This window comes from Squalius cephalus (genome assembly GCF_949319135.1).
Source record: "Squalius cephalus genome assembly, chromosome: 6".
Lineage (NCBI taxonomy): Eukaryota > Metazoa > Chordata > Actinopteri > Cypriniformes > Leuciscidae > Squalius > Squalius cephalus.
The window spans coordinates 31,047,135-31,119,223 of NC_137127.1; positions in this window are offsets into that span (position 1 = coordinate 31,047,135).

Consider the following 72,089-nt stretch of genomic DNA (forward strand, 5'->3'; position numbering starts at 1 on the left):
GCGCTTTTAACAATGTAGATTGTTTCAAAGCAGCTTTACAGAGATAAACGTATAATTTAAGGTAACAGAGATTGTTTTGGCTTTATAGCGGTTCTTTAATAAAGTTATTTTCCAGCTAAAGTTAGTTTTGATTGATTTGCTTCCGTCGCAATGATTATTTGTTATTAAATTAGGGGCCGCTAAGACGACACCATTCTCTCTACACAGACTTTAAACGCGAACCTGTGAGAAACGCTGATGGCGTTCACATGCGCATTAAGAATTGGTTCTATAGTTATGTGCGTTTGAATATATGTACGCAGGTTTGGAATTCCCTACAAGCCAAGCCTAAACAAAGTACTTGTCTTTCCTTATTAATTTTGATAAAGAATTTTATTTTATTTTGTCACTTCGGGGTAGGAACGCGAAACGAATTTTCCCGACAACGCCTTATCTGTAGAGTGGTAAAGGGATCCTCCATAGGGAGAGACTAGTTGGCACTTCAGCACTGCGTTGTCATCGGGTCCAGGCGAAAGTCCTTCATCAGATCTGGATACAGCCTGGATCCGGCAGGCTGCGGGAAAAACCTCGGGATAAACACAGACACTAAAATTAGCGTAGATGCCATTCTTCTCATGATGTAACGAGTACATCAGGATTTATGGGAAGTGTTCCCGGTTCCGGCTGACCTAATCTATGCAGCCTAACATTGAATTATAGAAGTCTATAATCTATTATGTGAATGCTAGGTCAAAGAGATGTGTCTTTAATCTGGCTTTGAACTGACAGAGTGTGTCTGCTTCCCGGACAATGGTAGGAAGACTGTTCCAAAGTTTTGGTGCTAAATAGGAGAAGGATCTACCGCCAGCAGTCGATTTTGATATTCTAGGTATTATTAGCTGGCTGGAATTTTGAGATCGCAATAGACGTGAAAGACTATAATGCGTTGAGCTCGCCCAAGTACTGCGGAGCTAAACCATTTAGTGCTTTGTAAGTAATCAACAATATTTTAAAATTTATGCGATGTTTAATAGGCAGCCAATGCAGTGTTGACAGAACCGGGCTAATATGGTCATACTTCCTGGTTCTGGTAAGAACTCGAGCTGCTGCGTTTTGAACTAGCTGTAGTTTGTTTATTAAGCGTGCAGGGCAACCACCCATAAGAGCATTACAATAATCTAGCCTTTATGTCATGAACGCATGGACTAATTGTTCCACATTTGTTATTTGTTATAGATCATTTTACTATTATCTCATTTCATATCATCATAACGAATGGAAACATTTGAAGTAACATATGATAATCAATATATTTTTCTCTAGCTTAGTTGTTACTGAAATCTTTTGGAAGATTTATAGGCTGCTATAGGTTATTGTTATTATTATTTTATGCAGCACTACGCATAGCCTATGCCTACAAGGCACAACAAACCTGGTGTTCATTATATTATATATTGTTGGAAACATTTGTGTGTGTGTGTGTGTGTGTATTCTGTGAATTTTAAAAAGCAATTTTAACCAGAAAAATCTAAAATTTATTCCCAAAATCGTGCAGGCCTTTCTCTTGATATCAGTATGTTCACTTTTTTTTTTCTTTCAGGGCCCAGATGCCACTAAGTCCTGCTGACTTCAACATTCACATGAGTCTCTGTACATGAACATGGTAAAGTGAAAATCAAACACCTTGGAAATGAAAGGTATGTACAATGTTTTTAGGAATGGCACAAAGGTCTCTATCTTTGGATCATTGTTTTCAATAAGTGCTTTTTTGTCATTTGTTGTGTATCTTTGGATTATGTTGTGTTGTAAATAAATCCAAACCATTCTTTTTTAAATCTCCTCATTCTTTGTGCAAGGTTGCTCAGAATGATAGGGCCTGATAGCTCCTAATAGGGCCGTTAGGGGAGGGTCTTTGTCTTTCTCAGGTGTGAAAAGCTTACATATTAATGACGTGATCACACCTCCCGCATAAAGCTTTCTCACACAAAACACGTCGTACAAATTTTCAAATTCATATATCTGAATGAGCAGTCAGGGCGATTTTCACATAGTTTTGGAGCAAATATTCATCAGATTCCTGTTGTCACTTCCTGTTGACAAGTCACTTCCTGTTGACGAATGCGCATGCGTCGCGTCTGAACGCGTTGTTGTCTTTGGAGCTCCATCGATTTGATTTATAATTCTTGATTTTTCTCTTTAAACTCACTTACAACGAACATTTTCTACTTTTCCTCACCTCATAGTTACAACGCGGACTGTTGAGCAGACGCGTCTCAAGCCTATTAGTGATCCAACATCGGATACTCTTATAGGTTACTCCTGTGGATCACGGCTGAACACGTCTTCTCCACACTCACTTACAAACAAACATTTTTTCACCTATCGTGCGTCTACTCTACACCTGTACCACTAAAAAGACGGAATATATCCAAGACGTCATAAATTAGTATTAATATTGATAGCATCACTGGTAGCGTCGTTGCTAACTTACTGTCCATCTGTTAAAATGGCGAATATATCAGATGTAAGTAGTCTACCTTTTGGTGCAGGTGAGGACACATTTGAGCTGCACGCACTGCAGTCTGAACTGGAAGCTGTTGAGAAACAGATCCACGACCTTTTAGTGAGACAAGCCGAGCTGAGAGACCGGCGTTTAGCTCTTGAAACATCACACGCCGATGCACACAGCACCGAGCTGAGAGACCGGCGTTTAGCTCTTGAAACATCACGCGCCGATGCACACAAATCAGTGATTAACGTTACTAACCCGCTGACTCCGACCTCGTCTACTCCGTGCGTTTCTCAGCATCGGTCCCGAGCGCAGAGGTCGCGATCAGCCATGGTCTCGTTCACTCCGGCTCCAACACGCCACCACGAAGCCTGGATGGTTCCGCAGCGGAAGACGCGAGTCAGGTCTAGACCAAGAAAACTCTCTCCGACCCTCCCGGTTTTCGAGATATCCACCCAAAACCGCTTCTCCCCTCTTCGCGAAACAGAACGCGATGCTGTGATCATCGGCGATTCCATCGTTCGGCACATACACGCTACGTTAGGTAAAAGTAAGGTGCACAGTCACTGCTTTCCTGGTGCTCGCGTTTCTGAAATCGCTGCTCGCGTTCCCGAGATTCTGAACAGTGACGAGCGCGTCTGAACTGTGGTCCTGCACGTGGGAGTGAATGACATCAGGCTGCGCCAGACGGAGGTTCTGAAGAAAGACTTCAGGAATCTGATCGATACGGTACGCAGCACATCGCCTGAAACAACGATCATTGTGTCAGGACCACTTCCCACGTACCGACTAGGACATGAAAAGTTTAGTAGGTTATTCGCGCTAAATGAATGGTTAATGTCATGGTGCAATGAGCAGAAACTGCTCTTTGTAAATAATTGGAATCTGTTTTGGGAGCATCCTAGGCTTTTCCGTGCTGATGGCTTACACCCAAGCAGATTCAGAGCGGATCTTCTGTCGGATAACATCTCCAAAATGTTAAATACCTTTTGACTAGTAACCAAAAGTCCAAATCATAGTCTCTGCTGCACCAATTTAACTGATATAAATACTAGTGTAGAACATTGCATAGAAACTGTGTCTATTCCTCGTTTAGTGAGATCAAATAATAAATCTACTGCAGGATCTAGGAAAAATCTAATTGTTATTAACCCTCTGGGGTCTGAGGGGTTTTTGGGGTCCTTGAGATGTTCTGACATGCCCTGACATTTTTGCTTTTTTCAGTTGCTTATAAACATATTAATGGCAAAAAAAAATTACACACTATTTAGCACAAACAGGGCTACCATGAAATGTGAGCAACAAGAATGTACATGTCTGCATTTTTGAGAGAATAATGTTTATGCATGGTTATTGAAAAAACTAAAAACTAAAGTTTCTGAAATAAGGCCATAAAACACATTCTAAATATGTGCCAATAAGACTTTTGTCTAAAATATGTCATTGCCTAGTGTTTTTTCTTCAAAATGAAGTGAAAATCACCCTGCCTTATCATTCACATAACACAATACATTGATTTGAATTTTGCAAAGCACTTTCTGTTTGGAAAGGCCATATGCGGAGTGGGCGTCAACGGTCATGTATATGTAGTGGTTCACACCTGAGGAGACAATGGGGCCTGCATACTTAATTAGCCATTCATTCAGGTGAGTCACTGAGCCACAAGAATGCAAGAGCAACAGTTGGAAGCATCTCAATTCTTTTTTTAATTTTTCCACATATTGTGCTTGCAATTTGGCCTATAATATCCAAGGAAAACATGTCTAGTAATTGTGCAGTTAATTCTCATACTGTATTTTCAGTTTTGGAATATTTATCTTCTCCCCAAATTTGTCAATAATAAAACACAATAAAAGTTATTTAAAGAAAAGGCTTATATTTACCTTTTAATAGTTTGTTTACATCTACCTTGTAAATATATTTTTTATTAAAAAGGTTACAATTACAAAGAAAGTGTAATCTTTCTTTGTAAAAACTAAAGTATACATTTTATCATACATATTTCAAAGTTAAGGATTTGATTGATTATTTGATAACTTTATTTTTGACAAAACATATTATATTTAACATAAGCAAATATTGGCAAACTTATTTGAAAGCTTATTTGAGGTGGCAGATATTTTACATTAAAAATGTATAATCTATCCAAAACTAATCAACGAAATGTTGTCTTTCATATGTCTGTAACATAGGTCTTTCATTTTTATTATAAGAAATATAAATGTTAATTTGCAGTTTAATACGTTGCTTATACAAATACATTTTATTTCAACATATTTTAGTCGATATTTACTGAGTGTAGCAATACAGTTTGCTAAAACCGAAACATTCATACACAAACAGAAACGCCTGACTGTAACGTTGTTTTTATGAAATATTAGGGCATATAAATGTTCATTTTCAGTTTAAAACGTTGCTTATACAAATAGCCTACATTTTATTTCAACATATTTCTGTCGATTTTTACTCAACTCAGTACGGAAATACAGTTTGCTAAAACATCATCATTCATTCACACAGAGACGCAATTTAAATTTAAACTGTCTTTTTGCGAGCTGTGGTAAACAGCGCGCATCTCTGCCGTTCATTCATTCATAAACAGAAACCCGATTCATGTGAGAAGAAAAAAAAACTTACAGTATTCCTCAGCTCGCTCCTCGATATACCCGCACTTCTGAGGTACTTTTTTCATTATTGTTATTCCTCACAGCGCTACGAGACGGTGTTAAAGTAATGATCTGAATAAACTTGTGTTTCTCGAGCTGATATGGGGGCGTTCACAGGATTGCGCGGATTGCCTCATTCATTTGCGTTTGAATAGCGTGCGCTCTCCGTGGGCGGAGTCACATTACATTTGAATTAGTTGTAATGAGGTCGACTGGAATCGCTCTCTTTTAATACAGATTTCACAAGATGAGAATATTTGTTTTTTATATAAATTACCTCATTTAAAAGCATAGAATTCAAGCTTCATGTCTGTGTATCTGTATGTCTGTTTGAATGAGTATTTGCTGAGTTACAGTTCATTTTCGGACGCGTTTCAGAATGGACTACACTGACAGAGAGAAGGCAGAACTCGCATAACGTTTATTTTTCTTTATTTGGCAAAAAGCACAACACTTTGTTTTTATTGTGAGTATACACAAAAATAATACACATTTAACAGAATCGATTGATGTATGAAACTTGCTTGTAATATCAAAGTCCACAGAGCAAAATTAATTTCTTTTGAACTGAACTGAAAAAAAGCGAGCTGGTATCGCCGGCGATACCGTCGACCTCAGGGGGTTAAAACAGAAAATGTTGCTATTAGTAAACAAAAACAATTTCTAAAGCTAGGTCTTCTAAACATTAGATCACTCACACCTAAGGCAGTTATTGTAAATGAAATAGTCACAGATAATAGCTTCGATGTACTTTGCCTTACTGAAACCTGGCTTAAACCAAATGATTATTTCGGTCTAAATGAGTCTACTCTATCAGGATACTCCTATAAACATGAGCCCCATCTGATTGGTCGTGGCGGCGGTTTTGCAACAATCTATAGAGATATTTTCAATGTTACTCAGAAAACGGGTTATAAGTTTATTTCGTTTGAAGTACTTGTACTAAATGTTACGCTCTCAGATGTAAGAAAAACATCCCTATTATCTCTAGCCTTGGCTACCGTATATAGATCGCCTGGGCCTTACGCTGATTTCCTAAAAGAGTTTGCAGATTTTCTCTCAGACCTATTAGTCAATGTCGATAAAGCATTAATTGTTTGAGATTTTAACATACACGTAGATAATCCAAATGATGCGTTAGGGGCTGCGTTTACAGATTTATTAAACTCCTTTGGGGTCAAGCAAAACGTTACCGGACCAACTCATCGTTTTAATCATACACTCGATTTAATTGTATCACATGGAACCGATCCAACCGATATAGATATCATTCCACAAACTGATGATGTCACTGACCATTACATGGTAACTTGCATATTACGTACTCCTGTAATATATCATGCTGCGCCGCGTTATCGATCAGGCAGAACAATCCTTCCATCCACCATAGATAATTTTTCAAATTGCTTATCTGATCTGTCTCAGCTGCTCAGTGAACCCAAACAAACAGATGAACTAGAGGAATTAACTAGCACTATGAGCACCATTCTCTCTGGAAAATTGGATATTGTTGCACCCATTAGATTTAAAAAGGTCAGAGAGAAAAGTAAAGCACCATGGTACAACAATACTACGCATGTTCTAAAGAGAGAAACCCATAATTTAGAGCGTAAATGGAAACAAACTAATTTAGAGGTCTTTAGAATCACATTACAGTAATCACAGACAGTATGTCACGTTATAAAAAGGCCCTAAAAGCAGCCAGGGCTGAGCACCTCCGCAAACTAATAGAAAACAACCAAAACAATCCTAGGTTTTTATTTAACACCGTGGCTAGACTAACAAATAAACAGACGTCACCTGAACAAAATATCCCGTTACAGTTTAGTAGTAATGATTTCATGAACTTCTTCACTGAGAAAATAGAAAGCATCAGAACCACAATTGTAAACGTTCAATCCTTAATCACGCCTTATAATTCAGCCTCAATTATCACCCCGCAAGAACAATTACAGTGCTTTACAACTATAGAACAAAAAGAGTTAAATAAACTTATCACCTCATCTAAAACAACAACATGTTTATTAGATCCTATACCAACAAAACTACTGAAAGAAGTGTTACCTGTAGTGGAAGAGCCTCTCCTCAATATTATTAACCCTCTGGGGTCTGGGGTGTTTTTGGGGTCCTTGAGATGTTCTGACATGCCCTGACATTTGTGCTTTTTTCAGTTGCTTATAAACATATTAATGGCAAAGGTGTAAATTCACTCTATATAGCACAAACAGGACTTCCATAATATGTGAGCCACATGTATGTACATGTTTTCATTTTTGAGAGAATAATGTTTATGCATGGTTATCGAAAAAACTAAAAATTAAAGTTTCTGAAATAAGGCCACAAAACACATACTAAATATGTGGCAATAAGACTTTTGACTAATGGATGTCATCGCCTAGAGTTTTTTCTTCAAAATGATATGAAAATCATCCTGCCTAATCATTCACATAAAACGATACATTGATTTTAGTTTTGTGAAACACTTTTAGTTTGGAAAGCCAATATGCGGATGGGGCGTAAACGCTCCAACAGAATCATGCATATTTAGTAGTTCACACCTGGTGAGACTACGTCCCTGCATACTTAATGAGCCATTCATTCAGGTGTGTCACCTATAGCTAACTTAAATATACAAGCTTCATAAAAATGATCATTCTAGGAGAAAATTTCAGATGGCATTTAGAGGCTTTTGCATCGGAACTCTTCATATATACACACACACATATATATATATGCATGCACATACATACTTTATAATCTTTTCAAAACTAGTCAACGTCTTTCAAAACTAAAGTATACATTTTATCATACGTATTTCAAAGTAAAGGATTCATTAGTTAGTTGATGACTTTATTTTTGACAAAACACATACAGTATATATTCCTCATCTCAGTATAGCAATAGAGTTTGCTAAAAGCTGTTCATTCAATACAGCAGTATTTGAAAATCGATCATATTTTGTAAAATTACATTTATATTTGCATTTATGTCAAAACCTAGACACTTTTAAACATCAAAAGGACATTTATTAATATGTATCCGTGTCAAAATGACAAATAAACAGATTTTCCTATTCAATTTTGCATGGAAACGCTTCCAAGACGCTTGCGTGTCGCGTGAAAAATAGGCGTCGGTTCTATTTCTAGAATGCACGCGTTTTCCACGCGGCTCGTGCCGAGCCTGAGACGCGCGTCTCACACAGGCAGTGTGCAAACTCTAAACTGTTAACATGGGAGCCGAAATAAAAACGGACACGCCACGCAGCTGAGACGCTTACGCCACGCATCCAGTGTTTCACCGGCCTTATCCAGCGGATGTGGGCGTTTCACAGGTTTGTATGGATCGCCTCACATTTGCGTTTGAATAGCGCGGTCTCCGTAGGCGGAGTCACATTAAAACTTAATTAGCTGAGATGAGAACGACTGACATCTCTCTCTTTACATACATATTATATAAACTGTGAATATTTGTTTTTTATAAAAAATACTTCATTTAAAAGAAGAGAATTCAAGCTTCATACCTGTGTGTCTGTATGCCTGTTTGACTGAGTATTCGCTGAGTTACAGTTCATTTTCGGACGCGTTTCAGAATTGACTTCACTGACGGAGAGTAGGCAGAACTCGCATGTCGCATGAACTCGCAGAAATGTTTATTTTTCTTTATTTAGCGAAAAGCACAACACTTTGTTTTTATTATGAGCATACACAAAAAAAATACACACTAAACAGGATCGATTGATGTATAACACAAGCATATAAGATAAAAATTATTTATTTTTTTGTATTTTTTTTTGCACTCATACGGAAAAAAACGAGCCTATCGCGCCGGCGCGATAGCCAACCCCAGGGGGTTAACTCATCTTTATATTTAGGTCATGTTCCAATTACATTGGTTACCTATAAAGTTCCGTATTAATTACAAGGTATTGCTACTGACTTCAAGTTTCAAGTTTCAAGTTTGTATTTATTTATATAGCACATTTAAAAACAGCAAACAGGGCTGACCAAAGTGCTGAACAATACACAAGATACAAAACATAACCACATATTCATGACAAAAGCTCACAATGTATTAAAAGCTAAAGAAAAAAAGTAGGTTTTAAGAGAGGATTTAAAAACAGTTAGAGATTGAGCCGCTCTGATGTAAAATGGAAGGCTGTTCCACAGCCTAGGGCCAGAAATCGCAAAGGCTCTGTCTCCTCTATTCTTTAACCGTGATCTGGGGACAGACAAAAATTTCTGATCACCAGACCTCAGGTTTCGTGTGGGATTATGTGGACAGAGAAGCTCGGACAAATAGCTCGGTGCCAGATTATTTACGGATTTAAAAACAAAGAGAAGAATTTTAAATTCAATTCTAAAATGCACTGGTAGCCAATGCAGCGATTTTAAAATAGGTGAAACATGATCAAATTTGCGTTTTCTTTTGAGAAACTTTGCAGCAGCATTCTGTACTAATTGGAGACGAGCAATAGAGTGTTTGGGTATGCCATAGTAGAGGGAGTTGCAAAAATCCAACCGCGATGTAATGAGCGCATGGACAGCAATCTCTAAGGTTTTCTCAGAAAGAGAGGATCTGATCTTAGAGAGAAGACGTAACTGGAAAAAACAAGAACTAATCACCGCATTAATTTGCTTTTCAAATTTGAAGTTCTGATCCCAGAAAACACCTAAGTTTTTAATGCAAGATGAAGTTGGAGAGAGGTGATCCAGATCAATGTTACTGCTATTAAAGTTGTCATGGGGGCCAAAGACTATAACCTCGGTTTTCGATTCATTCAGAAATAAGAAATTTTTAGAAAACCACATTTTTACTTCTAGGCATGCAAAAAGAGATTTCAGAGCAGTATCTTTGTTGCGTTTCAGAGGCAAAAAATTGTGTATCATCTGCATAGGAGTGAAATGATACACCATGCTTTCTGAAAATGGAGCACAGAGGAAGTAAATACAGGGAAAAAAGAATGGGTGCGAGAATAGACCCCTGCGGCACTCCACAGGAGAGTTGAGCAGGCGAGGAAGAAAAATTACCAAGTTTAACAGAGAAACTTCTATTTGTTAGATATGATTTAAACCAACTGAGGACAGTTCCCTGGATGCCCACAGAATATTCTAGTCGGGATAAAAGAGTTTTATGATCAACTGTATCAAAAGCCGAGGTTAAGTCTAACATTATTAGGATGACCGAGTCACCAGCGTCAGTCGCTAACAGTATATCATTAGAGACCCTTAATAAAGCAGACTCGGTGCTGTGCAGAGGCTTAAAACCAGACTGGAAAGTTTCAAGAATTTGATTTGAGCTAAGAAAAGACTGGAGTTGATTAAGAACCGTTTTCTCCAATGCTTTTGCAATAAAAGGTACAGATGTGGCCTTTAAAAATGCGCGTCTCAGAGAGAAGAATGCTGCGAGCACTTCCGAAATTCTGCGGGATCGTGCAGAAGGGGGATTAGATGTTGGACGCAGGAAATAATAAAACCTGTAGATGGCAGTCGAGTTTCATGTGGCCATACTGAGTTGACGAAGTATGACGAATACAATGTTTTCTTTTGCCAGTTACATAAACAGTCACATATTCTTCATAAAAATCTGACTCAAACGCGCATCATTTGTCTTATTTTTTTTTCTGTGTACTTACAGTAGAAGAGACGTGATGTAGGCTATGATAACTGAGTCTTATAACACAATAATTTGCGAAGACCTTTGAAGAGACCGAGATCATTTGCGCATTATCATTATCTAATTTTACATTTAGTTCATTTTTGCATCTTAACGTTTTAAATAGTTTTAACATGGTTGTAATGCGCTTTTCTGCATTACTGTACAGTACTTTTTATATTATCATGTTTCTCTTATAGGCGTCGATTTCGGTGGGGACGGTGGATATGCACCCACCAGATTTCGTCATGAGTCATTTTGTACCCACCACTTTTAACTTCAGTCCATAATAATTTGACTTTGGGTTCTATTGACCGTTTTCAGTGGTTATGAGGAGCTTAATTAATTTAACCTGAGATGTGCGTTATATCGCCTTTTGATCATTCTTTGTGTTGTCGATTTTTGACACAGTTTCATTATATGTTCATAATAATTTGATTCATAATTGTCATTTTTTTCTAAAAGTAAAAAAAAACTAAAAGATTTTCTAAAAGCAATATTCTAAAGAGATACAAAGACAGTGTACGCCACCAGATTTCGTCATGAGTCATTTTGTACCCACTACTTTTAACTTCCGTTGACCGTTTTCAGTGGTTATGAGGAGCAATATGAGAGAAAATTTTTTGTAATCATTGTCTGACACAACAAAAAAAATTATAATATTCATTTTATTTTAATTTTCGTGTTCGCATTTATGAGGGGAAAAAACAACGTGTCAGTTTACGGTTATGGACGTGAGCGCTCTAAAAGCGGCACTAAAAGACTGCTTTAAAACTTTCACAGAGACCTCAAACAGAACAGCTGCCTTTCTTTAAATTGAATTTCGTTTTGTATTAATTATATCTTAATTTTAATCAGTGTTTCGTGAACCATTTGCCTGGATTTAAGAAGTAAATATAGCAGACAATCACGACATTGGAGGCCCCGGCGATATCTCATAAATGAACCGAAACTCAGCGTGTAATGAACATTCACATTTACAGTGTATTTAGACACATTTAGACGCATTCATAATCATTACTTTTACCGGTTCTTTGTGGCAAGCTTTATGCGTGCGGTCGTGCGCAGTGCGGCTATATTACGTAAACACTCATGATCCATATAAGTAGGCTAATTAAATTAATATAAAGGGGCGATTTGTCCATGAATTACTTAAATGAACAACTAGCCTAGTATACTAGTCGACTAGAAAAAAAAAAAAAAAAAAAAACCTTTTAGTCGAAAGCAGCCCTTATTCCACATATTTTCGAACCAGGCAACATGACATCTGTGTTGAGCGAGCGACCGGAATGAATAGCGGAGCGGAATATTCAGAAATGCGCTCTCCACTCACGAGCTCTGATCGGAACAAACCCGAATCTCACTGTCTGCTGAACTTGCAGAATCATCAAAATATAATATTTTCTAAAGAAGAATTTTAAAACTTTATTGGTGGTAGTTGAGAAGAATTCCTCTTTCCATATCTAAATCATTTCGAGTGCAATATAAATGTACATTACTGTTATTCTTATTATATAAGAATAATACAACATTTTTAACATAATAGAGAATATAAGTTTAGCGTGTTGTGTGTATTTCCTAATTATAAGCTTTTGGTGAAATTGCAACAAAACTAAAAGAGTAAAAGTGCATAAAAACATAAAAACATGGCGTCGTCTCAAGAAATATCTGCGTACACACGAAACCACTGAAACCGATTTTAAAACGATGTAGCCTAGTAGGCTATACATACCAGACCAGGCACTGTAATTCTGCCACAGTATACTAAAAACGGAGAAGACTTAAAGCATGCGCATAAACCTTGCGCGCTATACAACAATAATATTAGGCACAGTAGCTTATTTTTTTCTTTTCTTTTTTTATCAAGAACTTTGTTGAACAATATGAACAACCATAAATGGTCTGGTACAAAATATGAGTCACGATATTCGATAGTTAACGGATGCATAAAGCTTGCCACAAAGAACTGGCAAAAGTAATCATGTGTCAAGTATAGCAAGGAGACATTTTAATTGTTTACTAATAATCTAGTGTTTTATGTGTCAGTCAAAGATGTTGACAATGCTGACTCGTCGTCTTCGCAGATATTGTGAACGTGCCTATAGAGAGAAATGCACACTTACATAAGAGAGTTGTCTGTTTCTTTTCGTTTTGAATTGTTTTGTTTAAAAGTGGACATTTCAAGCTTTCTAGATACATTTCTGAGTTTCGGTTCATTTATGAGACGAGCTCAGTTCACGAGCAATGCAAGTTATATCGCGCCGGTGCCTCCATTTCCTGATTAAATAGTCTTAAATGCGTCTTCGTGGACAGAAACCAGTATAATCTTCCTGATTTAATCACGTAAAACATAAGTCTAAACACAAGCACCACTCTTCTGAATGATGGTAACCACAAACCTCCAAGAGTTTGTAAACCAATTGTTTGTAAAACATATTTAATACTTACAAATTCAACAAAAAAAAAAAAAAAAAAAAAAAAAATTTTGCAGTGTATAGGCTAAATAAAACGACATTAAGAAAGTTATTTCCAAAATGTAATTAATTGCACAGTCTTTGTTTTAGCTGCTTGTTTTAGCTGCTAACAATTGCACAGAGTCAAGGAAGTACAACCACCCACCCCCCAGGTCTGCCGATTCAACCCCCAATGCTAATCGATCTCCTCTCAGGGAATCAAAAGAAAACCGGTTTTTCCAGTTTTCACCAGCGTGTGGTTGGGGTTTTAATCCCTTGCAGTTCCTTTGTTTAAATGCTATTTAAGCAAATCTACTATACATACGCTTTAAGTTATTTCAAATTAATGTTTATAGCTTAATTTGTTGATATCGCGTAACTTAATTTGACATATGTTGATATAACCAACTGACATTGTAGATTCCATTGCATGCCAGGAAGAGGCTTATGCTTTGTTTTAAGTAATGAGCATTTACTATAATATAGCCGCACTCAAGCGCACGACCGCACGCATAAAGCTTGCCACAAAGAACCGGTAAAAGTAATGATTATGAATGCGTCTAAATGTGTCTAAATACACTGTAAATGTGAATGTTCATTACACGCTGAGTTTCGGTTTATTTATGAGATATCGCCGGGGCCTCCAATGTCGTGATTGTCTGCTATATTTACTTCTTAAATCCAGGCAATTGGTTCACGAAACATTGATTAAAATTAAGACATAATTAATACAAAACGAAATTCAATTTAAAGAAAGGCAGCTGTTCTGTTTGAGGTCTCTGTGAAAGTTTTAAAGCAGTCTTTTAGTGCCGCTTTTAGAGCGCTCACGTCCATAACCGTAAACTGACACGTTGTTTTTTCCCTCATAAATGCGAACACGAAAACTAAAATAAAATGAATATTATATATATATTTTTTTTTTTGTGTCAGACAATGATTACAAAATTTTTCTCTCATATTGCTCCTCATAACCAAAACGGTCAACGGAAGTTAAAAGTAGTGGGTACAAAATGACTCATGACGAAATCTGGTGGGTACACGTACACTGTCTTTGTATCTCTTTAGAATATTGCTTTTAGAAAAACTTTTAGTTTTTTTACTTTTAGAAAAAAATGACATAATTATGAATCAAATTATTATGAACAAGTAATGAAACTGTGTCAAAATTCGACAACACAAAGAATGATCCAAAAGCGATATAACGCACATCTCAGGTTAAATTAATTATAAAAAAACAGGGAACATTTTGTAAAAGCAAAACTGAACAAAATGCATAATTAAAATAATTGTATTAGGCTATGTGTTACCGAATATTTAATACCACTTCCCCATAATGTTGTAATTATTTTTTTAAAACAACATCTGTCAAACTGTCAATCAGATACCTCTTATCTGGTCATTTTTATTTTATTTTAGAAGTCATAACTGTTGATCACCCTTTATATGGATTTTGTGAATATGAATATTTAGAATATTTACAAACTGTCGGCAAGACCTCAAGCCAACCCCGGACATTCTGAGACTAACGTGGAAAAATCTTTATGCTTAATGCATTAAGACAGTTTAATTAAAATATTTATTAATAATTTAATGGCAAATCAGATGCGCCCAACGTATGCTACACGTTGTGCTGCGACATTACCTCACAAGAAATATCTGCCCAAGAACAATCACACAAGAAATATCTGCACGAATTAAGAATCTGGGTAAGTCGCATTATTTAAGCCTTGCATTATGTTAGGATGATTTTGTGTATATATATAAAAAAATACTGCTGGGTTTTTACAGGCAGAGCCACGTGCATTATGCTCACACTAAATTCTCTGTTGCGCTTAGTATAAATGCGCATTGCATGCACAATCATCTTAATAGTTGTACAAAAAAGTTATGCGCTGGCAAGAACGTCACTTTGCTGTTTTAATAAAAGCAATGTTAAATATTCTGCATTCACTCATCTCCTGGAAACCACAGCAATGACAAAGCATATAAAAATTCGTAAACGTTGTCCAATACCCCTTCTTGTCTTAATGAACCTTTTGCATTTACAAATATTTTCAAATGTCTGTATAATACAGTAGCCTACTGTAAATATTTGTGTCTATTACTATTTATAATTTATATTTTATTGTGGACGTTTTCTCACAATCATGACATAATGTGAAGTAAAATAAAAAATCTAATGTAAAGTTGTTTTTTATGCGCCACCTGGTGGATATTCTGTGAAGCGAAACACATTGAGGGATTTTTTTAAGTAGGCCCCCCCGAAGCACTTGCAGAATTCTGCGAGACTCTACGAGACGAATTGCCGAATGCCGCGGGAGAAAACGCGCGTTTTTAAAGGCCAGATCTGTAGTGTCGAGATAGGTCGAAAATTATTAAAATCCCTATCATCAAGTGAAAGTTTCTTGAGAAGAGGTGTAACGGTAGCTTGTTTTAGGCTATCAGGGATAGTCCCTGTGCTCAAGCATTTATTCACAAAAGACACCAAACTTGTTCCAACTGAATCAAAAATTTGTTTCAAAATACGGGGAGAAAGAACATCAGAAGAGCAGAAGGAAGGTTTCAAGTGATCAACAATTTCTCTGAGAGACAGAAGAGAAACTGGGTCAAAGATGCTCCATATGGCTGAAGAACAACCCAGTTCAGGTGAGACAATAGCAGAAGGTTGTAACTGAGATCTTAGAGAGGTGATCTTCTCACAGAAAAACCTTGAGAAACCTTCACATAATGATACTGAGGGATTTGAAATCACATTTACAGGAGGATTTAGAGCAGAATTTAACACAGAAAATAAGGCTTTTGAACTATGATGGTTTTTTAAAATTAAATTAGAAAAATACTTAGACTTAGCAGACATCATGGCTTTCTGAAAAGCACTGAGGGAGTTTTTCAGCATTTCATAAGAAACTTGTAGCTTATCACTTTTCCACTTACGTTCTGCTCTTCTACATGCTCGCCTCAGAGAGCGGATGGTATCATTGAGCCATGGTTCAGTCTTAGGTTTTGGCTTCTTCGTTTTTAAAGGAGCAGTGATATTTAAAACCTCGGAGCATACAGTATTGAACAGACTAAGATGTTCTTCAGCATCCAAGTCGGGTAAGGGTGACTCCAGGGACAGAGACAGACACACCTCATTAAAGGTGTTAGTGAATTCATCACGGAAACAGGGAGAAAAGGAACGAGTCCATTGTGCAGTATGAGTAATGTGCGATCTTGAAGGAGGAAAGGACATAGAAAACAGCACAGGCATATGATCAGAGATCAGAGTGTCAAAAACCTGAACATCAGTAATGGAAACACCATGTGAGAGTACCAGGTCCAGAGTGTGACCATGAGTATGAGTGGGATCTTTCACCCACTGAACCATGTTAAATGAATTGATGAGATTTAAAAACTCCATTTGACTGACAGCACACATGAATATTAAAGTCCCCAAGCAGAAGAATATTGCTGTAATTAGTTACACATTCACCTATAAAAGCAGTAAATTCACTTATAAAATCTTTCACTAGGTGAGGGGGGCGATACAACAGCGCTAACAAAACAGGTTTGTCAAATTCCAGTCGCAACAGCTGTACTTCAAAGCTACTATAGACTGAAGACGGAACAGAGCGACAGTAACTACTAAAACTGTTTTTTAAAATCACCGCTAGACCACCCCCGCGGCCAGAAGAGCGCGGAGAGTTAAAGAATGTGCAGCCTGCCGGAATCAGCTCAGCAAAAGGACTTAAATCACCAACCTTCGTCCAAGTTTCTGTGATGCACATAAAATCCAATGCGTGGGTAGTAAAAAAGTCATTTAAAATGAACGTCTTATTGACTAGCGACCGAGCATTAATCAGAGCCATCCTGGAAGGTACCGAGTCAGAGATCGCGGGAGAGAAGACTCTATTCAAAGATCGAAGATTCTGTAGATTAGCTCCACCGCGGCGAATACGGATCGGAGGGTAGCAGGGGATCGTCGAATGAGAGTCCTGGAGAATGGTCCGAAGCCAGCGAACAGGTGGATCCAGCAAACGCCAACCAGCGCATCGGCCAACGCCTAGATTCCACGTCGTCATGGAGATGAAGCTGGACGCGCGGGCGGCGCGGCCGGCATGTAGCGCCATTTTCAGTTTGACAGCAACCCCTCCGCGCTTGCCGCGTCTTATGCGGCGCTTTCTGCGGCGAACACCATGAGGCCACAGATACTCTGGAATATCCCAGGTAGAGTTTGGAGAGCAGGATTGTGAACCAGCCACAGAGCTTTTTAACTCTGGGTTATATGTGGCCACAAAAGAGTCTCGAATATCCAGAAGTAACTGGCGATCATAAACCAGAAGTGAGTAGCAGTTTGATGCAGATAGAAGCACAAAAATAGCACAAAGTAGCAGAGACATCAGACGGCATGCCACGTACACCGGCGCCATCTCTCTCTCTTAGCTAGATTTCTGACTTATAAAGCCCTAAACGGCTTAGCTCCAGTCTATTTAACGGATCTTCTATCGCCCTATAATCCATCGCGCTCTTTAAGATCACTAAATTCGAGGCTTTTGGTCATACCTAGGATATCTAGGTCCACCAAAGGAGGGAGAGCATTTTCACATTTAGCTCCAAAACTCTTCCTGATACTGTTCGTTGCTCAGACTCGCTCTCCCAGTTTAAAACTAGATTAAAGACGCATCTCTTCAGCCAGGCATTCATATAATACTTTTAATCTTACAGTTAAATCCGACCTCTAGTTTATAAACGCCAGAGGAGAACTGGCCCCCGACTGAGCCTGGGTTCTCCCAAGGTTTTTTTTTTTCTCCATTAGGTCATCTGATGGAGTTTTTCGGTTCCTTGCCACTGTTGCCTTTGGCTTGCTCAGTTGGGGATATTTGGTGATATTTAATTTAATTAATCAATCAACAATACTATTACTATTGATACTATTACTATTCAATACTATTGATCAGCATTACCAAACGTGGACGTTTTCCACTAGAAACAAACATTGATGTATTATTTTAATTTAATACTGTGAAGCTGCTTTGATACAGTCTGTATTGTGAAAAGCGCTATATAAATAAACTTGAAAAAAAAATATTCTAGGCTACGTGTGTCACGGTGTGGGTTTTGTGTCTTGTTCCTTGTTCTTGTCTGTCATGTAATTCCCTGCTTGTCATGTGATCCTGCCATGTGTCTTGTCCCATGTTCAGCTGTTCCCCGTTATGTTGATTAGTCTTCACAGGTGTTTCAGTTTATCCACGCCCCCTTGTTATCTTGTTTAGCTTGTGTTCCCTTGTATTTAAGCCCTGTGTTTTAGTTCAGTCCTGGTGAGTTCTTGATGTTGTAACGTTTGCTGTTGTCTCCTTGTTCCCGTCCTGAGTTCCCGGTTCCTGTTCTGTCGTGTACCCTGGATTACCTGTTTGTTTGTTTATTAAAGTGCTTGCGATTGGATTCACTCTCCACTTCATTCCTGCCTGCATCGTTACAGAAGAACTCACCAACACTGAATCCAGCAGTATGTTCACCAGTGTCTCTTCCCCAGCCACCGAGCGGGAGAGAGGACAATCTTTTGAGGGGACCCGGTTGGTCAAATTTCACGGGACCCGTGGAGGCCGCAGTAGAGGAGGTGGTCGAGAGGAGTCCCGACACCACTCTCCACTCTGGCCCCTCTTCGACCCTGGGTTGGTGATGTCCAGCCCAGGGCCCCATTCACCACTGGTTCCGTCCAGCACAGAGCCTGATCTGGTGGTCCCGAGTCGGGTGGTCCCAGTTCCGGTGGCCCCGAAACGGAGGAGGAGAAGGAAGACTTCCTCCATGCCTGTTCCAGTGGTTCCTGTTCTGGTGGTCCCGAGTTCGGTGGTCCCAGTTCCGGTGGTCCCGAGTCCAGTGGTCCCAGTTCCGGTGGTCCCGAGTCCAGTGGTCCCGAGTTCGGTGGTCCCAGTTCCGGTGGTCCCAGAACTCCCCATCATCAGTTCTGCCATGGCCAGGAAGGCCGTGTTCCTCTTCTATGCAGTGGCGGTACTGCATGCGTGGAGGAGACACAGCACGTCTGCCGATCCAGTGTCTGCGGACAAGATGGATGCCACAGAGACTGTTCATGTCACGTCTGCTGAGCCTGTGTCTTCGGACAAGAGGGCCGCCGTCGAGCCTGTGTCTTCGGACAAGAGGGCCGCCGCCGAGCCTGTGTCTTCAGACAAGATGGCCGCCGCCGAGCCTGTTCACGTCATGCCTGCTGAGCCTGTTCACGTCACGCCTGCCGAGCCTGTGTCTTCGGACAAGATGGCCCAGCCCGAGATTGTTCACGTCACGTCTGCCCAGCCAGAGACTGTTCACGTCACATCTGCCCAGCCAGAGACTGTTCACGTCACATCTGCCCAGCCAGAGACTGTTCACGTCACGTCTGCCCAGTCAGAGACTGTTCACATCACGTCTGCCAAGCCAGAGACTGTTCACGCCATGTATGCGCCACCTGAGCCCTCAGTGACCGCGACACTGGCCATTATGGCCACAGCCATGTGGTGTGTGTGGGCTGCGCACACACTTGAGCCGGTGTCTGTTCCTGTTCCCGAGCCGGTGTCTGTTCCTGTTCCCGAGCCGGTGTCTGTTCCTGTTCCCGAGCCAGGGTCTGTTCCTGAACCGGGGTCTGTCCCGGTCCATAACCCCATAGCTGCCCCCAAGAAAAGTTTGGGGGGGGGGGGGCAGTAGGTCCCCTGATGGGACCATGGCCACGCCGCCATGGCCGCCTGAACTATCTGGTCCGCCCTGGCCGCCTGAAAGGTTCTCTCCTCCCTGGCCGCTTGCGCTGCCTGCTCCGCCGTGGCAGCCCGAAGGGTCCTCTCCTCCCTGGCCGCCCGAAGGGTCTTCTCCACCGTGGCCACCCGAAGGGTCTTCTCCGCCGTGGCCGCCCGAAGGGTCTTCTCCGCCGTGGCTGCCCGAAGGGTCTTCTCCGCCGTGGTAGCCCGAAGGGTCTTCTCCGCCGTGGCCGCCCGAAGGTTCTTCACCGCCCTGGCCGCCCGAAGGTTCTTCACCGCCCTGGCCGCCCGAAGGTTCTTCACCGCCTTGGCCGCCCGAAGGGTCTTCACCGCCCTGGCCGCCCGAAGGTTCTTCACTGCCCTGGCCGCCCGAAGGGTCGTCTGCAGTTCCTGCTCCGCCCTGGTCGCCCATGCTTTACGACACAGGTCCGCCATTAATATGCCCTGGTCCCATTCCCCTGCACGGACTTGGCCCTCCATCCCTCCCACAAGACCGCCTCCGCTTCACCACCCTCCTGAACTATTGGTTTTTGTTTTTTTCGATGGGTGTCGGGAGCCGCCCATAGGGGAGGGGCTATGTCACGGTGTGGGTTTTGTGTCTTGTTCCTTGTTCTTGTCTGTCATGTAATTCCCTGCTTGTCATGTGATCCTGCCATGTGTCTTGTCCCATGTTCAGCTGTTCCCCATTATGTTGATTAGTCTTCCCAGGTGTTTCAGTTTAACCACGCCCCCTTGTTATCTTGTTTAGCTTGTGTTCCCTTGTATTTAAGCCCTGTGTTTTAGTTCAGTCCTGTTGAGTTCTTGATGTTGTAACGTTTGCTGTTGTCTCCTTGTTCCCGTCCTGAGTTCCCGGTTCCTGTTCTGTCGTGTACCCTGGATTACCTGTTTGTTTGTTTATTAAAGTGCTTGCGATTGGATTCACTCTCCGCTTCATTCCTGCCTGCATCGTTAGAACGTGATACAATTTTCAAAAGTCTTGTGAAGAAATAATCAGTATGGGTTTCATGGCCTTATTTCAGTGAGAATATTTTTTTTTGTATTTTCACAAACCACACATAAATGTCATTATCTCAGAACTACAAACTTTTACATACATGCTGCTGATATATTATTGTAGCAGAGTTTGTGCTGAATACAGTGTAATCAGAATTTAGCCATGAAAATGTCACAAGTAACAGAAATCAGCACAAATGTCAGAGCATGTCAGAACACCTCCAGGGCCCAGAAAACAGCTCAGACCCCAGAGGGTTAATAGCAGACATTTAAATGTTCATAAAGATATATTGCTCATGCCTGTGTGACTAGACATTTAACAGTTTTTTTTTTCATATTTCTTAAGTCTGTATGGCCATAAATGTCTATTTTGCTGCTATGTGAAAAAAATCCAGCAAAACGTTTGTCGACCCACCTCACGCTCTGTACACCAAGTGGAAAACATTCCACTTTAGGCCGTTCAATCTCCTCATGGAAGGAGCTCTGGAACTGAGTATGGTCTCAACCACTCCAGTTGACAGGCCAGCCTCTAGGTACTGAGCCCCCTCAGGGGCCAGGCCCAAAGTTTCCACAGCTCTGGTCGAGGGTGAATATTGAGCCCCCGGCCTGTGGAAGTAGGGCCCTCCTCAGAGGGATCTGCCAAGGCTGGCCTGCCAGGAATACTATGATGTCTGAAAACCATACCCGAGCCGGCCAGTACATGCTACTTGAAGTAGGCTGATCCCGTCTCGACGGACCCTTCCAGAACTCCCGGGTGCAGAGCGATCGGGGGAAAAGCGTAAAGGTGTAACCTCGGCCAAGTCTGTACCATGGCCCAATGGGGCTGGATGGGAGAGAGAAAACCACAGTGGACATTGGGGCGTCCCTCGAAACGCTAACAAATCCACTTCCACTGGGCCAAACCTCTCGCATATCGACTTCACCACTTCTGTGTGAAGTCTCCATTCCATGGGCCTCAGCCCCTGCCTCGACAGAATGTCTGTTCTCTATTTCTGGTCCCCTGGGACGTGCATTGCTCTGAGAAATAACAGTTTCCCCTGGGACCACAGGAAGATCTGATGCGCCAATCTGGATAGAGGGCGCAGTCTCAGAACCCCCTGATGAATCAAGTAGGAGACCACCGACATATTGTCTGCGTGGTGACCCCTGAGGTTGTTGGAGAATTTTCCTTGATTCATGTCTAAGTATGATGTAATGAAAATGACAAGCATGACAAAATGGGTCTGAAAAAGGATGAGAGAATGGAAAATAACCAGTATGCATCAGCAATGCAAAGTGTCAAAATACAGTATGAAACAGAGCACCATTGTGTGAGGTTTGACCAATAGAGAAGACATGTCTAACTGTGCCAAGGTCACCAGGCGTAACAGAAGAGAAGAGATAGGTCTGAGGGTATCCATTGGAGACTTGAAGATATGAAAAAGGTATAAAAATGAAGGATGAATATTATAACGTCAGATGACCTGCTGGCTTCTCCTTTGTTGTTTGTACAATAAAGTAAATTCTTCTGACCTGGAACCTCGACTCCGAGAAAACTTTTTTGAGACCTGAACCAAAAAGAAACTTTGAATTTGCCACAACATAATTGTCGAGCCAAGCAAGGAGGGACAAGGGGTCGAGGAGTGACCACGGTGGGCGTGCTGGCAGAGGCCTCACAAAACAAAGGCGCCATAAAAATAAGGTAAGCAAATTTTGCTTATATTTGTTTTGTGCAGCCCCTGGTAAGCTAACGCCCGGTTGGTGACTGCCTTAAACAAAAGACTCCACCAAAAAGAACCTAAAAATGATAAAAGAAGGGAGGAAAAAGGAGGGTAGGTTCCAGGTTTTGAGGAAAAAAGTGCATGCAGTATCTGTTTGTCTGTCCATACGCAAGTGCGTATTCCATTCGCATGAGGTGCATTGTACACGTGTGCGTCACGGTATTTTATGCAAAAAGTGCGTTTGCAAATTTATCTGTTTGTCTGTCCATACGCAGGTGCGTATTCCATTCGCATGAGGTGCATTGTACACGTGTGCGTCACGGTATTTTATGCGGAAAGTGCGTTTGCAAAATTATATGTTGTATTGTCCCTAAACGCAGAAGGTGCATTCTAACGTGAGAAGCACGTTAATTGTGTATGTGAGAAGCGCGTGCCCATGCGAGAAGCGCGTGTCCCAAACGCAGAAGGTGCGTTTTAACGTGAGAAGCACGTTATTTATATACGCAAGTGCGTATTCCATTCGCATGAGGTGCATTGTACACGTGTGCGTCACGGTATTTTATGCGAAAAGTGCGTTTGCAAATTTATCTATTTGTCTGTCCATACGCAGGAGGTGCGTATTCCATTCGCATGAGGTGCATTGTACACGGTATTTTATGCGAAAATTGCGTTTGCAAAATTATATGTTGTATTGTCCACAACGCTGGAGGTGCGTTGTAACGAGAGAAGCACTTTATTGTTAGTCTTATCTGTTGTATTGTGTGCACATGCGATCTGTTTTATGTGAGGAGAAAAGTGTGTGTGAAAAGTGATTTTTCATCTTAAAAACTGGGAGAAAGGTCATTTCGGAGAAAAATTAGCAAAAGTGATAATAATAATAAAACCTTTTACTTATAATGTTTTTTTTTTCTAAAAAACCCAAAGTGATAGAAATTAAAAGTTAGAAATGATATAGCCGTGTTTGAGCAGAATTCATAGAAAGGACGGAGACGCAGAGACAAAAGTGTTTTTAACTGAGCTCTGTGCTCTGCATGAAATTACATTTGAGCCACTGTCCCGAAATTGTTACAAAGTACAAAACCTTGGCACCGCTCAGTGAGAAAAAAGGGAGTGAGAAAGCTGAGACAGACAAAGGCACATAAAATAGAACTCTTACAAAAAATATTTTTTTTAATCAGTGTTATTAAAAGTTTAATGGATGATAAAACAAAAACTGATTGACAGGAAAATAATTTGGATAGGGAAACACAGCCCATATTGTCAAAAGTTTGATTGATTGACTTTGTCTTTTCATTTGCTACAAGAGAAATAGGAAAATGTTAAATAAGTGTGTGTGTGAGCAGCTCTGTCTGTGTGTGTGTGTGTGTGTGTGTGTGTGGCTTTGAAGTGGGTGTGAGAGCGGTTTTGCGTGTAAGAGCAGCTCTGTGTGTGTGTGACGCTGAGTGTGTGTTTCAGAGCGACTCTGCGTGGGTGTGAGTGACTCTGTGCACGGCTGTGTGACAGTGTGTGTGAAATCCCGGGTGTATGAGTGTGCGTTATAATAGACTGAAAGCGTTTATGCTGATATAAAGAAATAAGGAGGGAGAGAAGTGACAGCGATAGAGTTTTTTCACCTTTTGACACCTGAAGAAAAGTACTCATGTGGTCTAGAGTGAGAGATAATTATGAGACAGAGGAGATGAGATTACAGAAAGAAAGAAAAGATGAGGATGACTTTCAAGGGGCATTAAAATTAACCAAAGGTATTAAGAATCACTTCTGGTTAGAAAAAGAGTTCATAGATAATGAAGGACAGAGACAGGAGTTAACAGACCAAGGGAAGAATGAACTTTTGAAAAATTGACAGGAATAACAAATTTGAACCAGGTTGAACGAAAATGGCCCTTAGTGGATTGGCGTAATGTGATTGTTTTGTTATGAGTAAGAAAACTTAAATAAGCTTTAAGTTTAAAGTTACATTAACATGCTTTACTTTTAGTCAGCATTCCAGAGTTCTAATGTGTTCCAGGAATATGCATTTCTTATGTGTTTGTAGGTCATGGTCACTTTAAGATCGCGCTGTGCTAAAAGTCCTATTACGCGATCCGTAGTTGGGAAGTAAATACTCACGCACTTCATGAGCGTTTCAGCGGTTTGCTCGAGTTTATTTTCATGGCGCTTCAATCGCATCTGTCTACTTCTCATGTCTGACGTAGCATCGTCGGTATGTATACTTTGTTTTGTGAGATTATTCTGGAAGTATTATTCGTTATTTTTGACAATAATTGTAAGTTTGTAGAGTGTAATCTGCCGATGGTTTGAACTCACGTCGGCTATGCATATATAGCTCTCACGTGTTAATTTGTTACGAGCTGCACAGTAAAGGTGCTATAATGACCAGAATGTAGTTCACATGTATTTCTTTATTAGTGTTAAAATGAGTACAACAAAAATGCAACAGTAATTGTGCAAATTAGCCTTTATTCATGTGTAATTTGTTTTGTGTGTTGCAGTTTCACTTTTTTCCTTAACTCCAATAAACCTGTGGAACTAAGAATTAATCTTCAGAGTCTTGGTGTGGGGAAAAAGTTTAGCTGGCCGTCAGGATATTAAGTTAACATATCGAGGACGGCACAGTGATAAAAAAACAGATAACTCTTGAAGCCCTGAGACCACATTTGAACAAATTTAACCTTCCAAAAACAGTTCTTCTGAACCCACAGCTCACAGCCATCGAAGTAAAGATAGATTCAATATGGATTCCATATGTGAAAAGGAAGGTAGGGCCAAATGTGCCTAGAGGATTGCAATTGGCAACCGTTCTGAGAAATGTATACATGAAGGTGAGTTTGTGCATTAGGTCAGTAAAATGGGAGAGTGACACAATCTTTGAAGTCAAGCAGGGAGGGGAAATCAGGCCAGTCCTTGTAGATAATTGGACATTAGTCTCTAGGCCTTACGGTTTGTCCTGCGCGATGCGTTTTACAAATCCTTACAATTACAATAGGGTTTCAGCATTTCATGCTTGAACCCCTAATAAGAATGAAGGCTTTTTGCCAGTTATTGCGCCACCTATGGTCTGATCTCCATGAAACTCTGCATGCTTCCTCACCATGTTGTGACACATATGCTCATCAATTTTTGTGAAGTTCTGAGTTTTCCTTTGGGATTTATAGGCTTTTGAGTGTATTTTGCCATGCCCCTTTTCTAAATGACCCTGTTCCAGCCACCCAAATGCCAAAGTTCAACTTTTTTTTGATAATTATTGATCTAGAGAGTCCAGAGAATTGTCCTAGACTAGTCTGGTTCCGATCGGGCAAAAAACCTAGGACTAGTTCGCAAAAGTAGGTTTTACACATATTCGTGAATATTTAATGAACGGTTTGATTGACAGCAATGGTTCTTGAGGCAAAGTTGTTCAGCATGAGCAGATCTATCAAATGATATGCATTTTGTTACGATAAGTCTAACACCACGTGATTACAGAGCCAAAAAACTCATTAGCACCAACTAGTGGCCGATTTCTTTCAAAATTCTTACAGACCTCCAGGGCCATGAGTCGAACATGCCCATCGAGTTTCGTTCTGATCTGCCTCCGTTAACCTTGTCTAATAGGTGCTCAAAATTCATTGGCCGATGGCGGCCATGTTTTTTTAGATACACCAATGTCCTCAAAGACATACATGGCACCTTGGACCAAGACACTGCATACCAATTTTCAAGTCAATCGGACTAATGGTCAGGTGGTTATAGCCTGTTTTACGTTTTTTTCGTGTTATAGCGCCACCATGAGGCCAATCACCGCGATTTTTTTTTACTGTGACCTCAGATTGACCTCTTACACATGTGTACCGAGTTTGGTGAAGATACCTCATTTACTTCTGGAGTTATAGCCGTTTTAGTAAAATAGGCTCCTCCCACAACATACATTTTGGCGCCCCTTAGCGACCGTGAATAGAAATTTCAACATTTTTTCGATAATTATTGATCTTCAGACTCCTGTGAACATTTCTGCACTGGTTTGGTTCCGATCGGGCAAAAAACCTGGGACTAGTTTGCAAAAGTAGGTTTTGGACATAATCCAAAATGGCGAAAAAATTTGCATACCGGAAATGAAATCGGAGATAAACATTTTGTCCGTGTTGAGCCAAGGATTACAATGATATAAGACACTTGAGTCTGTGACAAGTGGTTATTGAGATATGAGCAAAATAGTGATTTTTTTTTTTTTTTTTTGCGCTATAGCGCCACCTATAGGCCAATCGGGCTCATACTTTGATAACCTCTCCTCGATTTTTGTACTACCTTGTGGCCAAGTTTCAAGTCTCTAGCACTTACGGTTTGGGCTGCACGATGCGTTTTAGCGGAGAAGAATAATAATAATTAAAGCTGCAAGCAGCATTTATCGGGGTTCAAGCATTTAAGGCCTTTAAGCACATAAGCATTTAAGACATTACGTTTTATTTAACAAGCTTTTAACCACTGAAATTATAGATGGAAAAATCCATTTACAGCCAATATAGGCAATTTACCATAGGAAATATGTAGTTTTCAAACCTTTTTGCCAGTTATAGCGCCACCTATGGTCCGATCTACATGAAATTTTGCATGCTTGTTTAGAATGTTATGGCACATATGCTCACCCATTTTCGTGAAGTTCTGAGTTTTCGTTTAGGATTTATAGGCTTCTGAGTGCATTTTGCCACGCCCATTTTCTTTATGACCCAATTATACCCATGCGAAAAATGCAAAAGTTCAACTTTTTTTCGATAATTATTGATCTAGAGAGTCCAGAGAATTGTCCTAGACTGGTCTGGTTCTGATCGGGCGAAAAACCAGGGACTAGTTCGCAAAAGTAGGTTTTTAACATATTCATGAATATTTAATGAACAGTTTGATTGACAGTGATGGTTCTTGAGGCAAAGTTGTTCAGCATGAGCAGATCTATCAGATGATATGCATTTTGTGATGATAAGTGTAACACCACGTGATTACAGAGCCTTAAAACTCGTTAGCGCCAACTAGTGGCCGATTTCTTTCAAAATTCTTACAGACCTCTAGGGGCTTGAGCCGAACATGCCCATCGAGTTTCGCTCCGATCGGACTTCGTTAACGGTGCTCAAACCTCATTGGCCAATGGCGGCCATGTTTTTCGAGATACGCCAATATCCTTTTAGACATACATGGCCCCTTGGGCCAAGACACTGCATACCAAATTTCAAGTCATTCGGAAAAACGGTCAGTTGTCTATATGTTTTTATTTGTTTTATAGTGCCACCATGTGGCCAATCGACGCAATTTTTTTACTGTGACCTCAGATTGACCTCTTACACATGTGTACCAAGTTTGGTGAAGTTTACTTAATTACTTCTTGAGTTATAGCCATTTTAGTAAAATAGGCTCCTCCCACAATGTTAATTTTGCACCCCCTAGCGACCGTTAATCGAAATTTCAACTTTTTTTCGATAATTATTGATCTTCAGACTCCAGAGAACAATTCCGCACTGGTTTGGTTGCGATCGGGCGAAAAACCAGGGACTAGTTCGCAAAAGTAGGTTTTTGACAAAATTCAAAATGGCGAAAAATCTATCATGGCGGAAATGAAATCGGAGATATACGTTTTTTTCTTCAGGAGCTCTGGATTTCAATGATATAAGACACTTGAAGCTACGCCTTACGGTCTGGGAGTTCTGAGCAGTTTTGCGCTTTTGATTGCTATAGCGCCACCTATGGGCCGATTGGGCTGAGTCCGTGTATCTGAGTAGCGAGCAATAGTACTACCATCTGGCAAAGTTTCAAGTCTCTAGGTCTTACGGTTTGGGCTGCACGATGCGTTTTATGGCGGAAAAATAATAATAATAAAAATCAGGACGATTACAATAGGGTTTCAGCACTTCGTGCTTGAACCCCTAATTAAAGCTGCAAGCAGCATTTATCGGGGTTCAAGCAGTTAAGGCGTTTAAGGTTTTTAAGCACAAAAGCATCAAAAGTTATTAAGATTTATTTAGCAAGCATGTAACCACTGACATAATAGATGGAAAAGACCATTTACAGCCAATACAGGCAATTTGCCATGGGATATACACTCACCTAAAGGATTATTAGGAACACCTGTTCAATTTCTCATTAATGCAATTATCTAATCAACCAATCACATGGCAGTTGCTTCAATGCATTTAGGGGTGTGGTCCTGGTCAAGACAATCTCCTGAACTCCAAACTGAATGTCAGAATGGGAAAGAAAGGTGATTTAAGCAATTTTGAGCGTGGCATGGTTGTTGGTGCCAGACGGGCCGGTCTGAGTATTTCACAATCTGCTCAGTTACTGGGATTTTCACGCACAACCATTTCTAGGGTTTACAAAGAATGGTGTGAAAAGGGAAAAACATCCAGTATGCGGCAGTCCTGTGGGCGAAAATGCCTTGTTGATGCTAGAGGTCAGAGGAGAATGGGCCGACTGATTCAAGCTGATAGAAGAGCAACTTTGACTGAAATAACCACTCGTTACAACCGAGGTATGCAGCAAAGCATTTGTGAAGCCACAACACGCACAACCTTGAGGCGGATGGGCTACAACAGCAGAAGACCCCACCGGGTACCACTCATCTCCACTACAAATAGGAAAAAGAGGCTACAATTTGCACGAGCTCACCAAAATTGGACAGTTGAAGACTGGAAAAATGTTGCCTGGTCTGATGAGTCTCGATTTCTGTTGAGACATTAGCCCCTTTCACACAGCGCATTGAACCCGGCAAATTGCCGGCAAATTGCCGGAACGCCTTCTGTGTGAACGCAAACACGACCCGGGATTGATGCCGGCATCGATGCCGGGTTGGGGACCTAGAAGCATTGCCGTGTTCAGTCCCGGAACGCGCGCTGTGTGAACAAAAGCCGTAATAATGCCGTGTCGTAGTGATGACGTTGAAGCCGGGATCGTTCGCCAGCTGTGAAACGGTACGTAATGCGCAAGTTTATGATCGAATCAGAGAAAAAAATGCACAAGCGAGAGAGAGAAATCACAGCTCATAAGCAAACTGAAGACGCTGCTGAGACATTACAAGTCACATCGATGTCACGTGTCTTTCCGGGACATACACGGGTTGTGTGTGAACGCGCTCTCTGATTCCGGAAAATCACTGGCAGTGTGAATGAACCAAAATCAAACGAACCCGGGTCAAATCCCGGGTCACTTTATCCGTGTATTTTCCGGAATCTTTGTGTGAAAGGGGCTATTCAGATGGTAGAGTCAGAATTTGGCGTAAACAGAATGAGAACATGGATCCATCATGCCTTGTTACCACTGTGCAGGCTGGTGATGGTGGTGTAATGGTGTGGGGGATGTTTTCTTGGCACACTTTAGGCCCCTTAGTGCCAATTGGGCATCGTTTAAATGCCACGGCCTACCTGAGCATTGTTTCTGACCATGTCCATCCCTTTATGACCACCATGTACCCATCCTCTGATGGCTACTTCCAGCAGGATAATGCACCATGTCACAAAGCTCGAATCATTTCAAATTGGTTTCTTGAACATGACAATGAGTTCACTGTACTAAAATGGCCCCCACAGTCACCAGATCTCAACCCAATAGAGCATCTTTGGGATGTGGTGGAACGGGAGCTTCGTGCCCTGGATGTGCATCCCACAAATCTCCATCAACTGCAAGATGCTATCCTATCAATATGGGCCAACATTTCTAAAGAATGCTTTCAGCACCTTGTTGAATCAATGCCACGTAGAATTAAGGCAGTTCTGAAGGTGAAAGGGGGTCAAACACAGTATTAGTATGGTGTTCCTAATAATCCTTTAGGTGAGTGTATATGGTTTTAAAGCTTTTTAACAGTTATAGCGCCACCTATGGTCCGATCTCCATAAAATTGTTTACTGTGACCTCAAATTGAACCCATACACATGTGTACTGAGTTTGGTGAAGATATCTCATTTACTTCTTGAGTTATAGCCATTTGAGTAAAATAGGCTCCTCCCACAACGATTTGCCACATTCTAGAATTATTTAATATGATTCTAGCATGATTTACTATCATATACCATGTTCCAGAATGATTTATTAGGATTCTAGCATGATTTACCTTGATACACCTCATTTCAGTATTATTTACTATGATTTACAATGTTTCTAGCATGATTAACCACATTACTAGCAATTATGTGAAGTGTCAGTGCAAATGAGGTGATGAACACTGACAAAATATTACTGTGTTATAATAGTTAGTTATATACGTGATTTTTAGTGTGTGTCCAAGTATGAATGCAAAAGCACATGTAAAATATTTCATTATTAAGTAGAATGGCCAGCAGAGGGCACTAGAAGACCACTTATTGGCTCACTTTCACTTTAAACCAGTTTTCTGCACTAAAGCAAACCAGTTTTTCCATGTTAACTCAATGCATGCTTACACACACACACACACACACACACACACACACACACACATACACACACAGCATAGTTAACCATGGTTTACCATGATATACCACGTTCTAGTATTATTTACCAGGAGATAAACGACAATCTAGTATTATTTACTTTGATTTACCATGTTTCTAGCCTGATTTATCACATTACTAGCAATTATTTGAAGTGTCAGTGCAAATAAAGTGATTAACACTGACAAAATATGATTGTGTTATAATAGTTATTGCTATATAAGTGATTTTTTTAGTGTGTATTCAAGTATGAATGCAAGCACATGTTGAAATATTTCATTAATAAGTAGAATGGCCAGCAGAGGGCAGTAGAAGACCACTTATTGGCTCACTTTCACTTTAAACCAGTTTTCTGCACTAAAGCAAACCAGTTTATCCATGTTAACTCAATGCATGCTTACACACACACACACACACACACACACACACACACACACACACACACAGCATAGTTAACCATGATTTACCATGATTTACCACATTACTAGCAATTATTTGAAGTGTCAGTGCAAATAAAGTGATTAACACTGACAAAATATGATTGTGTTATAATAGTTATTGCTATATAAGTGATTTTTAGTGTGTATTCAAGTTTAAATGCAAGCACATGTGGAAAAATTTAATTAATAAGTAGAATGGCCAGCAGAGGGCAGTAGAAGACCACTTATTGGCTCACTTTCACTTTAAACCTCATGATTTTGACCAGTTTTCTGCACTAAAGCAAACCAGTGTTTCCATGTTAACTCAATAATGCATACTTGCTACATATGCTACACACAATAATGCTACACACACACACACACACACACATATGTTTCAGTGATATTGGTGTCACATTCACCTTCATCACATTCACCTTCTGTCTTCATCACATTCACCATCTGTCGTCATCACCTGCACCTGCTCCTCATCACCCTCCTCATCATCACCTGCTCCTCATCATCATAACCGTCACCTGTTGTCCTTGTCTTGATCTGTGTATTTAAGTTCCCCTCTCATCCATTATCATTGTCGGTTATTGTTTGTGCACTAGCACTCTGTTATGTTTGTTTTCATGTTGGAAAATAAAACCTTTGTTATATTTGTACCACACACACACACACACACACACACACACACACACACCATAATTTATCATGATTTACCATGGCTGATACCAATACCAATATGAGAAAATGACTATTTTAAACAGCAGGGGGCAGTAAAATACCACTTATTGGCTTAACATGCCATTAATTCATATCATTTTCACCTTTTTAACTGTTATAGAGGCAAATTTTGTCCGATCTGTCTGAAAATTTTCATGCTTGTTCAGGGTGATATTTCACATGTTCTGACTTGTTTTTAAGAAGGTCTGAGCATTGATTAAAGAGATATAGGCTTTCGGGGACACTTGGTAAAGGCCAGATTTTGAAGTGAACCTATTATAGCTATCCAAATGAAGTAGTTCAACTTTTTCTGACAATTATTGATCTAGTGAGTCCAGAGAATTGTATTGCACTAGTTTTGAACATTATGATATGAAAATTATATGATCAGAGATGGAAAAGACCATTTACAGCCAATACAGGCAGTTTACCATAGGAAATATATGATTTTAAAGCTTTTTAACAGTTATAGCGCCACCTATCGTCCGATCTCCATAGAATTTTTCATGCTTGTTAATGATGTTATGTCACATATGCTGACCAATTTTTGTGAAGTTCTGAGTTTTTATTTAGGATTTATAGGCTTTTTAATGTATTTTGACACGCCCATTTTATAAATTACCCTATTACAGCCATCCAAATGCAAAAGTTCAACTTTTTTTTGATAATTATTGATCTAGAGAGTCCAGAGAATTGTCCTAGACTGGTCTGGTTCCGATCGGGCAAAAAACCTAGGACTAGTTCGCAAAAGTAGGTTTTTAACATATTAATGAATAATTAATGAACAGTTTGATTGACAGCAATGGTTCTTGAGGCAAAGTTGTTCAGGATGAGGAGATCTATCAAATGATATGCATATTGTGTGGATATTTGTAACACTACGTGATTACAGAGCCGTAAAACTCGTTAGCGCCAACTAGTGGCCGATTTCTTTCAAAATTCTTACAGACCTTTAGGGCCATGAGCCGAACATGCCCATTGAGTTTCGTTCCGATCGGCCTCCGTTAACCTTGTCTAATAGGTGCTCAAACTTCGTTGGCCGATGGCGGCCATGTTTTTTGAGATACGCCAATGTCCTCATACACATACATGGCACCTTGGACCAAGACACTGCATACCAATTTTCAAGTCAATCGGACTAACGGTCAGGTGGTTATAGCCTGTTTTATGTTTTTTTCATTTTATAGCGCCACCATGAGGCCAATCGTCGCGATTTTTTTACTGTGACCCCAGAGTAAGCTCATACACATGTGTACCAAGTTTGGTGAAGATACCTCATTTACATCGGGAGTTATAGCCATTTTAGTAAAATAGGCCCCTCCCACAACGTACGTTTTGGCGCCCCTTAGCGACCGTGAATCGAAATTTCCACTTTTTTTCGATAATTATTGATATTCAGTCTCCAGAGAACATTTCTGCACTAGTTTGGTTCCAATCGGGCAAAAAAACAGGGACTAGTTCGCAAAAGTAGATTTTTGACAAAATTCAAAATGGCGGAAAATCTATCATGGCGGAAATGAAATCGGAGATATACGTTTTGTTCGTCAGGCGTCCAGCTTTCCAATGATATAAGACACTTGAGTCTACGACATACGGTCTAGGAGTTATGAGCAGTTTCGCGCTTTTGGTTGTTATAGCGCCACCTATGGGCCAATCGGGGTCATAATCTCTGAACCTTTCCTCGATTTTTGTACTACCATCTGTCAAAGTTTCAAAGTTCCAGCTCTTACGGTTTGGGCTGCACGATGCGTTTTACGGCGGAATAATAATAATAATAATAATAATAATAATTAAAGCTGCAAGCAGCATTTATCGGGGTTCAAGCAGTTAAGGCCTTTAAGGCATTTAAGCACAAAAGCATCAAAAGTTATTAAGATTTATTTAGCAAGCATGTAACCACTGACATAATAGATGGAAAAGTCCATTTACAGCCAATACAGGCAATATGCCATGGGATATATATGGTTTTAAAGCTTTTTAACAGTTATAGCGCCACCTATGCTCCGATCTCCATAGAATTGTTTACTGTGACCTCAAATTGAACCCATACATATGTGTACTGAGTTTGGTGAAGATATCTCATTTACTTCTTGAGTTATAGCCATTTGAGTAAAATAGGCTCCTCCCACAACGATTTGCCACATTCTAGAATTATTTAATATGATTCTAGCATGATTTACTATCATATACCATGTTCCAGAATGATTTATTAGGATTCTAGCATGATTTACCTTGATACACCTCATTTCAGTATTATTTACTATGATTTACAATGTTTCTAGCATGATTAACCACATTACTAGCAAATATGTGAAGTGTCAGTGCAAATGAGGTGATGAACACTGACAAAATATTATTGTGTTATAATAGTTAGTTATATACGTGATTTTTAGTGTGTGTCCAAGTATGAATGCAAAAGCACATGTAAAATATTTCATTATTAAGTAGAATGGCCAGCAGAGGGCAGTAGAAGACCACTTATTGGCTCACTTTCACTTTAAACCAGTTTTCTGCACTAAAGCAAACCAGTTTTTCCATGTTAACTCAATGCATGCTTACACACACACACACACACACACACACACACAAACACACACACACACACACACACACACACACACACACACACACACACACACACACACACACACATACACACACAGCATAGTTAACCATGATTTACCATGATATACCACGTTCTAGTATTATTTACCAGGAGATAAACGACAATCTAGGATTATTTACTTTGATTTACCATGTTTCTAGCCTGATTTATCACATTACTAGCAATTATTTGAAGTGTCAGTGCAAATAAAGTGGTTAACACTGACAAAATATGATTGTGTTATAATAGTTATTGCTATATAAGTGATTTTTTTTGTGTGTATTCAAGTATGAATGCAAGCACATGTTGAAATATTTCATTAATAAGTAGAATGGCCAGCAGAGGGCAGTAGAAGACCACTTATTGGCTCACTTTCACTTTAAACCAGTTTTCTGCACTAAAGCAAACCAGTTTATCCATGTTAACTCAATGCATGCTTACACACACACACACACACACACACACACACACACACACACACACACACACAGCATAGTTAACCATGATTTACCATGATTTACCACATTACTAGCAATTATTTGAAGTGTCAGTGCAAATAAAGTGATTAACACTGACAAAATATGATTATGTTATAATAGTTATAATAAACCATCATTTATTATGATTTACCATGGCTGATACCAATACCAATATGAGAAAATGACTATTTTAAACAGCAGGGGGCAGTAAAATACCACTTATTGGCTTAACATGCCATTAATTCATATCATTTTCACCTTTTTAACTGTTATAGAGGCAAATTTTGTCCGATCTGTCTGAAAATTTTCATGCTTGTTCAGGGTGATATTTCACACGTTCTGACTTGTTTTTAAGAAGGTCTGAGCATTGATTAAAGAGATATAGGCTTTCGGGGACACTTGGTAAAGGCCAGATTTTGAAGTGAACCTATTATAGCTATCCAAATGAAGTAGTTCAACTTTTTCTGACAATTATTGATCTAGTGAGTCCAGAGAATTGTATTGCACTAGTTTTGAACATTATGATATGAAAATTATATGATCAGAGATGGAAAAGACCATTTACAGCCAATACAGGCAGTTTACCATAGGAAATATATGATTTTAAAGCTTTTTAACAGTTATAGCGCCACCTATCGTCCGATCTCCATAGAATTTTTCATGCTTGTTAATGATGTTATGTCACATATGCTGACCAATTTTTGTGAAGTTCTGAGTTTTTATTTAGGATTTATAGGCTTTTTAATGTATTTTGACACGCCCATTTTATAAATTACCCTATTACAGCCATCCAAATGCAAAAGTTCAACTTTTTTTTGATAATTATTGATCTAGAGAGTCCAGAGAATTGTCCTAGACTGGTCTGGTTCCAATCGGGCAAAAAACCTAGGACTAGTTCGCAAAAGTAGGTTTTTAACATATTAATGAATAATTAATGAACAGTTTGATTGACAGCAATGGTTCTTGAGGCAAAGTTGTTCAGGATGAGGAGATCTATCAAATGATATGCATATTGTGTGGATATTTGTAACACCACGTGATTACAGAGCCGTAAAACTCGTTAGTGCCAACTAGTGGCCGATTTCTTTCAAAATTCTTACAGACCTTTAGGGCCATGAGCCGAACATGCCCATTGAGTTTCGTTCCGATCGGCCTCCGTTAACCTTGTCTAATAGGTGCTCAAACTTCGTTGGCCAATGGCGGCCATGTTTTTTGAGATACGCCAATGTCCTCATAGACATACATGGCACCTTGGACCAAGACACTGCATACCAATTTTCAAGTCAATTGGACTAACGGTCAGGTGGTTATAGCCTGTTTTATGTTTTTTTCATTTTATAGCGCCACCATGAGGCCAATCGTCGCGATTTTTTTACTGTGACCCCAGAGTAAGCTCATACACATGTGTACCAAGTTTGGTGAAGATACCTCATTTACATCGGGAGTTATAGCCATTTTAGTAAAATAGGCCCCTCCCACAACGTACGTTTTGGCGCCCCTTAGCGACCGTGAATCGAAATTTCCACTTTTTTTCGATAATTATTGATAATCAGTCTCCAGAGAACATTTCTGCACTAGTTTGGTTCCAATCGGGCAAAAAACCAGGGACTAGTTCGCAAAAGTAGATTTTTGACAAAATTCAAAATGGCGGAAAATCTATCATGGCGGAAATGAAATCGGAGATATACGTTTTGTTCGTCAGGCGTCCAGCTTTCCAATGATATAAGACACTTGAGTCTACGACATATGGTCTAGGAGTTATGAGCAGTTTCGCGCTTTTGGTTGTTATAGCGCCACCTATGGGCCAATCGGGGTCATAATCTCTGAACCTTTCCTCGATTTTTGTACTACCATCTGTCAAAGTTTCAAAGTTCCAGCTCTTACGGTTTGGGCTGCACGATGCGTTTTACGGCGGAATAATAATAATAATAATTAAAGCTGCAAGCAGCATTTATCGGGGTTCAAGCAGTTAAGGCCTTTAAGGCATTTAAGCACAAAAGCATCAAAAGTTATTAAGATTTATTTAGCAAGCATGTAACCACTGACGTAATAGATGGAAAAGACCATTTACAGCCAATACAGGCAATTTGCCATGGGATATATATGGTTTTAAAGCTTTTTAACAGTTATAGCGCCACCTATGGTCCGATCTCCATAAAATTGTTTACTGTGACCTCAAATTGAACCCATACACATGTGTACTGAGTTTGGTGAAGATATCTCATTTACTTCTTGAGTTATAGCCATTTGAGTAAAATAGGCTCCTCCCACAACGATTTGCCACATTCTAGAATTATTTAATATGATTCTAGCATGATTTACTATCATATACCATGTTCCAGAATGATTTATTAGGATTCTAGCATGATTTACCTTGATACACCTCATTTCAGTATTATTTACTATGATTTACAATGTTTCTAGCATGATTAACCACATTACTAGCAATTATGTGAAGTGTCAGTGCAAATGAGGTGATGAACACTGACAAAATATTATTGTGTTATAATAGTTAGTTATATATGTGATTTTTAGTGTGTGTCCAAGTATGAATGCAAAAGCACATGTAAAATATTTCATTATTAAGTAGAATGGCCAGCAGAGGGCACTAGAAGACCACTTATTGGCTCACTTTCACTTTAAACCAGTTTTCTGCACTAAAGCAAACCATTTTTTCCATGTTAACTCAATGCATGCTTACACACACACACACACACACACACACACACACACACATACACACACAGCATAGTTAACCATGATTTACCATGATATACCACGTTCTAGTATTATTTACCAGGAGATAAACGACAATCTAGTATTATTTACTTTGATTTACCATGTTTCTAGCCTGATTTATCACATTACTAGCAATTATTTGAAGTGTCAGTGCAAATAAAGTGATTAACACTGACAAAATATGATTGTGTTATAATACTTATTGCTATATAAGTGATTTTTTTAGTGTGTATTCAAGTATGAATGCAAGCACATGTTGAAATATTTCATTAATAAGTAGAATGGCCACACACACACACACACACACACACACACACACACACACACACACAGCATAGTTAACCATGATTTACCATGATTTACCACATTACTAGCAATTATTTGAAGTGTCAGTGCAAATAAAGTGATTAACACTGACAAAATATGATTGTGTTATAATAGTTATTGCTATATAAGTGATTTTTAGTGTGTATTCAAGTATAAATGCAAGCACATGTGGAAAAATTTAATTAATAAGTAGAATGGCCAGCAGAGGGCAGTAGAAGACCACTTATTGGCTCACTTTCACTTTAAACCTCATGATTTTGACCAGTTTTCTGCACTAAAGCAATCCAGTGTTTCCATGTTAACTCAATAATGCATACTTGCTACATATGCTACACACAATAATGCTACACACACACACACACACACACACACACACACACACACACACACACACACACACACACACACAAATGTTTCAGTGATATTGGTGTCACATTCACCTTCATCACATTCACCTTCTGTCTTCATCACATTCACCATCTGTCGTCATCACCTGCACCTGCTCCTCATCACCCTCCTCATCATCACCTGCTCCTCATCATCATAACCGTCACCTGTTGTCATTGTCTTGATCTGTGTATTTAAGTTCCCCTCTCATCCATTATCATTGTCGGTTATTGTTTGTGCACTAGCACTCTGTTATGTTTGTTTTCATGTTGGAAAATAAAACCTTTGTTATATTTGTACCACACACACACACACACACACACACACACACACACACACACACACACCATAATTTATCATGTTTTACCATGGCTGATACCAATACCAATATGAGAAAATGACTATTTTAAACAGCAGGGGGCAGTAAAATACCACTTATTGGCTTAACATGCCATTAATTCATATCATTTTCACCTTTTTAACTGTTATAGAGGCAAATTTTGTCCGATCTGTCTGAAAATTTTCATGCTTGTTCAGGGTGATATTTCACACGTTCTGACTTGTTTTTAAGAAGGTCTGAGCATTGATTAAAGAGATATAGGCTTTCGGGGACACTTGGTAAAGGCCAGATTTTGAAGTGAACCTATTATAGCTATCCAAATGAAGTAGTTCAACTTTTTCTGACAATTATTGATCTAGTGAGTCCAGAGAATTGTATTGCACTAGTTTTGAACATTATGATATGAAAATTATATGATCAGAGATGGAAAAGACCATTTACAGCCAATACAGGCAGTTTACCATAGGAAATATATGATTTTAAAGCTTTTTAACAGTTATAGCGCCACCTATCGTCCGATCTCCATAGAATTTTTCATGCTTGTTAATGATGTTATGTCACATATGCTGACCAATTTTTGTGAAGTTCTGAGTTTTTATTTAGGATTTATAGGCTTTTTAATGTATTTTGACACGCCCATTTTATAAATTACCCTATTACAGCCATCCAAATGCAAAAGTTCAACTTTTTTTTGATAATTATTGATCTAGAGAGTCCAGAGAATTGTCCTAGACTGGTCTGGTTCCGATCAGGCAAAAAACCTAGGACTAGTTCGCAAAAGTAGGTTTTTAACATATTAATGAATAATTAATGAACAGTTTGATTGACAGCAATGGTTCTTGAGGCAAAGTTGTTCAGGATGAGGAGATCTATCAAATGATATGCATATTGTGTGGATATTTGTAACACCACGTGATTACAGAGCCGTAAAACTCGTTAGCGCCAACTAGTGGCCGATTTCTTTCAAAATTCTTACAGACCTTTAGGGCCATGAGCCGAACATGCCCATTGAGTTTCGTTCCGATCGGCCTCCGTTAACCTTGTCTAATAGGTGCTCAAACTTCGTTGGCCGATGGCGGCCATGTTTTTTGAGATACGCCAATGTCCTCATACACATACATGGCACCTTGGACCAAGACACTGCATACCAATTTTCAAGACAATCGGACTAACGGTCAGGTGGTTATAACCTGTTTTATGTTTTTTTCATTTTATAGCGCCACCATGAGGCCAATCGTCGCGATTTTTTTACTGTGACCCCAGAGTAAGCTCATACACATGTGTACCAAGTTTGGTGAAGATACCTCATTTACATCGGGAGTTATAGCCATTTTAGTAAAATAGGCCCCTCCCACAACGTACGTTTTGGCGCCCCTTAGCGACCGTGAATCGAAATTTCCACTTTTTTTCGATAATTATTGATATTCAGTCTCCAGAGAACATTTCTGCACTAGTTTGGTTCCAATCGGGCAAAAAACCAGGGACTAGTTCGCAAAAGTAGATTTTTGACAAAATTCAAAATGGCGGAAAATCTATCATGGCGGAAATGAAATCGGAGATATACGTTTTGTTCGTCAGGCGTCCAGCTTTCCAATGATATAACACACTTGAGTCTACGACATACGGTCTAGGAGTTATGAGCAGTTTCGCGCTTTTGGTCGCTATAGCGCCACCTATGGGCCAATCGGGGTCATAATCTCTGAACCTCTCCTCGATTTTTGTACTACCATCTGTCAAAGTTTCAAAGTTCCAGCTCTTACGGTTTGGGCTGCACGATGCGTTTTACGGCGGAATAATAATAATAATAATAATAAAAATCAGCACAATTACAATAGGGTTTCAGCACTTCGTGCTTGAACCCCTAATAATTAAAGCTGCAAGCAGCATTTATCGGGGTTCAAGCAGTTAAGGCCTTTAAGGCATTTAAGCACAAAAGCATCAAAAGTTATTAAGATTTATTTAGCAAGCATGTAACCACTGACATAATAGATTGGAAAAGACCATTTACAGCCAATACAGGCAATTTACCATGGGATATATATGGTTTTAAAGCTTTTTAACAGTTATAGCGCCACCTATGGTCCGATCTCCATAAAATTGTTTATTGTGACCTCAAATTGAACCCATACACATGTGTACTGAGTTTGGTGAAGATATCTCATTTACTTCTTGAGTTATAGCCATTTTAGTAAAATAGGCTCCTCCCACAAAAATTGACCACATTCTAGTATTATTTACTATGATTCTAGTTTACCATAGTTTATCATGATTTATCATAGCTTTCCATGATTTACCATGTTAATTGTCAATAGTAATTGTTATATAAGTGATTTTTAGTGTCTTATTGTTATATAAGTGATTTTTAGAGTCTAATGAATGCAAAAGCATATGTGAGTAGACTTCATTAATAAGTAGAATGACCAGCAGAGGGCAGTAGAAGACCACATATTGGCTCACTTTTACTTCAGACTTCTTGATTTTCACCATTTTTCTGCACTTAAGCAAAACAGTTTTTCCATTTTAACTCCATAATGCATGTTTACACACACACACACACACACACAAAGACAAAGACAAATGTTGTTATTTTTTCAATGCTATTGGGATATGTCATTATATAAAATATTATTTGAATGGTCTATAAACATTTCACAAAGTCTTTGTAAGCTATTAATCAGATGATTCAGAATTTATTCAGAAACCTAAGACTACACACACACATTATGTTGTAGATACAGACGTTTGAAATATATGATGTGATCAAACTGTCAATACTAATACTTTAACAGGTGGATTTTGACTAAATGTAATTGTAAATGTCAAAATAGTGATTTTATAAAGTCTAAATATAAATTATAGAACAATATGACAAAATGACTATTTTAAACAGCAGGGGGCAGTAAAATACCACTTATTGGCTTAATATACCATTATATTCATATCATTTTCACCTTTTTAACTGTTATAGAGGCAAATTTTGTCCGATCTGTCTGAAAATTTCCATGCATGTTCAGAGTGATATTTCACATGTTCTGACTTGTTTTTAAGAAGGTTTGAACATTCATTAAAGAGATATAGGCTTTCGGGGACACTTGGTAAAGGCCACATTTTGAAGTGAACCTATTATAGCTATCCAAATGAAGTAGTTCAACTTTTTCTGACAACTATTGTTCTAGTGAGTCCAGAGAATGGTTATGCACTAGTTTTTAACATTATGATATGAAAATTATATGATCAGACATGGAAAAGACCATTTACAGCCAATACAGGCAGTTTACCATAGGAAATATATGGTTTTAAAGCCTTTTAACAGTTATAGCGCCAACTATTGTCCGATCTCCATAAAATTTTGCAAGCTTGTTTGTGATGTTATGACACATATGCTCACCAATTTTTGTGAAGTTCTGAGTTTTCACTTAGGATTTATAGGCTTTTTAGAGTATTTTGCCACGCCCATTTTATAAATGACCCTATTACAGCCATACAAATACAAAAGTTAAACTTTTTTTTGATAATTATTGATCTAGAGAGTCCATAGAATTGTCCTAGACTGGTCTGGTTCCGATCGGGCGAAAAACCAGGGACTAGTTCGCAAAAGTAGTTTTTTAACATATTCATGAATATTTAATGAACGGTTTGATTGACAGCAATGGTTCTAGAGGCAAAGTTGTTCAGCATGAGCAGATCTATCAAATGATATGCATTTTGTGACAATATGTGTAACACCACGTGATTACAGAGCCATAAAACTCGTTAGCGCCAACTAGTGGCCGATTTCTTTCAAAATTCTTACAGACCTCTAGGGCCATGAGTCGAACATGCCCACCGAGTTTCGTTCCGATCGGCCTCCGTTAACCTTGTCTAATAGGTGCTCAACTTCATTGGCCAATGGCGGCCATGTTTTTTGAGATACATCAATGTCCTCATAGACATACATGGCACCTTGGACCAAGACACTGCATACCAATTTTCAAGTCAATCGGACTAACGGTCAGGTGGTTATAGCCTGTTTTATGTTTTTTTCATTTTATAGCGCCACCATGTGGCCAATCGCCGCGATTTTTTTACCGTGACCTCAGATTGACCTCTTACACATGTGTACCAAGTTTGGTTAAAATACCTCTTTTACTTCTGGAGTTCTAGCCATTTTAGTAAAATAGGCTCCTCCCACAACGTTAATTTTGCACCCCCTAGCGACCGTGAATCGAAATTTCAACTTTTTTTCGATAATTATTGAACATCAGACTCCAGAGAACAATTCTGCACTGGTTTGGTTCCGATCGGGCGAAAAACCAGGGACTAGTTCGCAAAAGTAGATTTTCGACAAAATTCAAAATGGCGGAAAATCTATCATGGCGGAAATAAAATCGGAGATATACGTTTTGTTCGTCAGGCGTCCAGCTTTCCAATGATATAAGACACTTGAGTCTACGACATACGGTCTAGGAGTTAAGAGCAGTTTTGCGCTTTTGGTTGCTATAGCGCCACCTATGGGCCAATCGGGGTCATAATTTGATAACCTCTCCTCGATTTTTGTACTACCATATGGCAAAGTTTCAAAGCTCTAGCCCTTACGGTTTGGGCTGCACGATGCGTTTTACGGCGGAATAATAATAATAATAATAATAATAATAATAATAATAATAATAAAAATCAGCACAATTACAATAGGGTTTCAGCACTTCGTGCTTGAACCCCTAATAAAAATCAGCACAATTACAATAGGGTTTCAGCACTTCGTGCTTGAACCCCTAATAATAATTAAAGCTGCAAGCAGCATTTATCGGGGTTCAAGCAGTTAAAGCCTTTTAGGCATTTAAGCACAAAAGCATCAAAAGTTATTAAGATTTATTTAGCTAGCATGTAACCACGGACATAATAGATGGAAAAGACCATTTACAGCCAATACAGGCAGTTTACCATGGGATATATATGGTTTTAAAGCTTTTTAACAGTTATAGCACCACCTATGGTCCGATCTCCATAAAAATGTTTACTGTGACCTCAAATTGAACCCATACACATGTGTACTGAGTTTGGTGAAGATATCTCATTTACTTCTTGAGTTATAGCCATTTTAGTAAAATAGGCTCCTCCCACAACAATTTACCACATTCTGTGATTGTAGCATGGTTTACCATAGTTTATCATGATTTATCATAGTTTACCATGATTTATCATAGTTTACCATGATTTACCCTGTTCTAGCATAGTTTACCATGATTTATCATGTTCTAGCATGATTTACCATAGTTTATCATGATTTATCATGGCTTACCATGATTTACCCTGTTGTAGCATAGTTTACCATGATTTACCATGTTCTAGCATGATGTACCATGATATACCATGTTCTAGAATGATGTACCAGGATTCTAGTATGATTTACCTTGATACACAACATTCTAGTATTATTTATTATGATTTACCATGTTTTTAGCGTGATTTACCATGATTTACCACATTGCTAGCAATTATGTGAAGTATCAGTACAAATGAAGTGATACACTCTGACAAAATATGATTGTGCTAAAATAGTAATTGTGATATAAGTTATTTTTTAGTGTCTTATTGTTATATAAGTGATTTTTAGTGTATAATGAATGCAAAAGCATATGTGAGTAGACTTCATTAATAAGTAGAATGGCCAGCAGAGGGCAGTAGAAGACCACTTATTGGCTCACTTTCACTTTAAACTTCATGATTTTCACCATTTTTCTGTACTAAAGCAAACCAGTTTTTCCATTTTAACTCCATAATGCATGTTTACACACACACACACACACACACACACACACACACACACACACACAAAGACAAATGTTGTTTTTTCAATGCTATTGGGATATGTCATTATGAAAATATATTTCAATGGTCTATAAACATTTCACAAAGTCTTTGTAAGCTATTAATCAGATTATTCAGAATTTATTCAGAAACCTAAGACTACACACACACATTATGTTGTAGATACAGATATTTGAAATATATGATGTGATCAAACTGTCAATACTAATACTGATTTATCATAGTTTACCATGATTTACCCTGTTCTAGCATAGTTTACCATGATTTATCATGTTCTAGCATGATTTACCATGATATAGCACATTCTAACATGATTTACCATAGTTTATCATGATTTATCATGGCTTACCATGATTTACCATGATTTAGAGATGGATTTTGACTAAATGTAAATGTAAATGTTAAAATAGTGATTTTATAAAGTCTAAATATAAATTATAGAACAATATGACAAAATGACTATTTTAAACAGCAGGGGGCAGTAAAATACCACTTATTGGCTTAATATACCATTATATTCATATCATTTTCACCTTTTTAACTGTTATAGAGGCAAATTTTGTCCGATCTGTCTGAAAATTTCCATGCATGTTCAGAGTGATATTTCACATGTTCTGACTTGTTTTTAAGAAGGTTTGAATATTCATTAAAGAGATATAGGCTTTCGGGGACACTTGGTAAAGGCCACATTTTGAAGTGAACCTATTATAGCTATCCAAATGAAGTAGTTCAACTTTTTCTGACAACTATTGTTCTAGTGAGTCCAGAGAATGGTTATGCACTAGTTTTTAACATTATGATATGAAAATTATATGATCAGACATGGAAAAGACCATTTACAGCCAATACAGGCAGTTTACCATAGGAAATATATGGTTTTAAAGCCTTTTAACAGTTATAGCGCCAACTATTGTCCGATCTCCATAAAATTTTGCATGCTTGTTTGGAATGTTATGACACATATGCTCACCAATTTTTGTGAAGTTCTGAGTTTTCATTTAGGATTTATAGGCTTTTTAGTGTATTTTGCCACACCCATTTTATAAATGACCCTATTACAGCCATACAAATACAAAAGTTCAACTTTTTTTTGATAATTATTGATCTAGAGAGTCCATAGAATTGTCCTAGACTGGTCTGGTTCTGATCGGGCGAAAAACCAGGGACTAGTTCGCAAAAGTAGGTTTTGAACATATTCATGAATATTTAATGAATGGTTTGATTGACAGCAATGGTTCTAGAGGCAAAGTTGTTCAGCATGAGCAGATCTATCAAATGATATGCATTTTGTGACAATATGTGTAACACCACGTGATTACAGAGCCATAAAACTTGTTAGCGCCAACTAGTGGCCGATTTCTTTCAAAATTCTTACAGACCTCTAGGGCCATGAGACGAACATGCCCATCGAGTTTCGTTCCGATCGGCCTCCGTTAACCTTGTCTAATCGGTGCTCAAACTTCATTGGCCGATGGCGGCCATGTTTTTTGAGATACGCCAATGTCCTCATAGACATACATGGCACCTTGGACCAAGACACTGCATACCAATTTTCAAGTCAATCGGACTAACGGTCAGGTGGTTATAGCCTGTTTTATGTTTTTTTCATGTTATAGCGCCACCATGTGGCCAATTGCCGCGATTTTTTTACCGTGACCTCAGATTGACCTCTTACACATGTGTACCAAGTTTGGTTAAAATACCTCTTTTACTTCTGGAGTTATAGCCATTTTAGTAAAATGGCTCCTCCAACAACGTTAATTTTGCACCGCCTAGCGACCGTGAATCGAAATTTCAACTTTTTTTTGATAATTATTTATCTTCAGACTCCAGAGAACAATTCTGCACTGGTTTGGTTCCAATCGGGCGAAAAACCAGGGACTAGTTCGCAAAAGTAGATTTTCGACAAAATTCAAAATGGCGGAAAATCTATCATGGCGGAAATAAAATCGGAGATATACGTTTTGTTCGTCAGGCGTCCAGCTTTCCAATGATATAAGACACTTGAGTCTAGGACTTACGGTCTAGGAGTTATGAGCAGTTTCGCGCTTTTGGTTGCTATAGCGCCACCTATGGGCCAATCGGGGTCATAATTTAATAACCTCTCCTCGATTTTTGTACTACCATATGGCAAAGTTTCAAAGCTCTAGCCCTTACGGTTTGGGCTGCACGATGCGTTTTACGGCGGAATAATAATAATAATTAAAGCTGCAAGCAGCATTTATCGGGGTTCAAGCAATTAAGGCCTTTAAGGCCTTAAAGCACAAAAGCATCAAAAGCTATTAAGTTTTATTTAGCAAGCATCTAACCACTGACATAATAGATGGAAAAGACCATTTTCAGCCAATACAGGCAATGTACCATAGGAAATACAGGGTTTTCAAAGCTTTTTAACAGTTATAGCGCCACCTATCTTCCGATCTACATGAAATTTTGCATGCTTCTTTAGAATGTTATGGTACATATGCTCACCAATTTTCGTGAAGTTCTGAGTTTTCGTTTAGGATTTATAGGCTTTTGAGTGCATTTTGCCACGCCCATTTTCTTTATGACCCAATATACCCATGCGAAAAATGCAAAAGTTCAACTTTTTTTTGATAATTATTGATTTTGAGATTCCATAGAATTGTCCTAGACTCGTTTGGTTCCGATCGGGCGAAAAACCTAGGACTAGTTCGCAAAAGTAGGTTTTTAACATAATTACGAATATTTAATGAACGGTTTGATTGACAGCAATGGTTCTTGAGGCAAAGTTGTTCAGCATGAGCAGATCTATCAAATGATATGCATTTTGTGACAATAAGTGTAAAACCACGTGATTACAGAGTCATAAAACTCGTTAGCGCCAACTAGTGGCCGTTTTCTTTCAAAATTCTTACAGACCTCTAGGGCCATGAGTCGAACATGCCCACCGAGTTTCGTTCCGATCGGCTTCCGTTAACCTTGTCTAATAGGTGCTCAAACTTCATTGGCCGATGGCGGCCATGTTTTTTAAGATACACCAATGTCCTCATACACATACATGACACCTTGGACCAAGACACTGCATACCAATTTTCAAGTCAATTGGACTAATGGTCAGGTGGTTATAGCCAGTTTTATGTTTTTTTCATGTTATAGCGCCACCATGTGGCCAATCGCCGCAATTTTTTTACTCTGACCTCAGATTGACCTCATAAATAATTGTACCGAGTTTGGTGAAGATACCTCATTTACTTCTGGAGTTATGGCCGTTTTAGTGAAATAGGCTCCTCCCACAACATACAATTTGGCGCCCCTTAGCGACCGTGAATCGAAATTTCAACTTTTTTTCGATAATTATTGATATTCAGACTCCAGAGAACATTTCTGCACTGGTTTGGTTCCGATCGGTCGAAAAACCTAGGACTAGTTCGCAAAAGTAGGTTTTTGACAAAATTCAAAATGGCGGAAAAATTTGCATACCGGAAATAAAATCGGAGATATACGTTTTGTTTGCCATGAGGTCTTGATTACATTGATATAAGACACTTGAGTCTACAACATACAGTCTAGGAGTTATGAGCAGTTTCGCGCTTTTGGTCGCTGTAGCGCCACCTATGGGCCGATTTGGCTAAGTCCGTGTATCTGAGTAGCGAGCAATACTACTACCATTTGACCAAGTATCACATCTCTAGGCCTTACGGTTTTGGCTGCACGATGCGTTTTAGGGAAGAATAATAATAATAATAAAAATCAGGGCAATTACAATAGGGTTTCAGCACTTCGTGCTTGAACCCCTAATAATAATAATAATAATTAAAGCTGCAAGCAGCATTTATCGGGGTTCAAGCAGTTAAGGCCTTTAAGGCATTTAAGCACAAAAGCATCAAAATTTATTAAGATTTATTTAGCAAGCATGTAACCACTGACATAATAGATGGAAAAGACCATTTACAGCCAATACAGGCAATTTGCCATGGGATATATATGGTTTTAAAGCTTTTTAACAGTTATAGCGCCACCTATGGTCCGATCTCCATAAAATTGTTTACTGTGACCTCAAATTGAACCCATACACATGTGTACTGAGTTTGGTGAAGATATCTCATTTACTTCTTGAGTTATAGCCATTTGAGTAAAATAGGCTCCTCCCACAACGATTTGCCACATTCTAGAATTATTTAATATGATTCTAGCATGATTTACTATCATATACCATGTTCCAGAATGATTTATTAGGATTCTAGCATGATTTACCTTGATACACCTCATTTCAGTATTATTTACTATGATTTACAATGTTTCTAGCATGATTAACCACATTACTAGCAATTATGTGAAGTGTCAGTGCAAATGAGGTGATGAACACTGACAAAATATTATTGTGTTATAATAGTTAGTTATATACGTGATTTTTAGTGTGTGTCCAAGTATGAATGCAAAAGCACATGTAAAATATTTCATTATTAAGTAGAATGGCCAGCAGAGGGCACTAGAAGACCACTTATTGGCTCACTTTCACTTTAAACCAGTTTTCTGCACTAAAGCAAACCAGTTTTTCCATGTTAACTCAATGCATGCTTACACACACACACACACACACACACACACACACACACACACACACACACACACACACACACACACACACAGCATAGTTAACCATGATTTACCATGATATACCACGTTCTAGTATTATTTACCAGGAGATAAACGACAATCTAGTATTATTTACTTTGATTTACCATGTTTCTAGCCTGATTTATCACATTACTAGCAATTATTTGAAGTGTCAGTGCAAATAAAGTGATTAACACTGACAAAATATGATTGTGTTATAATAGTTATTGCTATATAAGTGATTTTTTTAGTGTGTATTCAAGTATGAATGCAAGCACATGTTGAAATATTTCATTAATAAGTAGAATGGCCAGCAGAGGGCAGTAGAAGACCACTTATTGGCTCACTTTCACTTTAAACCAGTTTTCTGCACTAAAGCAAACCAGTTTATCCATGTTAACTCAATGCATGCTTACACACACACACACACACACACACACACACACACACACACACACACACACACACACACACACACACACACACACACACAGCATAGTTAACCATGATTTACCATGATTTACCACATTACTAGCAATTATTTGAAGTGTCAGTGCAAATAAAGTGATTAACACTGACAAAATATGATTGTGTTATAATAGTTATTGCTATATAAGTGATTTTTAGTGTGTATTCAAGTATAAATGCAAGCACATGTGGAAAAATTTAATTAATAAGTAGAATGGCCAGCAGAGGGCAGTAGAAGACCACTTATTGGCTCACTTTCACTTTAAACCTCATGATTTTGACCAGTTTTCTGCACTAAAGCAAACCAGTGTTTCCATGTTAACTCAATAATGCATACTTGCTACATATGCTACACACAATAATGCTACACACACACACACACACACACACACACACACACACACACACACACACACACACACAAATGTTTCAGTGATATTGGTGTCACATTCACCTTCATCACATTCACCTTCTGTCTTCATCACATTCACCATCTGTCGTCATCACCTGCACCTGCTCCTCATCACCCTCCTCATCATCACCTGCTCCTCATCATCATAACCGTCACCTGTTGTCCTTGTCTTGATCTGTGTATTTAAGTTCCCCTCTCATCCATTATCATTGTCGGTTATTGTTTGTGCACTAGCACTCTGTTATGTTTGTTTTCATGTTGGAAAATAAAACCTTTGTTATATTTGTACCACACACACACACACACACACACACACACACACACACACACACACACACACCATCATTTATCATGATTTACCATGGCTGATACCAATACCAATATGAGAAAATGACTATTTTAAACAGCAGGGGGCAGTAAAATACCACTTATTGGCTTAACATGCCATTAATTCATATCATTTTCACCTTTTTAACTGTTATAGAGGCAAATTTTGTCCGATCTGTCTGAAAATTTTCATGCTTGTTCAGGGTGATATTTCACACGTTCTGACTTGTTTTTAAGAAGGTCTGAGCATTGATTAAAGAGATATAGGCTTTCGGGGACACTTGGTAAAGGCCAGATTTTGAAGTGAACCTATTATAGCTATCCAAATGAAGTAGTTCAACTTTTTCTGACAATTATTGATCTAGTGAGTCCAGAGAATTGTATTGCACTAGTTTTGAACATTATGATATGAAAATTATATGATCAGAGATGGAAAAGACCATTTACAGCCAATACAGGCAGTTTACCATAGGAAATATATGATTTTAAAGCTTTTTAACAGTTATAGCGCCAACTATCGTCCGATCTCCATAGAATTTTGCATGCTTGTTAATGATGTTATGACACATAGGCTGACCAATTTTTGTGAAGTTCTGAGTTTTTATTTAGGATTTATAGGCTTTTTAATGTATTTTGACACGCCCATTTTATAAATTACCCTATTACAGCCATCCAAATGCAAAAGTTCAACTTTTTTTTGATAATTATTGATCTAGAGAGTCCAGAGAATTGTCCTAGACTGGTCTGGTTCCGATCGGGCAAAAAACCTAGGACTAGTTCGCAAAAGTAGGTTTTTAACATATTAATGAATAATTAATGAACAGTTTGATTGACAGCAATGGTTCTTGAGGCAAAGTTGTTCAGGATGAGGAGATCTATCAAATGATATGCATATTGTGTGGATATTTGTAACACCACGTGATTACAGAGCCGTAAAACTCGTTAGCGCCAACTAGTGGCCGATTTCTTTCAAAATTCTTACAGACCTTTAGGGCCATGAGCCGAACATGCCCATTGAGTTTCGTTCCGATCGGCCTCCGTTAACCTTGTCTAATAGGTGCTCAAACTTCGTTGGCCGATGGCGGCCATGTTTTTTGAGATACGCCAATGTCCTCATACACATACATGGCACCTTGGACCAAGACACTGCATACCAATTTTCAAGTCAATCGGACTAACGGTCAGGTGGTTATAGCCTGTTTTATGTTTTTTTCATTTTATAGCGCCACCATGAGGCCAATCGTCGCGATTTTTTTACTGTGACCCCAGAGTAAGTTCATACACATGTGTACCAAGTTTGGTGAAGATACCTCATTTACATCGGGAGTTATAGCCATTTTAGTAAAATAGGCCCCTCCCACAACGTACGTTTTGGCGCCCCTTAGCGACCGTGAATCGAAATTTCCACTTTTTTTCGATAATTATTGATATTCAGTCTCCAGAGAACATTTCTGCACTAGATTGGTTCCAATCGGGCAAAAAACCAGGGACTAGTTCGCAAAAGTAGATTTTTGACAAAATTCAAAATGGCGGAAAATCTATCATGGCGGAAATGAAATCGGAGATATACGTTTTGTTCGTCAGGCGTCCAGCTTTCCAATGATATAAGACACTTGAGTCTACGACATACGGTCTAGGAGTTATGAGCAGTTTCGCGCTTTTGGTTGTTATAGCGCCACCTATGGGCCAATCGGGGTCATAATCTCTGAACCTTTCCTCGATTTTTGTACTACCATCTGTCAAAGTTTCAAAGTTCCAGCTCTTACGGTTTGGGCTGCACGATGCGTTTTACGGCGGAATAATAATAATAATAATAATAATAAATATAGCTGCAAGCAGCAATTACCGGGGCCAAGCAGAATAAGACGACAAGACATGCCAACATGTCTGAAAGTGTCAGACCAACTGCAACAATGAGCAATTAAAGACATTTAAAGAGGATTTCAGGCGAAATGGCTGAAAAATCATGTAAAAAGTGATTCAAAATATGATTTAATGGATTGTCACTTTTGACCAAAAGGTGGCGCTGTTACGAAATTGATGTGGTGTGGTCAGAGTAAGGAGACAGTGACACATACAAAGTTTTGTGTCAATATGTCGAGGCATTGCAGATATAAAGCCTGAATAGTCATTTTGGCATCATGCCTCAACTTTGCTGCTGTGCTATACGAAAACGGTTTCATCAATCGACACGAAATCCATAACTTTTTGTCGGCACAGTCTGGAGATGATACGATTCGATTTTGGTGAAAATCGGACAAACGGTCTAGGAGGAGTTTGAAAAAGTAGGTTTTGAATGAAAATCAAGATGGCGGGCAGGAAGTTTGGCCAAATAAGGAAAACTTGGTATCTATGTTCTCGGCTTGACCCAAGGAATCTATTAAGACCCGTGGCATTTCAATAGCCAGATTTATTCAAAAGTTATTAGCCTTTTTGGAAATTTTGTTATAACTTTTGACCACTAGGTGGCGCTGTCTTGAAATATTTTGGTTGCCTTCAGGGGATGGTGCTGATGACACAATCTGAGTTTCGTAATATTACACCAATGCATTTGTTTAGTATAGCATTTTATTTCACAAAACTGTATTGAAGTCAATGGGAATTTCATATTTTGTTCAATTATAGCGCCACCAAGAGGCTCAGTCCCACAATTTTTTTTATGTGTCCTCAGAGTGAGCCCATACATATATGTGTCGATTTTGGTGCAAAAATCTCAATTTGCTTCGGAGTTATAGACATTTATATGAAAAAACACGAAAAAAATGACTGACACATGACTTTGATTGGAAATTAGTACCCCTAAACATCAATATTTTCACATTTGGGCATTGGCGTATAACTATCGACCTATGTTTCCAAACTTCTGACGGTGGTTTCGTCTCGATCGGACTAGCGGTTTCAAAGATATAGCCAAATGTTTTTTAAGCGCTAAATCACAACGCTACACAAACCGTAAGGCGAAACCTAGCATGTTTGGTATTGTAGGACTCGGCAACGATTCAGGAGTCTAAAAAGATGAGTTTCGTGAAAATAAGTCGACCACACCCAAAGTTATAAGCATTTGAAAAAAAAAAATCATCACTAGGTGGCGCTGTTTCGAAACTTCTCAGGCTCCTTCAGGACATTGTGCTGATGACCCATACCACGTTTCGTAACAATCCGTTCATGCGTTCATAAAATACAGAATTTTAGCACAAAATTCAAAATGGTCGACAGCCAAAATGACCGATATGGTCAAATTGGATATCAGTCGACTCGGCATGTTGCCCTGAATCTAACGAGACCAATTTTATGATTTTTGGACAAACTGTTCAGAAGTTATAAGCAAAAATAGCCATTTTTCATATCTCCGGACCAGTAGGTGGCGCTGCTCCGAAACACAGCATGTAGCCTCAGGTCATGCTTGTGAGTACAAGTACCAAGTTTGGTCTGAATACGATAAACCGTTGCGGAGATACAGCCTTACGACTGTTTTTGCTAGCGCTACGTAAAATGTATTCGTGCGTTTATCGAAAACGGTTTGACGAATCAATTTGAATTCCATAACTTTTTGTCAGCACTACCTGAAGATGATCTGGTTCAATTTTCGTGCAAATCGAACAAACCGTCTAGGACGAGTTCGAAAAAGTAGCTTTTTCAGTTCATTCCAAATGGCGGCCATATTTATATGCCGGAAAATGACTTCATAGGGTGCAATCGAATCAGCATGAGCTCAGGAATCAGAGGAAAAAAGAATTTTGTTGATTGGCCTTACGGTTCAAAAGTTATTAGCAAAATAAAAGTGAAACTTTGGACAGGTGGTGGCGCTAGAGGGAATGACTTAGAAACATCAAAATTGGTGTATTTAATGTTGGGACTGTCCTCTATCAGAATGTCAAACCAAAACAACTTTCCCGCAATCGGTTCTATGGGCTGCCATAGACTCCCAGTCGGAAGAAACGGAAGAATAATAATAATAATAGGAACGGGAACAGATACAATAGGTGCCTCCGCACCTTCGGTGCTTGGCCCCTAATAATAGGAACGGGAACAGATACAATAGGTGCCTACGCACCTTCGGTGCTTGGCCCCTAAATATAGCTGCAAGCAGCAATTACCGGGGCCAAGCACAATCAGATGACAAGACATGCCAACATTGCTGAAAGTGTCAGACCAACTGCGACAATGAGCAATTAAAGACATTTAAAAAGGATTATAGGCAAAATGCCTGAAAAATCAGAGAAACAGTAAATAAAAATATGATTTAATGGATTATCACTTTTGACCAATAGGTGGCGCAGTTACAAAACTGATGTGATGTGGTCAGAGTGAAGTGACAATGACACACACAAAGTTTGGTGTCAATATGTCAAGGCATTGCAGAGATAAAGCCTGAATAGTGCTATTAGCATCATGCCTCAACTTTGCTGCTGCGCTATACGAAAACGGTTTTGTCAATCGACACGATATCCATAACTTTTAGTCGGCACGGTCTGGAGATGATACGATTCGATTTTGGTGAAAATCGGACAAACGGTCTAGGAGGAGTTCGAAAAAGTAGGTTTTGAATGAAAATCAAGATGGCGGACAGGAAGTTAGGCCAAATAAGGAAAACTTGGTATCTATGTTCTCAGCTTGACCCAAGGAATCTACTAAGATGAGTTGCATTACAATAGGCCAATTTATTCAAAAGTTATTAGCAATTTTGGAAATTTTGTTATAACTTTTGACCACTAGGTGGCGCTGTTTCTAAATATGTTGGGTACCTTCAGGGGATGGTGCAGATGGCACATTCTGAGTTTTGTAATATTACACCAATGCATTTGTTTAGTATAGCATTTTATTTCACAAAACTGTATTGAAGTCAATGGGAATTTCATGTTTTGTTCTATTATAGCGCCACCAAGAGGCTCAGTCGCACCATTTTTTTTATGTGTCCTCAGAGTGAGCCCATACATATATGTGTCGATTTTGGTGCAATAATCTCAATTTGCTTCGGAGTTATAGACATTTATATGAAAAAACACGTAAAAAATGACTGACACATGACTTTGATTGAATATTACTACCCCTAAACATCAATATTTTCACATTTGGGCATTAACATATAGTTAACAAGCTATGATTCCAAACTTCTGACGGTGGTTTCGTCTCAATCGGACAAACGGTTTCGAAGATATAGCCTAATGTTTTTTAAGCGCTAAATCACAATGCTACACAAACCGTTAGGCGAAACCTAACATGTTTGGTATCGTTGGACTCGGCAACAATTCAGGAGTCCAATGAGATGAGTTTCGTGAAAATAAGTCGATCACACCCAAAGTTATAAGCATTTGAAAAAAAAAATTCACCACTAGGTGGCGCTGTTTCGAAACTTCTCACACTCCTTCAGGACATCGTGCTGATGACCCATACCAAGTTTCGTAACAATCCGTTCATGCGTTGTTAAAATACAGCATTTTAGCACAAAATTCAAAATGGCCGACAGTCAAATTGGCCGATATGGCAAAATTGGATATCAGTCGACTCGGCATGACGCCCTGAATCTATCAAGACCAATTTTATGATTTTTGGACAAACTGTTCAGAAGTTATAAGCAAAAATAGCCATTTTTCATATCTCCGGACCTGTAGGTGGCGCTGTGCCGAAACGCAGCATGTAGCCTCAGGTCATGCTTGTGAGTACATGTACCAAGTTTGGTCTGAATACGATAAACCGTTGCGGAGATACAGCCTTACGACTGTTATTGCAAGCGCTACGTAAAATGTATTCATGCGTTTATCGAAAACGGTTTGACGAATCAATTTGAATTCCATAACTTTTGGTCAGCACTGCCTGAAGATGATCTGGTTCAATTTTCGTGCAAATCGGACAAACCGTCTAGGACGAGTTCGAAAAAGTAGGTTTATCGAAAAATTCAAAATGGCGGCCATATTTTTATGACGGAAAATGACGTCATAGGGTGCAATCGAATCGTCATGAGCTCAGGAATCAGAGGAAAAAAGAATTTTGTTGATTGGCCTTGCGGTTCAAAAGTTATTAGCAAAATAAAAGTGAAATTTTGGACAGTTGGTGGCGCTAGAGGGATTGGTTTTAGGACACCAAATTTGGTATGGTGACTTTTTGGACTGTCCTCTATCATTGTGCCAAATTTCATAACTTTCCCGCAAGCGGTTCTATGGGCTCCCAGAGCGGAAGAAGAAGAAGAAGAAGAAGAATAAATATAGCTGCAAGCAGCAATTATCGGGGCCAAGCGCAAGCAGATGACAGGATATGCCAACATGGCTGAAGGTGTCAGACCAACTGCAACAATGAGCAATTAAATACATTTAAAGAGGATTTTAGGCGAAATGGCTGAAAAATCATATAAAAAGTCATTCAAAATATGATTTAATGGATTATCACTTTTGACCAATAGGTGGCGCAGTTACAAAACTGATGTGATGTGGTCAGAGTGAAGTGACAATGACACATACAAAGTTTGGTGTCAATATGTCAAGCCATTGCAGAGATAAAGCCTGAATAGTGCTTTTAGCATCATGCTTCAAATTTGCTGCTACGCTATACGAAAACGGTTTCGTCTATAGACACGAAATCCATAACTTTTAGTCAGCACACTCTGGAGATGATACGATTCGATTTTGGTGAAAATCGGACAAACGGTCTAGGAGGAGTTCGAAAAAGTAGGTTTTGACTGAAAATCAAGATGGCGGACAGGAAGCTAGGCCAAATAAGGAAACCTTGGTATCTATGTTCTCGGCTTGACCCAAGGAATCTATTAAGACCAGTTGCATTACAATAGGCCAATTTATTCAAAAGTTATTAGCAGTTTTGTAAATTTTGTTACAACTTTTGACCACTAGGTGGCACTGTCTCAAAATATTTTGGGTACCTTCAGGGGATGGTGCTGATGGCATATTTTGAGTTTCGAAATATTAAACTAATGCATTCGTTTAGTATAGCATTTTATTTCACAAAACTGTATTGAAGTCAATGGGGATTTCATGTTTTGTTCTATTATAGCGCCACCAAGAGGCTGAGTTCCACCATTTTTTTTACATTTCCTCAGAGTGAGCCCATACATATGTGTGTCGATTTTGGTGAAGATATCTCAATTCGCTTCAGAGTTATAGACATTTATATGAAAAAACACGTAAAAAATGACTGACACATGACTTTGATTGGATTTTACTACCCTTTACTATCAATATTTTCGCATTTGGGCATTGGTGTATAGCTATCGACCTATGTTTCCAAACTTCTGACGGTGGTTTCGTCTCGATCGGACTAGCGGTTTCGAAGATATAGCCAAATGTTTTTTAAGCGCTAAATCACAACGCTACACAAACCGTAAGGCGAAACCTAGCATGTTTGGTATCGTGGGACTTGGCAACGATTCAGGACTCTAATGAGATGAGTCTCGTGAAAATAAGTCGACCACACCCAAAGTTATAAGCATTTGGAAGCATTTGGGGAAAAAAATTCACCACTAGGTGGCACTGTTTCGAAACTTCTCAGGCTCCTTCAGGGCATCGTGCTGATGATCCATTCCGAGTTTTGTAACGATACGTTCACGCGTTCATAAAATACAGCATTTTAGCACATAATTCAAAATGGCCGACAGCCAAAATGGCTGATCTGGGAAAATTGGATATCAGTCGACTCGGCATGTTGCCCTGAATCTAACGAGACTGATTTTATGATTTTTGGACAAACCATTCAGAAGTTATAAGCAAAAACATCCATTTGTCATATCTCTGGACCAGTAGGTGGCGCTGCGCCGAAACGCAGCATGTAGCCTCAGGTCATGCTTGTGATGACATGTACCAAGATTGGTCTGAATCTGATAAAGCGTTGCGGAGATACAGCCTTATGTCTGTTTTCGCAAGCTCTACGTAAAATTTCTTCGTGGGTTTATCGAAAACGGTTAAGAGAATCAACTTGAATTCCATAACTTTTTGTCGGCATGGTCTGGAGATGATCTGGTTCAAATTTCGTGAAAATCGGAGTAACGGCCTAGGAGGAGTTCGAAAAAGTAGGTTTTTCGGAAAATTCAAAATGGCGGAAAAATTTTCATGACGGAAAATGACGTCATAGGGTGCAATCGAATCGGCTTGAGCTAGGGAATCAGAGAAAAAAATAATTTTGTTTCTAGCCCATGTGGTTCAAAAGTTATTAGCATAAACATGAGTGCAACTTTGGACAGTTGGTGGCGCTAGAGGTAATGACTTGGAGACTCCAAATTTGCTATGCTGATAGGCCAGACCCTCCTCTATCATTGTGCCAAATTTCATAACTTTCCCGCAAGCGGTTCTATGGGCTGCCATAGACTCCCAGTCGGAAAAATGAAGAATAATAATAAATATAGCTGCAAGCAGCAATTATCGGGGCCAAGCGCAAGCAGATGACAGGATATTCCAACATGGCTGAAGGTGTCAGACCAACTGCAACAATGAGCAATTAAAGACATTTAAAGAGGAGTTTAGGCGAAATGGCTGAAAAATCATATAAAAAGTAATTCAGAATATGATTTAATGGATTATCACTTTCGACCAATAGGTGGAGCAGTTACAAAACTGATGTGATGTGGTCAGAGTGAAGTGACAATGACACATACAAAGTTTGGTGTCAATATTTCAAGGGATTGCAGAGATAAAGCCTGAATAGTGCTTTTGGCATCATGCCTCAACTTTGCTGCTGCGCTATACGAAAACGGTTTCGTCTATCGACACGAAATCCATAACTTTTAGTCGGCACAGTCTGGAGATGGTACGATTCGATTTTGGTGAAAATCGGACAAACGGTCTAGGAGGAGTTCGAAAAAGTAGGTTTTGAATGAAAATCAAGATGGCGGACAGGAAGTCTGGCCAAATAAGGAAAACTTGGTATCTATGTTCTCGGCTTGACCCAGGGAATCTATGAAGACCAGTGGCATTTCAATAGCCAGATTTATTCAAAAGTTATTAGCCTTTTTGGAAATTTTGTTATAACTTTTGACCACTAGGTGGCACTGTCTCGAAATAATTTGGGTACCTTCAGGGGATGGTGCTGATGGCACATTTTGAGTTTTGTAATATTACACCAATGCATTTGTTTAGTATAGCATTTTATTTCACAAAACTGTATTGAAGTCAATGAGAATTTCATGTTTTGTTCTATTATAGCGCCACCAAGAAGCTGAGTCCCACCATTTTTTTTACATGTCCTCAGAGTGAGCCCATACATATGTGTGTTGATTTTGGTGAAAATATCTCAATTCGCTTCAGAGTTATAGACATTTATATGAAAAAACACGTAAAAAATGACTGACACATGACTTTGATTGGAATTTACTACCCCTAAACAGCAATATTTTCGCATTTGGGCATTGGCGTATAGCTATCGACCTATGTTTCCAAACTTCTGACGGTGGTTTCGTCTCGATCGGACTAGCGGTTTCGAAGATATAGCCAAATGTTTTTTAAGCGCTAAATCACAACGCTACACAAACCGTAAGGCAAAACCTAGCATGTTTGGTATCGTGGGACTTGGCAACGATTCAGGATTCTAATGAGATGAGTCTCGTGAAAATAAGTCGACCACACCCAAAGTTATAAGCATTTGGAAGCATTTGGGGAAAAAAATTCACCACTAGGTGGCACTGTTTCGAAACTTCTCAGGCTCCTTCAGGGCATCGTGCTGATGATCCATTCCGAGTTTTGTAACGATACGTTCACGCGTTCATAAAATACAGCATTTTAGCACATAATTCAAAATGGCCGACAGCCAAAATGGCTGATCTGGGAAAATTGGATATCAGTCGACTCGGCATGTTGCCCTGAATCTAACGAGACTGATTTTATGATTTTTGGACAAACCATTCAGAAGTTATAAGCAAAAACATCCATTTGTCATATCTCCGGACCAGTAGGTGGCGCTGCGCCGAAACGCAGCATGTAGCCTCAGGTCATGCTTGTGATGACATGTACCAAGATTGGTCTGAATCTGATAAAGCGTTGCGGAGATACAGCCTTATGTCTGTTTTCGCAAGCGCTACGTAAAATTTCTTCGTGGGTTTATCGAAAACGGTTAAGAGAATCAACTTGAATTCCATAACTTTTTGTCGGCATGGTCTGGAGATGATCTGGTTCAAATTTCGTGAAAATCGGAGTAACGGCCTAGGAGGAGTTCGAAAAAGTAGGTTTTTCGGAAAATTCAAAATGGCGGAAAAATTTTCATGACGGAAAATGACGTCATAGGGTGCAATCGAATCGTCATGAGCTAAGGAATCAGAGAAAAAAATAATTTTGTTTCTAGCCCATGTGGTTCAAAAGTTATTAGCATAAACATGAGTGCAACTTTGGACAGTTGGTGGCGCTAGAGGTAATGACTTGGAGACTCCAAATTTGCTATGCTGATAGGTCAGACCCTCCTCTATCAGTGTGCCAAATTTCATAACTTTCCCGCAAGCGGTTCTATGGGCTGCCATAGACTCCCAGTCGGAAAAATGAAGAATAATAATAATAAGAACGGGAACAGATACAATAGGTGCCTACGCACCTTCGGTGCTTGGCCCCTAATAAGAACGGGAACAGATACAATAGGTGCCTACGCACCTTCGGTGCTTGGCCCCTAATAATAAAAATCAGCACAATTACAATAGGGTTTCAGCACTTCGTGCTTGAACCCCTAATAATAAAAATCAGCACAATTACAATAGGGTTTCAGCACTTCGTGCTTGAACCCCTAAAAATCAGCACAATTACAATAGGGTTTCAGCACTTCGTGCTTGAACCCCTAATTAAAGCTGCAAGCAGCATTTATCGGGGTTCAAGCAGTTAAGGCCTTTAAGGCCTTTAAGCACACAAGCATCAAAAGACATTACGTTTTATTTAGCAAGCATTTAACAACTGCCATCATAGATGAAAAAGTCAATTTACAGCCAATACAGGCAGTTTACCATAGGAAATATATGGTTTTAAAGCGTTTTTACAGTTATAGCACCTTTTTGCCTGAGTCTTCTTACAGTCTTGCCTGATCTCCACCACTTTTATTAGTAGTACTCAAAGTGTGCCCATATATATGTGTCAAATTTGTTGTAAATATGTAATTTTGATAAGGAGTTTAGACAATTATATTCAGTGGCGTAACGAGCCAACACCGGGCCCTTAAGTAGGATTATCAAGGCGGGCCCCTTGATGACGCAATTGATGACATTGATGACGCAATGTCCGCGAGTAGGCTACTATGAATAGGGCAGGATATGATCATACACAGCATATAAGAGATGAGATGACTAACAAAATCAGGAGGAGCCTACGGTCACCAAAAACAAAACAAAAAAAACACTGGTGACAGCGCACCATAACACATTGTTAGGCCTAGGTCCAAATACAGAAAAAAGATGCTCTCTTACATTATAGCGGGATTTTCCGGGCTTTCCTATGTGCAACTGCAAAGTTGTCGATTAGATCAGGATTGTGCGCACGGGCATTCTCAATTGACCCTTCGCAGGGAGTTTGATTGACAGGCGATCTGACTAATCATAATACGCCATTTTGTCCCACAAAGCAGTCAGGAGAGTTAGTAGATTAATATTGGAGGATTTAAATTTGAAAAACAAAGTGTGCTGACATCTTAGCACTTTAAAACAACATTCCTTTTATGTTCATTCATGTTTATTTTAATGCTATAAATTAACTAGAAGGAAGAGATGATTGGTTCACAAGCAGCTTTAACTGAGCCTCGAGTCTACAGCGATCTGTCAGACACATTAAAGAGTCACAAAACGGTATTTATTGTTTAAATGTCTCTAAAAAATTACTACATTTGAAAGGTGAAACTTTTGGCGCTTTTCCATTACCAGCTCAACTCAACTCGACTCGACTCGGCTCGGACCGCTTTTCGCTCCATTTTCCATTGCAGATAGTACCTCCACAATAGTACCTGGTCGTAATAGCGACGCCGCAGGAAACTGCCGTGACATAATCTTCTACACGAGATACATCCGCTGCCACACACACAGGACAATGGAGGAAATCGAGTGTATGCTGTTTTTGGATTTTTTTGTTTTTGCTGTTTTTTATTCAGGATACTCCGTCTGGCGCGTGCAATGATGATGCAGTGAATAGTGACGATTCTCTCTGACCAATCAGCAGTCTGCCGTGTTTTCACGTCACATTTTAGTATCGCCTCGCTTAGAACTTTGCCGGAGGTGGTACGAAAAAAAGTACCTGGAAGCAGGTACAGGTACAACTTTTACACAGTGGAAAACCAAACAAAGCCGAGTCGAGTCGAGCCGAGCCGAGCCGAGCTGGTACTGTGTAGTGGAAAAGCACCATTTGTTTCATGTCAAAAGTACTTGTCTGTTAGCGCGCAGTCTCCTCTCTGATCCGTAATGTATTTTTCACTGCGTGAGAACTTGGTGTGGTGTGAGAGTGGCGTCGCTTTTCAGACATAGCAACAGTAACTAAAGTGGGCGTGTCTTTGCGAATGGTCATTGACAGTATGGACGGGGATTCGCCAGTCCCAATTCAAAACAAATTTCATCACAATCCATCATTGTTCGTTTCAAACATGTGAGAGCATCAAAATGATCCATGGGTGAAATTGATTGGATTTAATTCATTTTTTTGTCAGTTCCTATCATAATTTTAAAGGGGTGGTATAATGCCCTTTTCACAAGATGTAAAATAAGTCTCTGATGTCCCCAGAGTGTGTATGTTAAGTTTCAGCTCAAAATACCCCACAGATATTTTTATATAGCATGTTAAAATTGTCACTTTTTGAGGGTGAGCAAAAACGCACCGTTTTTGTGTGTGTCCCTTTAAATGCAAATTAGCTGCTGCTCTCAGCACAGGGGGTGGAGCTTCAAGAGCTCCTGTCCTTTTACCTCACACAGACATGCACTGGAAATGTCAATGTTTATGTTCAAACTGGAGTCAGACAATGATGGAGAGACTCCAGTAAAGAAGTGACAACATGTAGAATGCAACAGGACGTTTCTGAATGGTTAGTTGATGAATTTATGTAGCTTATGTGTAGTTATCTTCTAGTCATTGATTAGCATATTCTGTCATGATAATCTATAAATCTTGTTCCCGGGGGTGGGGTTTATGTAAATTATAGGGTTAGTGATGTCACTAACCCGAGAGGAAGCTCGTGTAGTCCCTACCAACCGTTTGCTGTAGTCCTTAAAAAATGATTTCTTTAAAAGCAAATATCTCCCTTTGCTTTGAACTTTGAGCGTTGTAACTTTGCAGATGTTGTTTATGCTCAAACAGCAACATTACACACTAACTAAAGTTAGAAAAGTGAAATCATAATCAACCACCCCTTTAACATTTTGGCATTATTGTTTAGCTATGTACCTATGTTTTCAAATTTCCTTTGTTTTTTTGTTGTTGCCTCGATCGGACTAACGGCTTTGAAGATAAACACAATTTTTTAAAGCTCTAAATGACACTTACAAAAACCATAAGGCGAAACCTGGCATGTTTGGTATTGTTGGACTTGGCAAGAATACAGGAGTCTTAGGAGGTCACTCCTGTGAAAAAACACTGGCTTGAAACTTCTAAGGCTCCTTCAAGGCATTGTGCCAATGACGTATACTGAGTTTTTTGAGATACACCAATGTTCTCATAGACTATCATGGCACCCTGGACAAAGACACTGCATGCCAATTTTCAGTAGACTAACAGTTGGGTGCGCTTATAGCTATTTTCATGATTTTTTTCACTGTTATAGCGCCACCAAGTGGCCAATTGTCACGATTTTTTTCATGTTTTTATTTTTTAATTTTTATTTTTTATTATTTATTTCATTCATTTAAAAACAAATGCAACAACAGCATTTAACATGAATGAAAAGGAGCAGAAAGAAGTAAATACTTATAATGTCTGCCCCCTATCAACACAAAATTAATTCCAGTTCATTTGAGCTGTCTCATGCAGCAGTCTCCTTTTTTTTAAGACATCAAAAACACAAAAATACATCAGTAAAGTTGATCTGCTACTCCGCAGTATTATATTTCAGCAACATTGATAATTTAACATACTTCTTAAACACATAAATGGACTTAGAAGTTTTAATTTTACAATCAAGACTGTTCCACAAACTGACTCCTTTGATTGTGACACATTTTTCCTTTACAGCCGATTGGAACCTGGGTTTTGTAAAAACCTCAGTACCTTTTAATTCATATCTACTTTTCCTCTTAGTGAATCTGTTTTGCAAATTGTTTGGTAAACTTTCTAAATGAGCTTTATACATGGTTTTTAGAAGGTTATATTCTACTAATTCATTAAATTTCAGAGTTTTTAGTTGTATGAATAAAGGATTAGTTGAATCTCTGTATCCACTTCCACTAATAACTCTAATCGCTCTTTTCTGTAAAAATAAAATTGGATTAATATATGTTTTACAGGCACTTCCCCACACTTCAATGCAATATGTCAGATATGGCACAATCAATGAGTTATACAACAAAAACAATGCATTCTTATTTAAATAATCTTTAACTTTATGCAGCACACCTATTATTTGGGATACCTTTACTTTGATATTATCAATATGTGATTTCCATGTCAAATGTTCGTCAATCATAATACCTAGAAACTTAATCACATGTGCCCTTTCAATTTCTAATCCATTAATAAACAATGATGTTTCGACATATTTCTTTTTACTACAAAATATCATAAATTTAGTTTTACTAATATTTAGGGACAATCTATTAGCATTGAACCACTTCATGATTTTCTGAAATTCATTCTCTACGATTTGTAGGACATCTTTTATATTTTTTCCTGAATAAAATAAAGTGGTGTCATCCGCAAACAGAATGCACCTAAGTAACTGAGACACAGACACAATGTCATTTACATATAAAAGAAAAAGTATAGGTCCTAGGACAGATCCTTGTGGTACCCCACAAGTTATGCTGCAATTTTTAGACTTTATATTATCAATTTCAACAAACTGACTTCTGTTTTTTAAATAGCTGGTAACCCATTGGTGCGCCACACCTCTGATACCATATTTATATAATTTATGCAACAATATCTTGTGGTCTAGCGTATCAAACGCTTTTTGAAGATCCACAAAGATACTTACTAAATAGTGCTTTTTGTCTATAGCATTGGTGATTTCTTCAGTTAGCTCCATAATTGCTGTAGCAGTTGAGTGATTAGGACGAAACCCATATTGGCTGTTACTTAAAATCTTAAATTCATTAAAAAATTTATTCAGTCTAATCGCAAATAACTTCTCCAGAATTTTAGAGAACTGTGGAAGTAATGATATTGGTCTATAATTAGAAAATTCAGATTTATTTCCTTTTTTAAACAGTGGAATTACTTTGGCTATTTTCATGCAGTCTGGAAATATCCCTGAAATAAATGACAAATTACAGATATAGGTAAAAGGCTCAATAATTACATCTATAATTTGCTTTATCAATACCATATTCATATCAGTGTAATCATTTGATGTTTTATTGGCACACATTGTCAACTCAGATTGAGCTTATGAACATGTGTCCCAAGTTTAGGGAAAATATCTCTTTCCGCTCACAAGTTATAACCATTTTATAGTGCCACCAAGTGGCCAATTGTCATGATTTTTTTTTCAAGTGACCTCAGAATGAGCTCATGAACATGTGTCCCAAGTTTTGCGAAAATATCTCTTTCCGTTCACAAGTTATAAACGTTTTATAGTGCCACCAAGTGGCCAATTGTTGCGATTTTTTTCAAGTGATCTCAGATTGAGCTCAGGAAGATGTATCCCAAGTTTAGCAAAAAAATCTCTTTCCGTTCACAATTTATAACCGTTTTAGTAAAAGTGGCCCTGGTGCCATCAAAAATTTTGGTTCCCCTTATCGACCGCTAATTGAAATTGTGAATTTTTTGGATGATTATTGATTGTCAGACTCCAGAGAATATTCTTGCAGTGGTTTGGTTCCGATCGGGCCAAAAACCTAAGAGAAGTTTGCAAAAATAGGTTTTTCAAAAAAATGCAATTTACTCAAAATTGGCGCCTGAAGGGCAAGCAAATCGGAGATAGCCATTTTGTCCGCCTTGAGCCAAGGATTCCAACGATATAAGACACTTGATCCTGGGACAAACGGTCTAAGAGTTATGAGCGATTTTGAACTTTTGGTTGCTGTAGCGCCACCTATGGGCCAATCGGGGTCATACTCTGATAGGTTGTCCCCAAATTGAGGCCTACCATCTGGCCAGGTTTCAAGTCTCTAGGCCTTACGGTTTGTCCTGCACGATGCGTTTTACAAATCCTTACAATTACAATAGGGTTTCAGCATTTCATGCTTGAACCCCTAATAAGAATGAAGGCTTTTTGCCAGTTATAGCGCCACCTATGGTCCGATCTCCATGAAACTCTGCATGCTTCCTCACCATGTTCTGACACATATGCTCATCAATTTTTGTGAAGTTCTGAGTTTTCCTTTGGGATTTATAGGCTTTTGAGTGTATTTTGCCACGCCCCTTTTCTAAATGACCCTGTTACAGCCACCCACATGCCAAAGTTCAACTTTTTTTCGATAATTATTGATCTAGAGAGTCCAGAGAATTGTCCTAGACTGGTTTGGTTCCGATCGGGCGAAAAACCAGGGACTAGTTCGCAAAAGTAGGTTTTGGACAAAATTCGACATAGCAGAAAATTTTCCCTGCCTACATCCAAATCGGAGATAGCCATTTTGTCCGCCTTGAGCCAAGGATTCCAACGATATAAGACACTTGATCCTGGGACAAACGGTCTAAGAGTTATGAGCGATTTTGAACTTTTGGTTGCTGTAGCGCCACCTATGGGCCAATCGGGGTCATACTCTGATAGGTTGTCCCCAAATTGAGGCCTACCATCTGGCCAGGTTTCAAGTCTCTAGGCCTTACGGTTTGTCCTGCACGATGCGTTTTACAAATCCTTACAATTACAATAGGGTTTCAGCATTTCATGCTTGAACCCCTAATAAGAATGAAGGCTTTTTGCCAGTTATAGCGCCACCTATGGTCCGATCTCCATGAAACTCTGCATGCTTCCTCACCATGTTCTGACACATATGCTCATCAATTTTTGTGAAGTTCTGAGTTTTCCTTTGGGATTTATAGGCTTTTGAGTGTATTTTGCCACGCCCCTTTTCTAAATGACCCTGTTACAGCCACCCACATGCCAACGTTCAACTTTTTTTCGATAATTATTGATCTAGAGAGTCCAGAGAATTGTCCTAGACTGGTTTGGTTCCGATCGGGCGAAAAACCAGGGACTAGTTCGCAAAAGTAGGTTTTGGACAAAATTCGACATAGCAGAAAATTTTCCCTGCCTACATCCAAATCGGAGATAGCCATTTTGTCCGCCTTGAGCCAAGGATTCCAACGATATAAGACACTTGATCCTGGGACAAACGGTCTAAGAGTTATGAGCGATTTTGAACTTTTGGTTGCTGTAGCGCCACCTATGGGCCAATCGGGGTCATACTCTGATAGGTTGTCCCCAAATTGAGGCCTACCATCTGGCCAGGTTTCAAGTCTCTAGGCCTTACGGTTTGTCCTGCACGATGCGTTTTACAAATCCTTACAATTACAATAGGGTTTCAGCATTTCATGCTTGAACCCCTAATAAGAATGAAGGCTTTTTGCCAGTTATAGCGCCACCTATGGTCCGATCTCCATGAAACTCTGCATGCTTCCTCACCATGTTCTGACACATATGCTCATCAATTTTTGTGAAGTTCTGAGTTTTCCTTTGGGATTTATAGGCTTTTGAGTGTATTTTGCCACGCCCCTTTTCTAAATGACCCTGTTACAGCCACCCACATGCCAACGTTCAACTTTTTTTCGATAATTATTGATCTAGAGAGTCCAGAGAATTGTCCTAGACTGGTTTGGTTCCGATCGGGCGAAAAACCAGGGACTAGTTCGCAAAAGTAGGTTTTGGACAAAATTCGACATAGCAGAAAATTTTCCCTGCCTACATCCAAATCGGAGATAGCCATTTTGTCCGCCTTGAGCCAAGGATTCCAACGATATAAGACACTTGATCCTGGGACAAACGGTCTAAGAGTTATGAGCGATTTTGAACTTTTGGTTGCTGTAGCGCCACCTATGGGCCAATCGGGGTCATACTCTGATAGGTTGTCCCCAAATTGAGGCCTACCATCTGGCCAGGTTTCAAGTCTCTAGGCCTTACGGTTTGTCCTGCACGATGCGTTTTACAAATCCTTACAATTACAATAGGGTTTCAGCATTTCATGCTTGAACCCCTAATAAGAATGAAGGCTTTTTGCCAGTTATAGCGCCACCTATGGTCCGATCTCCATGAAACTCTGCATGCTTCCTCACCATGTTCTGACACATATGCTCATCAATTTTTGTGAAGTTCTGAGTTTTCCTTTGGGATTTATAGGCTTTTGAGTGTATTTTGCCACGCCCCTTTTCTAAATGACCCTGTTACAGCCACCCACATGCCAACGTTCAACTTTTTTTCGATAATTATTGATCTAGAGAGTCCAGAGAATTGTCCTAGACTGGTTTGGTTCCGATCGGGCGAAAAACCAGGGACTAGTTCGCAAAAGTAGGTTTTGGACAAAATTCGACATAGCAGAAAATTTTCCCTGCCTACATCCAAATCGGAGATAGCCATTTTGTCCGCCTTGAGCCAAGGATTCCAACGATATAAGACACTTGATCCTGGGACAAACGGTCTAAGAGTTATGAGCGATTTTGAACTTTTGGTTGCTGTAGCGCCACCTATGGGCCAATCGGGGTCATACTCTGATAGGTTGTCCCCAAATTGAGGCCTACCATCTGGCCAGGTTTCAAGTCTCTAGGCCTTACGGTTTGTCCTGCACGATGCGTTTTACAAATCCTTACAATTACAATAGGGTTTCAGCATTTCATGCTTGAACCCCTAATAAGAATGAAGGCTTTTTGCCAGTTATAGCGCCACCTATGGTCCGATCTCCATGAAACTCTGCATGCTTCCTCACCATGTTCTGACACATATGCTCATCAATTTTTGTGAAGTTCTGAGTTTTCCTTTGGGATTTATAGGCTTTTGAGTGTATTTTGCCACGCCCCTTTTCTAAATGACCCTGTTACAGCCACCCACATGCCAACGTTCAACTTTTTTTCGATAATTATTGATCTAGAGAGTCCAGAGAATTGTCCTAGACTGGTTTGGTTCCGATCGGGCGAAAAACCAGGGACTAGTTCGCAAAAGTAGGTTTTGGACAAAATTCGACATAGCAGAAAATTTTCCCTGCCTACATCCAAATCGGAGATAGCCATTTTGTCCGCCTTGAGCCAAGGATTCCAACGATATAAGACACTTGATCCTGGGACAAACGGTCTAAGAGTTATGAGCGATTTTGAACTTTTGGTTGCTGTAGCGCCACCTATGGGCCAATCGGGGTCATACTCTGATAGGTTGTCCCCAAATTGAGGCCTACCATCTGGCCAGGTTTCAAGTCTCTAGGCCTTACGGTTTGTCCTGCACGATGCGTTTTACAAATCCTTACAATTACAATAGGGTTTCAGCATTTCATGCTTGAACCCCTAATAAGAATGAAGGCTTTTTGCCAGTTATAGCGCCACCTATGGTCCGATCTCCATGAAACTCTGCATGCTTCCTCACCATGTTCTGACACATATGCTCATCAATTTTTGTGAAGTTCTGAGTTTTCCTTTGGGATTTATAGGCTTTTGAGTGTATTTTGCCACGCCCCTTTTCTAAATGACCCTGTTACAGCCACCCACATGCCAAAGTTCAACTTTTTTTCGATAATTATTGATCTAGAGAGTCCAGAGAATTGTCCTAGACTGGTTTGGTTCCGATCGGGCGAAAAACCAGGGACTAGTTCGCAAAAGTAGGTTTTGGACAAAATTCGACATAGCAGAAAATTTTCCCTGCCTACATCCAAATCGGAGATAGCCATTTTGTCCGCCTTGAGCCAAGGATTCCAACGATATAAGACACTTGATCCTGGGACAAACGGTCTAAGAGTTATGAGCGATTTTGAACTTTTGGTTGCTGTAGCGCCACCTATGGGCCAATCGGGGTCATACTCTGATAGGTTGTCCCCAAATTGAGGCCTACCATCTGGCCAGGTTTCAAGTCTCTAGGCCTTACGGTTTGTCCTGCACGATGCGTTTTACAAATCCTTACAATTACAATAGGGTTTCAGCATTTCATGCTTGAACCCCTAATAAGAATGAAGGCTTTTTGCCAGTTATAGCGCCACCTATGGTCCGATCTCCATGAAACTCTGCATGCTTCCTCACCATGTTCTGACACATATGCTCATCAATTTTTGTGAAGTTCTGAGTTTTCCTTTGGGATTTATAGGCTTTTGAGTGTATTTTGCCACGCCCCTTTTCTAAATGACCCTGTTACAGCCACCCACATGCCAACGTTCAACTTTTTTTCGATAATTATTGATCTAGAGAGTCCAGAGAATTGTCCTAGACTGGTTTGGTTCCGATCGGGCGAAAAACCAGGGACTAGTTCGCAAAAGTAGGTTTTGGACAAAATTCGACATAGCAGAAAATTTTCCCTGCCTACATCCAAATCGGAGATAGCCATTTTGTCCGCCTTGAGCCAAGGATTCCAACGATATAAGACACTTGATCCTGGGACAAACGGTCTAAGAGTTATGAGCGATTTTGAACTTTTGGTTGCTGTAGCGCCACCTATGGGCCAATCGGGGTCATACTCTGATAGGTTGTCCCCAAATTGAGGCCTACCATCTGGCCAGGTTTCAAGTCTCTAGGCCTTACGGTTTGTCCTGCACGATGCGTTTTACAAATCCTTACAATTACAATAGGGTTTCAGCATTTCATGCTTGAACCCCTAATAAGAATGAAGGCTTTTTGCCAGTTATAGCGCCACCTATGGTCCGATCTCCATGAAACTCTGCATGCTTCCTCACCATGTTCTGACACATATGCTCATCAATTTTTGTGAAGTTCTGAGTTTTCCTTTGGGATTTATAGGCTTTTGAGTGTATTTTGCCACGCCCCTTTTCTAAATGACCCTGTTACAGCCACCCACATGCCAACGTTCAACTTTTTTTCGATAATTATTGATCTAGAGAGTCCAGAGAATTGTCCTAGACTGGTTTGGTTCCGATCGGGCGAAAAACCAGGGACTAGTTCGCAAAAGTAGGTTTTGGACAAAATTCGACATAGCAGAAAATTTTCCCTGCCTACATCCAAATCGGAGATAGCCATTTTGTCCGCCTTGAGCCAAGGATTCCAACGATATAAGACACTTGATCCTGGGACAAACGGTCTAAGAGTTATGAGCGATTTTGAACTTTTGGTTGCTGTAGCGCCACCTATGGGCCAATCGGGGTCATACTCTGATAGGTTGTCCCCAAATTGAGGCCTACCATCTGG